Genomic DNA, 72,089 nt, shown 5'->3' with positions numbered 1-72,089 from the left:
GGGATCTCATTGTTCAGTTCCCACCTATGAGTGAGAACATGCGGTGTTTGGTTTTCTGTTCTTGTGATAGTTTGCTAAGAATGATGGTTTCCAGCTGCATCCATGTCCCTACAAAGGACGCAAACTCATCCTTTTTTATGGCTGCATAGTATTCCATGGTGTGTATGTGCCACATTTTCTTAATCCAGTCTGTCACAGATGGACATTTGGGTTGATTCCAAGTCTTTGCTATTGTGAATAGTGCTGCAATAAACATACGTGTGCATGTGTCTTTGTAGTAGAATAATTTATAATCCTTTGGGTATATACCCAGTAGTGGGATGGCTGGGTCATATGGTACATCTAGTTCTAGATCCTTGAGGAATTGCCATACTGTTTTCCATAATGGTTGAACTAGTTTACAATCCCACCAACAGTGTAAAAGTGTTCCAATTTCTCCACATCCTCTCCAACACCTGTTGTTTCCTGATTTTTTAATGATTACCATTCTAACTGGTATGAGATGGTATCTCATCATGGTTTTGATTTGCATTTCTCTGATGGCCAGTGATGATGAGCATTTTTTCATGTGTCTGTTGGCTGTATGAATGTCTTCTTTTGAGAAATGTCTGTTCATATCCTTTCCCCACTTTTTGATGGGGTTGTTTGTTTTTTTCTTGTATATTTGTTTGAGTTCTTTGTAGATTCTGGATATTAGCCCTTTGTCAGATGAGATTGCAAAAATTTTCTCCCATTCTGTAGGTTGCCTGTTCACTCTGATGGTAGTTTCTTTTGCTATGCAGAAGCTCTTTAGTTTAATTAGATCCCATTTGTCAATTTTGGCTTTTGCTGCTGTTGCTTTTGGCGTTTTAGACATGAAGTCCTTGCCCATGCCTATGTCCTGAATGGTACTACCTAGATTTTCTTCTAGGGTTTTTATGGTATTAGGTCTAACATTTAAGTCTCTAATCCATCTTGAATTAATCTTCGTATAAGGAGTAAGGAAAGTTTCAGCTTTCTACTTATGGCTAGCCAATTTTCCCAACACCATTTATTAAATAGGGAATCCTTTCCCCATTTCTTGTTTCTCTCAGGTTTGTCAAAGATCAGATGGCTGTAGATGTGTGGTATTATTTCTGAGGACTCTGTTCTGTTCCATTGGTCTATAGCTCTGTTTTGGTACCAGTACCATGCTGTTTTGGTTACTGTAGCCTTGTAGTATAGTTTGAAGTCAGGTAGCATGATGCCTCCAGCTTTGTCCTTTTGACTTAGGATTGTCTTGGCAATGCGGGCTCTTTTTTGGTTCCATATGAACTTTAAAGCAGTTTTTTCCAATTCTGTGAAGAAACTCATTGGTAGCTTGATGGGGATGGCATTGAATCTATAAATAACCTTGGGCAGTATGGCCATTTTCACCATATTGATTCTTCCTATCCATGAGCATGGAATGTTCTTCCATTTGTTTGTGTCCTCTTTGATTTCACTGAGCAGTGGTTTGTAGTTCTCCTTGAAGAGGTCCTTTACGTCCCTTGTAAGCCGGATTCCTAGGTATTTTATTCTCTTTGAAGCAATTGTGAATGGAAGTTCATTCCTGATTTGGCTCTCTGCTTGTCTGTTACTGGTGTATAAGAATGCTTGTGATTTTTGCACATTAATTTTGTATCCTGAGACTTTGCTGAAGTTGCTTATCAGCTTAAGGAGATTTTGGGCTGAGACGATGGGGTTTTCTAAATATACAATCATGTCATCTGCAAGCAGGGACAATTTGACTTCTTCTTTTCCTAACTGGATACCCTTGATTTCTTTCTCTTGCCTGATTGCCCTAGCCAGAACTTCCAAGACTATGTTGAATAGGAGTGGTGAGAGAGGGCATCCCTGTCTTGTGCCAGTTTTCAAAGGGAATTTTTCCAGTTTTTGCCCATTCAGTATGATATTAGCTGTGGGTTTGTCATAAATAGCTCTTATTATTTGGAGGTACGTTCCATCAATACCGAATTTATTGAGCGTTTTTAGCATGAAGGGCTGTTGAATTTTGTCAAAAGCCTTTTCTGCATCTATTGAGATAATCATGTGGTTCTTGACTTTGGTTCTGTTTATATGCTGGATTACGTTTATTGATTTGCGAATGTTGAACCAGCCTTGCATCCCAGGGATGAAGCCCACTTGATCATGGTGGATAAGCTTTTTGATGTGCTGCTGAATCCAGTTTGCCAGTATTTTATTGAGGATTTTTGCATCGATGTTCATCAGGGATATTGGTCTAAAATTCTCTTTTTTTGTTGTGTCTCTGCCAGGCTTTGGTATCAGGATGATGTTGGCCTCATAAAATGAGTTAGGGACGATTCCCTCTTTTTCTATTGATTGGAATAGTTTCAGAAGGAATGGTACCAGCTCCTCCTTGTACCTCTGGTAGAATTCAGCTGTGAATCCATCTGGTCCTGGACTTTTTTTGGTGGGTAAGCTATTAATTGTTGCCTCAATTTCAGAGCCTGCTATTGGTCTATTCAGGGATTCAGCTTCTTCCTGGTTTAGTCTTGGGAGAGTGTAAGTGTCCAGGAAATTATCCATTTCTTCTAGATTTTCTAGTTGATTTGCGTAGAGGTGTTTATAGTATTCTCTGATGTTAGTTTGTATTTCTGTGGGGTCGGTGGTGATATCCCCTTTATCATTTTTTATTGCATCTATTTGATTCCTCTCTCTTTTCTTCTTTATTAGTCTTGCTAAAGGTCTGTCAATTTTGTTGATCTTTTCAAAAAACCAACTCCTGGATTCATTGATTTTTTGGAGGGTTTTTTGTGTCTCTATCTCCTTCAGTTCTGCTCTGGTCTTAGTTATTTCTTGCCTTCTGCTAGCTTTTGAATGTGTTTGCTCTTGCCTCTCTAGTTCTTTTAATTGTGATGTTAGAGTGTCAATTTTAGATCTTTCCTGCTTTCTCTTGTGGGCATTTAGTGCTATAAATTTCCCTCTGCACACTGCTTTAATTGTGTCCCAGAGATTCTGGTATGTTGTATCTTTGTTCTCATTGGTTTCAAAGAACATCTTTATTTCTGCCTTCATTTCGTTATGTACCCAGTAGTCATTCAGGAGCAGGTTGTTCAGTTTCTATGTAGTTGAGTGGTTTTGAGTGAGTTTCTTAGTCCTGAGTTCTAGTTTGATTGCACTGTGGTCTGAGAGACAGTTTGTTATAATTTCTGTTCTTTTACATTTGCTGAGGAGTGCTTTACTTCCAATTATGTGGTCAATTTTGGAATAAGTGCGATGTGGTGCTGAGAAGAATGTATATTCTGTTGATTTGGGGTGGAGAGTTCTATAGATGTCTATTAGGTCCGCTTGGTGCAGAGATGAGTTCAATTCCTGGATATCCTTGTTAACTTTCTGTCTCGTTGATCTGTCTAATGTTGACAGTGGAGTGTTGAAGTCTCCCATTATTATTGTATGGGAGTCTAAGTCTCTTTGTAAGTCTCTAAGGACTTGCTTTATGAATCTGGGTGCTCCTGTATTGGGTGCATATATATTTAGGAGGGTTAGCTCTTCCTGTTGAATTGATCCCTTTACCATTATGTAATGGCCTTCTTTGTCTCTTTTGATCTTTGATGGTTTAAAGTCTGTTTTATCAGAGTCTAGGATTGCAACCCCTGCATTTTTTTGTTCTCCATTTGCTTGGTAGATCTTCCTCCATCCCTTTATTTTGAGCCTATGTATGTCTCTGCATGTGAGATGGGTCTCCTGAATACAGCAGACTGATGGGTCTTGACTCTTTATCCAGTTTGCCAGTCTGTGTCTTTTAATTGGAGCATTTAGTCCATTTACATTTAAGGTTAATATTGTTATGTGTGAACTTGATCCTGTCATTATGATATTAACTGGTTATTTTGCTCGTTAGTTGATGCAGTTTCTTCCTAGCCTCGATGGTCTTTACATTTTGGCATGTTTTTGCAATGGCTGGTACCGGTTGTTCCTTTCCATGTTTAGGGCTTCTTCAGGGTCTCTTGTAAGGCAGGCCTGGTGGTGACAAAATCTCTAAGCATTTGCTTATCTGTAAAGGATTTTATTTCTCCTTCACTGATGAAACTTAGTTTGGCTGGATATGAAATTCTGCGTTTAAAATTCTTTTCTTTAAGAACGTTGAATATTGGCCCCCACTCTCTTCTGGCTTGTAGAGTTTCTGCCGAGAGATCTGCTGTTAGTCTGATGGGCTTCCCTTTGTGGGTAACCCGACCTTTCTCTCTGGCTGCCCTTAAGATTTTTTCCTTCATTTCAACTTTGGTGAATCTGGCAATTATGTGTCTTGGAGTTGCTCTTCTGGAGGAGTATCTTTGTGGAGTTCTCTGTATTTCCTGAATTTGAATGTTGGCCTGCCCTACTAGGTTGGGGAAGTTCTCCTGGATGATATCCTGAAGAGTGTTTTCCAACTTGGTTCCATTTTCCCCCTCACTTTCAGGCACCCCAATCAGATGTAGATTTGGTCTTTTTCCATAATCCCATACTTCTTGCAGGCTTTGTTCATTTCTTTTTCTTCTTTTTTCTTTTGGTTTCTCTTCTCGCTTCATTTCATTCATTTGATCCTCAATCGCTGATACTCTTTCTTCCAGTTGATCGAGTCGGTTACTGAAGCTTGTGCATTTGTCACGTATTTCTCATGTCATGGTTTTCATCTCTGTCATTTCGTTTATGACCTTCTCTGCATTAATTAGTCTAGCTGTCAATTCTTCCATTCTTTTTTCAAGATTTTTAGTTTCTTTGCACTGGGTACGTAATTCCTCCTTTAGCTCTGAGAAGTTTGATGGACTGAAGCCTTCTTCTCTCATCTCGTCAAAGTCATTCTCTGACCAGCTTTGATCCATTGCTGGCGATGGGCTGCGCTCCTTTGCAGGGGGAGATGCGCTCTTATTTTTTGAATTTCCAGCTTTTCTGCCCTGCTTCTTCCCCATCTTTGTGGTTTTATCTGTCTCTGGTCTTTGATGATGGTGACGTACTTATGGGGATTTGGTATAGGTGTCCTTCCTGTTTGATAGTTTTCCTTCTGACAGTCAGGACCCTCAGCTATAGGTCTGTTGGAGATTGCTTGAGGTCCACTCCAGACCCTGTTTGCCTGGGTATCAGCAGCAGAGGTTGCAGAAGATAGAATATTGCTGAACAGCGAGTGTACCTGTCTGATTCTTCCTTTGGAAGCTTCCTCTCAGGGGTGTACTCCACCCTGTGAGGTGTGGGGTGTCAGACTGCCCCTAGTGGGGGATGTCTCCCAGTTAGGCTACTCAGGGGTCAGGGACCCACTTGAGCAGTGTGTCCGTTCTCAGATCTCAACCTCCGTGTTGGGAGATCCACTGCTCTCTTCAAAGCTGTCAGACAGAGTCATTCGCGTCTGCTCAGGCCTCTGCTGTTTCCCCTGTTGTGTTTTAGCTGAGCCCTGCCCCGAGAGGTGGAGTCTATAGAGACAGGCAGGTTTCCTTGAGCTGCTGTGAGCTCCACCCAGTTCGAGCTTCCCAGTGGCTTTGTTTACCTATGCCTCAGCAATGGCGGGCGCCCCTCCCCCAGCCTCACTGCTGCCTTGCGGTTAGATCGCCACAGACTGCTGTGTTAACAATGAGGGAGGCTCCGTGGGCGTGGGACCCTCCCGGCCAGGTGAGGGATATATTCTTCTGGTGTGCCCGTTGCTTAAAACGCGGTATTGGGGGTGGGAGTTACCCGATTTTCCAGGTGTTGTGTGTCTCAGTTCCCCTGGCTAGGAAAAGGGATTCCCTTCCCCCTTGCACTTCCCAGGTGAGGCGATGCCTCGCCCTGCTTCAGCTCTCGCTGGTCAGGCTGCAGCAGCTGACCAGCACCGATTGTCCGGCACTCCCCAGTGAGATGTCCCCAGTACCTCAGTTGAAAATGCAGAAATCACCGGTTTTCTGTGTCGCTGGCGCTGGGAGTTGGAAACTGGAGCTGTTCCTATTCGGCCATCTTGCTCCGCCCCCCTCTGCTCCTGTTTTAATCTTTTTAACCTTTTTGTGACTTGTGTGATTTTAATTGAGCATTTTATATAATTCTATATTCTCTCCTTTCTTAACATATCTGTTATACTTCCAATACTTTTGTTAGTGATGCCCTAGAGTTTTCAATACGCATTTACAGCTAATCCAGGTCCGCTTTCAAATAACACTATACCACTTTCCAGACAATGTAAATACCTTATAATAAATTCTAATTCCTCCAATTCTAATTCCGGCCTCTAGTATCACTGTTGCCATTCATTTTACTTATACATAAACATACATAATCCTATGCATGTACACATAAATACATATATTTGATTACATTGTTATTTTAAACAAATTATCTGTTACATCAATTAAAAATTGTAAAAAGATTTAATTTTACCTTCACCTATTCATTCTTCAAAGCTCTTCTTTTCTTTACATAGATCCAAGTTTCTGACCTATGTCATTTTTTCCCTATAAAGAACTTCTAAAAATCATTTCTTGCAAAACAAGTCTACAAGTAGGGATTTCCCTTAATTATTGTTTGTTTGAGAAAGTCTTTATTTCTCCCTTACTTTGAAGGATAATTTCACAGGATATGGATTTTTCTGGTTTGCTAGGCTTTTTCTTTTCTTTTGCCCCTCAATCCTTAAAATATTTTACTCTAATTTCTTCTTGTTTGCTTGATTTCTGGGGAATCGGGTATAATTCTTACATTTGCTGAAATATAGGTAAGGTTTTTTTTTTCTTCGCTTCTTTCATATTTTTTTCTTTATTTTTTATTTTCCTGAGCTTTGAATCTGATACACTTATGTAGAGTTTCCTGGTATTTATCTTACTTATTTTTCTCTGAGATTCCTGGAATGATGTCTGACATTAATTAGGGAATTTCCCAGTCATTATTCCTTTGCTTCCATTCATTTCTCTCTTTCTTCTTCTTGTATTCTTTTTATGTATGTGTTACAGATTTTGTAGTTGTCCCACTCTTCTTGGATTTTTAGCTGGTTGTTGTTTTCAGTCTTTTTTCTATGTGCTTTTCAGCTTTGAAAGTTTCTACTGACATTCTCAAGTTAAGAGATTCTTTCCTCATCTTTGTCCAGTCTCCTAAAACATCCATTAAAGGCATTATTCATTTCTGTTACAATGGTTTATTTTAATTGCAGTAAGAACACAACATGAACTATATCATCTTAACAAGTTTTTAAGTAGACAGTACATTATTGTTAACTATAGGGACAACGTTTTATAGCAGATCTTTAAAGCTTATTCATTATGTCTGACTGAAACTTTTCACCCATTAATAACCCTCCATTTCCTCATTCTCCCAGCCCCTGGCAAACACCCTTTCACTCTTTGATTCTATGAATTTCACTATTTTAATACCTTATAAGTGAAATCATACAATATTTATCTTTCGGTGACTGGCTTATTTCACTTTTCATAGCGTCCTCAAGGTTCATTCATGCTGTTACATATTGTAGGACTTCCTTCTTTTAAAGGCTGCATAGAAATCCATTGTGTGTATATATCACATATTCTTTTTTGAGGTGACGACAACTTAAATCCAGTTGCATACAAAAACTCTATATTTTAACTTCCTACACATACAAAATGTATTATTGTTGTCACAATATGCATCTATGCATATATGTATATTTTAATGTATTTTTAGCTATAGTTACTTTCAATACTTATATCTTAACTTTTATATTAGAATTCAGTGATTTACTCACAACCATTACATTCACACAGTTTTCTGTATATGCCTATATGTTTACATTTACCAATAAGTTTCTTCATTGTTTATGTTTTCATGTTGCTGTTTAAAGTCCTTTCATCTCATCTTAAAGAACTCCCTTTAACATTTTGAGCTCTCTCTCTTTCCTCTCTCTCTCTCTCTCTCTCTCTCTCTCTCTCTCTCTCTCTCTCTCTCTCTCTCTCTCTCTCTCTCTCTCTCTGTTTTAGTCTAGGAAAGTCTTTATTCTCTTTCATTCCTAAGGAGAATTTTGGCAGCTATAATAATTTTGGTTGGCAAGGGCTTTTTTTTTCTTTCAGCATTTTGAATTTATCTTCCCTCTCCTTTCTGACCTGTAAGGATTCTACTGAAAAATTAGCTAATAGTCCTAAAGAGTTTCCTTTGTACGTCACACATCTTTTTTCTCTTGTACCTTTCAAAGTTCTCATTGTCTTATATGATGTCATTTGGACTTCTTGGATCTGTATGTCCATTTCCTTCCCCAGCCTTTGGAAGTTTTTAAATCATTTTTTCTCTTTGGACAAGCTTTCTCGTCCTTTCTCTCTTTCTTCCCTTCTGGAACCTTCTTAATGCATATTTTGGTTGGCTTGATAGTATCCCATGGTCTCTTAAACTTTCTTCTCCGTTTTCATTCTTTTTTTCTTTTTTGCTCCTCTGACTAAATTAGGTCTTCCCAAGACCTGTCTTCAAGTGTATTAATCCTTTCTTTTGCTTGATCTAATCTGCTGTTGAAACCCTCCAATCAATTATTTTTAGTTCAATTATGGAATTCTTCAGTTCCACAGAGATATTTCTATATCTGTACTGCAATTCTCAGTTTGTTCATGCATTGTTTTCTTGACTTGGTAAGCATCTTTATGAGAGTTAATTTTACTTTTCTGGCAGGCAAATCATATAATTCCATTTCACTTGCATCAGCCTCTGGACATTTATCTTGTTTTGTTGTTTAAACATCTATGCCTTTTTCTTCATTTTCCTTTACTCTCTTTTTTGGTGTCTGCCCATTAGGCAAAGCAGGCTCCTCTCCCAGTCTTCACAGACTGACCTTGTACAGCAGAAAATCTCCAACAATTAGCAAAATTAGAGATTCTGGGGAGCTCTACAAATTATTCTCCTTCCCAGGGAGAAGCAGGGAGCTGTGTTTTGTGTCTGCTTGCACTCTGCTGAGCCAGGGCATGCTGGAGAAGCTATGGAATCCCAGACTAAGCCACAACCCCTGTTCATCTCCAGGGAGATTGACTATGCTGGACCCATCAGAGATCCAGGACCGGTGAGACAGAATCAAGTCTTTTGGGGGACCTCCTTGGGAAAGTTGGTGGAATAGGCACATCAACCCCTTCCTTCCCATGGGTAAAGCTGAGAGTTTAGATTGTCTCTCCTAATCATATGGCATAGTGCTTGGGGTAGAGTCTCCAACAAGATGGTGTCCTGAATCTCCTTACTGGCTTTGAGTGGTGGGGGGTTGATTTTGCGTTATCTTACAGTAGATATCCTTTTAATTAGTTTCTGATATTCTGCAAAGGAAATTTGCCCATGAATTTTTACTGAATCATTGTGTTTATGCAGGAAAAAAGGATCCAAGACTTCTTACTCTGCCATCTTCCTGATGTCCTTTCCTTTGTTACAGTGTTTTCCATCTCTAGCATCTCTTTTTTATTCTTTCATAGAATTTCCATCTTTCTGATTACATTGTTCATTTGTTCATGTATGTTATTAACTTTATCCATTATGGCACTTCACATATTAACCATGGTTACTGTAATTCCCCAGTCTGATAATTCCAACATCCTTGCCCTATTTGACTCTGGTTCAAGTGCTTACTCTGTCTCTTCAAATTGTTTTTTTGTGTTTTTGCTTTGGCTTTTGGTATGCCTTGTAATTTTTTTCTTGATAGTCCAGCATGATGTACTAGGTAAAATGAACTGCTATAACTAGGTCTTTAACTTTAGTAATGTGGTCGTGAGGTGCAGGGTGCACAGAGCATTCTATAGTGCTATGATAAGGTCTCAGTCTCAGTGAACCTGTGACTCTGCATTGTGAACTTTACAAGTGCTTCACGGTCCACCTCTGCCCCTACCTCCACTTACATGGAACAGAATGGCTAGAGCATGCTAGAGTTGTATACTTTCCTTCCCCCAGCTCAGTTAGGCTCTGAAAAAAAAAAAATAGTTTAGGCCCTGATAAAATAGTTTATTTTGAGGGTAGGCCTTGTTAAGAAGAACAGAATGCTCTGGTTTATTTCAAAATAGTTATTTTTCCCCTCTGCTACTGAAAGTATAATAGATTTTTCTTCTCTATTCACAGTGAGAATCTTATAAGCATCACAAAAATGTGGGGACAACTACATGAGAGGAACCTCTGGAATTTTTTACTCTCAGATTTGTCCACTCTGAGCCTCTAGCAATTTGTCAATTATAGCTCAGGTTTTCCTACCCTGGCAATGGTCCCCATGGAAGTTTCTGCTGTGGGTTGCTGCCCCAGTCCATTATGATTCTTTGCATGTGCCTGTCTGCAATTAAGGGGACAGTGATTTGCCCTGTGAGCTCACTTCTTTGATGCATCTAAAAAGAGCTGTTGATTTTTCAGTTTTTTTTCTTTTCTTTTCTTTTTTTTATTTAATTTTAATTTTTATTTTTTTTGAGATGGAGTCTCAGTCTGTTGCCCAGGCTGGAGTGCAGTGGTACGATCTAGGCTCACTGCAACCTCTGCCTCCCGAGTTCAAACCACTCTCTGCCTCAGCCTCCCAAATAGCGGGTATTACGGGCGCCCACCACCACACCTGGCTAATTTTTGTATTTTTAGTAGAGACGGAGTTTCACCATCTTGGCCAGGCTGGTCCTAAACTCCTGACCTCGTGATCCACCCGCCTCGGCCTCCCAAAGTGCTGGGATTATAGATATGAGCCACTGAGCCCAACTGTTAAGTTTTTTACTTGCTGTTAAGACAGAGTTGTGACTTCCAACTTCCTTACACGCCCTGCCAGAAGCCACATGTCTGCCAATGCTTTTTTTGTGTTTAAATTTTATTTTATTTATTTTTTTTTAGACAGAGTCTCGCTCTGTCTCCCAGGATGGAGTGCAGTGGTGCGATCTCGGCTCTCTGCAACCTCCAACTCCCGGGTTCACGCCATTCTCCTGCCTCAGCCTCCCGAGTAGCTGGGACTGTAGGCGCCCACCACCATGCCCGGCTAATTTTTTATATTTTTAGTAGAGACGGGGTTTCACCATGTTAGCCAGGATGGTCTTGATCTCCTGACCTCGTGATCCACCCGCCTCGGCCTCCCAAAGTGCTGGGATTACAGGCGTGAACCACTGCACCCGGCCCAAGTCTGCCAATGTTTTTAAAATAAAATTTTGTTTATATTCATTTAAATTTTCTCAATTAATTCAAATACTTCATTATTCCACTGTGGTATTTATTTCTTCGTTTTACTGTTTTTAGTTAATTTAAATGTGCTTATTTTTTAGTATACTTTATTTTTTAGAACACTTTTATATTTAGGGGAAAATGGTGAAGATAGCACAGGGTTCCCAATATTAGATGTGAATAGGGGAGACTGAGTGCAAAAATACTTTGTACCCAGTTTCCTGTTACTCACATCTAATGTGATTATGGTATATTTGTTATAAGTAATGAACCAATATTGGCACATTATTAACTAAAGTTTAAACTTTATTCAGAATTCCTTTTAACCTAGTGTCCTTTTCTGTTCCAAGTTGTTATCCAGGATACCATATTCTGTTTAGTCATCATGTCTCCTTAGGCTTTTCTTGGCTATGACAGATTCTCTGACTCTACTCATTTTTAATAATCTTGACAGTTTTGAGAAGTACTGGCTGATATTTTATAGAGTATCTCTTAATTGGAATTTGTTTTGTGTTTTTCTCATGATTAGACTGAAGTTATGGGTTCTGGGCAAGAGGATCACCGTGACAAAGTGTCCTTCTCACTATATAATATCAAGGATACATATTAGCCACGTAAACCTACAGCAATTGACATTGATATTGATCACCTTGCTGGAGTAGTGTTTGTCAGGTTTCTCTACTGTAAAATTACTTTTCCCCTTTTTCCATACTATACCCTTTGGAAAAAGGTCATCATATTCGGCCCACACTTAAGTAATGAGGAGTTCTGCTCCCCTTCCTTGAGGGTGGAGTATCTACATAAATAATGGGAAATTTTTCCATACAGGAGGTTTGTCTCTTCACTCCATTTGTTATTTATTCAGTCACTTATTTATATCAGTATGGACACATGAACGTATACTTATCTTATATTTTGGGTTATAATTTAATACTGTTTTATTTGTTGCTCTTTGGCCATTAGGAGTCCTTCTGATTGGCTTCTATTTCCCTTTGACATATCTCAATCTTTATAAGGATTTTTAAAAATATTTTATTACTTTCTGAAATTACAAGATGCTGCAGGCCTTTCTTGTGTACTCCCTGCCTCAGACCTAGAATAAGCCATTTCTCCAAGGAACTCTGGTTTCTTTTATTGGGGAATGGTATTAGAAGCCAAGATCTTGCTGCTATGTGTGTTCATTGCTGCTAAAGTGTCATTACTTCCTTGACCTCTCAGCTGACAGAGCAAGAAAATAAGTGTGTATAAACTAATTCATGCATACACAGATATCTATGAATATTTATGTATGTAATCATCCATACTTTTAGTAAGCTAATATTGAGTGCATATGGATGTCTAAAACTTAAACGCATTACCACATGGGTCAATCTAGCATTCTCCCTTACTTATCTGTAAACTTTGAATCCAACAGTAAGAAATCTGGCTCCCATTATCAGCCATGAAGAATTTATTAATTCTTCAATTGCAGTGTACATACATAGCACTGTCAGAGTTATTAATTGTATTCACATGGAAAGCAAGTTTTTCTGTTAGAGTAGAATATTTTTGTATGTTTTATTTTGCCTTTCATTTTATAAACTCCAATCATTTCCAGAGCTACTTAGCTCAGCATCTTTTTTTTCCACACTCTTGTTTTACACATTTTTCATAGAGTTAGATTGTTTTTGTCACATTCTTCATCCTATGCTGGGATCCCCCAACCTCCTAAGTGGACTTTTTGAAAATTTGCAAGCTTTGAGGATAACTCTTCGTGCTGTAAAGTGCTATGGGTTTTGGCAAATGCATAGAGTCATGTATCCAAGATTACAATATTACACAGAAGAGTTTCATCACTATATAAAACTCACCAGTCTTCCTCCTATTCAACCATCTCCATGCCCTCTTCCCACCCCTAACTCCTTAAAACCACTCATATCTTTATTATTGCTTTAGTATTGCCTCTTCCATTATGTCATATAAATGGAAACATACAGTATTAGTCTCCTCAAACTAGTTTCTTTCACTTAGCAACATGCATTTAAGATTCATAGTGTCTTTTAATGACTTGATAGCTTATTTCTTTATAGCTGAATAATATTGCATCTTACGGACCTAACAATTTGTATATCCACATTTTCTCACAGCCTATGACTTGTCTTTTGATTCTCTGAACAGTGCCATTCACAAAGCAGAAGTTTTAATTTTTATAAAGTCTGATGTATCAACTTTTTCTTTCATAAATCATCCTTTTGATGTATCTAAAAACTCATTACCACGCCAAAGGAAATCTAGAATTTCTCCTATGCTATCTTATAGAAGTGTTATAGTTTTGTGTTTTATACCTATGTCTATGATCCATTTTGAGTCAATTTTTGTGAAATGTATAAGAGCTTGCATATTTGACAGAACCTTTTGCTGAAAACACTATCCTTTCTACATTTAATTGACTTTACTTCTGTGTCAAAGATAATTTACTATATTTGTGTGTGTCTATTTCTAGGCACTCTGTTATGTTCCACTGACTTATCTGTCTATTCTTTTGCCAATATCATGCTGTAATGATGACAATACTTTATATTAAATCTTTAAAAGGATATTGTGATTCTTCCAACTTTGTTGTTCTTCAGTATTTTCTTGGCCATTATTGTCTTTTGCCTTTCCATATAAACTTTAGAATTAATTTGTTGAGTCTAAAAAATAGCTTGCTAGAATTTTGATTGAGATTACACTGAATCTACAGATTAAGTGGGGAAGAACTGAGTTGTAAAACTATGGAGTCTTCCGATCCATGACCACTGACTCTCTATTTAGGGTTAAGTTTACCATATAGAGATCCTGTAATATTTTGTTACATTTATATCTAAGTATTTTATTTTTTGCATGCTGTCAACATATTGTTTTTCCTCTTTCAAATTCCAGTTGTTCGTTGTTGATATGTAGGAAAGCAATTGACTTTTGTATGTTAACCTTGTATCCCATGACCTTGCTATACTCACTTAGTTGTGCCAGGATTTTTTGTTGCACTGTTGATTATTTGAGACTTTTCACATAGACAACATATCATCGTCAAATGAAGACAGTTTCTTTTCTTCCTTCCCAACTTATGTATCTTTTATTTCTTTTCCTTGCCTTATTGCACTAGCTAAGATTTTCATACAATATAGAAAGGAGAAGTGAGAGAAAATATATTTGCTTTGTAACTATCTTAGAAGGAAAGTGTCAGCCGGGTGCGATGGCTCACGCCTGTAATCCCAGCACTTTGGGAGGCCAAGGCAGGTGGATCACGAAGTCAGGAGATTGAGACCATCCTGGCTAACACAGAGAAACCCCGTCTCTACTAAAAATACAAAAAATTAGCCGGGCATGGTGGTGGGCACCTGTAGTCCCAGCTACTTGGGAGGCTGAGGCAGGAGAATGGCGTGAACCCAGGAGGCAGAGCTTGCAGTGAGCCGAGATTGCACAACTGCATGCCAGCCTGTACGACAGAGCGATAGTTCATCAAAAAAAAAAAAAAAAAAAAAAAAAAAAAGAAGAAGGAAAGTGTCCAGTTTCACACCATTATGATATTACCTGCAGGCTTTTTGTAGATGTTCTTTATCGAGCTGAGGAAGTTATCCATTATTCCTAAGATACACATTTTTTATATTCTTTCAAAACTTCTTTTTTCCCCTCAAGTTCTGATGATTTTGTGATATCTCCTAACTTTTGCTCATGGTTGATCATTTCCTTTTGTGCTTTGTAGTTTTGATAATAAGTGTTTTGTTTACTTTTCCGTGTAAAAGTTCCTACTATCCTCTGCTTATAAAGATGCGCCTGCCTAGAAGTGGCAAACTTCAGTATGCCAATCACTATTCACTTAAATGCATTCAGATTCCCCAAGTAAAAATTGAAAGCAAGGGACTAGTTCATTCTTTCTTATTCTTTTAAAATCTTTTTTTAATCATTTCATGCACCTAGAAGACAAAGTTAGGAGGCCAGAAACTTTCTTTATCAACTTTTTGGCTAGTTACACAATCTTGACCAGGTTATTTCATTCCAAAATTCACTAATACTTCCATTTCTTTATGTATAAATTATTATGACAGTCACTAATTTTTACTCAAGGAGATTTAGAGACAGCTCAATACCCATACCCATATGTTATCAAGTCTGTGAACTCCTTGAATGGTGTTACAAACAGACTAGGGTGGTCCCCTGATCCTTACCTCCTAATGTTCATGACTGTGTAATCCCTGCTTCTTGAGTGTGGGTGGGCCTGTGACATGTTTTTACAAACAAAACATGGTACGGTTGATAGGATGCTATCCCCATCTTAATGTTACATCATAAGGCGAGGTGATGGGAAGTCACTTAAGCGGTTATGTTACATGGCAAAGGCGATTACATTGTATTATTTAAGACTCTGTCTTGTTTGCAGCCTCTCCATTTTTCCTCTTCATTGCCAGCTTTGAAGAAGCAAGCTGCCGTGAATTGTATGGCCACCAGGAAATGATTCTGACAACAACCTGGGGAGCTTAAAGGCATACCCTTCTCCAATCAAGCCTCCAGGTAACAACTCAACCCTGGGCAACACCTAAATTGCAGCTTTGTGAAATCCTGAGCAGATCCAGCTAATCTGTGCCCAGACTCCTTGCCCACAGAAACTTTGAGAAAATAAGTATATTTTAGGCTTCTAAGTTTGTGGGGGTTTTTTATTGTTTATTTTTTTGAGATGGAGTTTTGCTCTTATTGCCCAGGCTGGAGGACAATGGTGTTATCTCAGCTCACTGCAACCTCCGCCTTCCAGATTCAAGTGATTCTCCTGCCTCAGCCTCCGGAGTAGCTGGGATTACAGGCATGCATCACTATGCCTGGTTAATTTATGTATTTTTAGTAGAGATGGGGTTTCATCATCTTGGTCAGGCTGGTCTCAAACTCCTGACCTCAGGTGATCCACCCGCCTCGGCCTCCCAAAATGCTGGGATTACAGGTGTGAGCCACCATGCCTGGCAGTAATTTGTTAAATATCAATACAAAAGCTAATCGTGCAATTCTCAATTAAGTAAGTAGTGTCTTTTAAGGTCCTCAAAGAAGTAAATGTCAAGAATCACCCAGGATTTTTTTAAAATATGCTTTTAAAACAATTATTTCTTTATGATAGAGAGAAATGTAGGGGGAGAGACAGAGAAAGAGAGAGAAAGTCCTGACACTGAAAACTAGCGTTCTTTATTTCATAAAGGCATCAAATTTTGATTTTGTAGCCCATAGGCATGTAAGGAAATGGATATAAAATAACAATACTTTTATGATCTGAAGGGCTCAATGTAGTTGTGTATTACCTACTATTTTTAGTATGTATACATTCAAAAATGCCTGTACTTTGGTGATTAATACACACATACTATTTCCAGGTTTGATCTCTTAAGTGCAAACTGGGATTTTAAATGTTATCTGTATCATGCACTTAAGATACAAAATTATTACAAGGTAGAAAGTCATAAATAAAAGTTCACTTCCAAAAATATATTACTAATCTGTTGTCATGGTTGTATTCTTCAGACACATGATAAAGTAATTCCCAATCTACTTGATTCAAATTTAGTTTATCAAAGGACCTTCCAGAAAAATGCATTTTCATAACAGGTGGTCAATTAATGGAATTCACCAGTATTACATATTTGAGAACTTTCAAGTTAAAAAAACACTTTTCAATTTTTTTCCCAGTAAATTATGCCAGAGTGAATCACTATGCACCAGAAGTTTCTTCTAAAGCCCCACTGAGGTCATAAATTGGTCTGAAAGCTATACTGTGAGAAATTTACCCACATTTCCACTAAACAAAAGCTAATTTTCTTACAGCTTGTGAAATATAGAACATGACATACCCTTCCTTCCTGTACTTTGGTTAACCAGTACTTTTTTCTTTATTCTCAGAACATACCTCGACTCTAATTCTTACCACAAACTAAAGTGATGCTTGCTCCATCTCTTCCTTGCCTTTTTTGCGTTTGAGGTCTACTGTCATACAGCAGTGTTACACTTCTGTATTAAAGTCACAAGAAAAGCAAATGATCTATGTTCTGCTTTACCGTATGACTTATGTCATTCCATGTAGTTCTCAAAGCATTTTTTCACCTTGTAGAAGATTTCAAAGTCATCTTTCCTTAAATAAATGTGGTGTTTCCTTCCCCTGGACTTTGTGAAATAGGATAACAAGAAATGCTGAATTCGTATAAGTAGACCTTTAACAGGATGGTTCTAGACTACGATGAGAAATGAGCAATACCAGTTGAATCATAACTGGTTTGCAAGCTCTTGTTGAAAATAAACGCATTGCTCATCATGTAGTTATTAAAGAACCTATATCTGAAACTTTTGAATGAGGAACAGAGAAATGTTTGTTTGTTTTCCTATTTACCCAAAGAAATACACTTATCTATGCAGTATCTATAATTGTACATTTTAAGTATTCCTGTTGGGTGGAATAAAAAGTACTGTGATGATCACTAAACAGAACCAAAAGAATAAATGATATCTAGAATAGACTAGAGCAACGAAGAACTGACTTCCAATTTAAGCCCTGCCATTGACTAGCCTTGTGACCCTGAGAACATTTCCAAATTCCTGACTTGTTATCTGTATGCCTAACACCTACTATATAGTAATTGTGAGGATCACACGTAAAGTGTCTTCAGCCAACTAGGCACTCAGTAAATGGTAGACAGGATTGCTATTGTTTCTGTGAAAGGTGTGACACTCTGCCTTTCATATGAGTGACCCGCACGCACAGCCCACTGGATGTTTCTGAGTTCAAAGAGTTAATAGAAGGCAAGTCCCAACTAGAAATCTTTTTTTTTTTTTTTTTTTTTTTTGAGACGGAGTCTCTCTCTGTCGCCCACGCTGGAGTGCGGTGGCGCCATCTCGGCTCACTGCAAGCTCCACCTCCCGGGTTCACGCCATTCTCCTGCCTCAGCCTCCCGCGTAGCTGGGACTACAGGCGCCCGCCACTACGCCCGGCTAACTTTTTTGTATTTTTAGTAGAGACGGGGTTTCACCGTGTTAGCCAGGATGAACTCGATCTCCTGACCTCGTGATTCACCTGTCTCAGCCTCCCAAAGTGCTGGGATTACAGACGTTAGCCACCGCGCCCGGCCTAGAAATCTTTTTATACTTTATCATTTCTTTGTTATCCTACATGCTTCCTTACCCTACCCTCTTTTTTCTCAAAATAACTCATTTCTTAATCAGAAGTTTACTTACATTTAGCAGTTCTACTTAAAGTGAAGTGTTTCTGTTTCTCCCAAACACACACACACGCACACACACACGCACACACACACAGAGAGAGAGAGAGAGAGAGAACTTAAAATCAGCAGACTATTTATTACATAGTCCAGATTGTCTACCCTAGAATATAGGTAATGAACAGCTGTGCCACCAGAACAGAGAATTCATAGACTTTAATGGATATTAAATAAAACATGGAGTAATTGAAAGGCTAGAAGTAATGTGATACTAACATAACCAATAGGCAAAAGACTGCTGAGGTGATAGCTATTTAGAATATATGATATAGAGAAGTAATATGAAAGAATCTACAGGAGCAAAGTCCTTTTCCCAACTCTCACGTTTTGGATGTTAGACATCTGTAGAAAAAAAAAAAATTGCAAAGCTGTAGGATTCGAAGAGTTCTAGATTTGCCATTAATGTTCAGGCAGAACAAAAGTTGAATCGGGCAAAAAACATGACATCCCCACCCATTTTGTTTAGACGGACTATAAAAAAGACTTTATTATGATCTTCGCAGCACCCATCTTAGACCACGTCTTTCCATGGTTCTCATGAACCTTAACCCCTCCTATTAAATCTGATACTTCTCGCTTTATTGTCACTATAGATGTGAGAAAGGGTTGATGGTCATCTTTGTTTACAGGCCATTACAGGTTTGAACAAATTCAAAACTGCCTATTATTAAGCCTCCCCAGAAGCCACTGGGCATAAGCAAACCTAAGATTTTATAACTCACCAATTATCCTATAGAAGATAGTCCAGATTACTATATTCTGCCAAACGTTTATTCATACTTGACTCCAAAAGTTATCAATTATTCACAGGGATAATCTAGAAAATAAATATTAGTTTTGCTTTCAAAGACAGCACTGGAATGAGCAGGCACTTTCATGTTTGTTATATTAATTAACTTATTATTTAGTTTCCCTGTCTGCTTAGAAATTGAGCTGTTCAGGTTGAAAAATGATGTAAGAAGCAAAAACTATGACACAACAATTTAAATAAAGGTCACTATTGCTGTGAAATGGGATGTCAGTTTTGCAATTCTGCACTTTCCCACCAAGCTGGGATGTGGGTGAGTCTAAAGATATTTGTGAAATAAGCCAATTTGAAAGGAAACCACAATCCGTCAAAAGCGACTTTCTTCCTCTTCCACAGCACGATGAAGGCCAGGGATAAATTTTAAGAGTTGCTTTCGGACACTTCCCTTTCTGCTCTTCCGGGGCAGGGTCCCAAACATGCTTGAGAAGTTGCCCTCCCACAAGGGAGACATGGATCCGCTGCTGGTGTTACTGATGCTCCGGTTCCTCCTTGAAGATGACCTCCTCAGCAAATCATCCCCCTCCTTGGGGATAAAGCACTCATCATCTGTGCTCGTCTGCCGACTGAAGGCACCCCTGCTGGAGTCCTCAGACACACACGTCTGGTAGCCATCTTCACTGTCCATAGTCATGGAGCTCAGCCAGCTCTTACAGCTGCTCTCACTGGATAATCGATTCCGGTCCACAAGGGCTGGGCCTGGCCCAGGCAGGGGTCCAAACAAAGACAATTCATCCAAGTCCATGTTTTCCAAACTGGGGCAGTTAGCTGCATCACCTAGAGCACAGAGAACAAAGTCTACTGTGAAATGGACCTGTACATCATTCCCTACAAATAAATACGCTACATCAAAACTTCTCTTTGAATGACACAAGAAAGAGTAAGGGTGAAAAATACTTTTCACTGAGCTTTGGCGTGCACGAATAAGTAACTGTTTATGAGGCCATTTGATAAACCGTATAGTAGGGTTTCATGAACTATTGTTCATAGACCAAGGTTCCATGGTCACAAAAATTATAATATTAGAATAAATTTAAACAAGATGTTTCATATGAGAACAGTTCAACCCAACTGACAGTCTACCAATGTGACATCTGAATCTCCAAAATGATCATTTCTTAAATTTAAATAACCCTGAAACCTTTTATTATAATTCTCACAGAAATGGGGTTCCATAGAATACACTTGGGAAATGCTATCGTGATTTTCTCCATTTAGTTTCTCTGATTCTTAGGTACTGTCTTCTGAAAATAATTCTAAAATTATTATAAAATCATTTGAGGTATATAGAAAAAATTATGGAACAGATAATTCATAAGTGTTTCTTAGAGAAAGGATTTGTGAAATCAAATGTATCTTCCAACTTAATATTCCAAGTTTCATTTTGGAATACTTAAATTCTCTGGAATGATACTGTACCCAAAAAGCATCCTTGTCCTCAAGTAAGTAATAATTTATTTGAAGAAATTGAATTTTATCTGCTTGGCTAAATTTTTTTCATTGATCCTTCACAACGTACATCTGGCTCTTCAAACTAGAATGTTAATCACATACCAATACCCTGTCCATACGACCCTCCCTGCTTCCACATTAACTGAGTTTGTTGGTATCGAGAGAGAGAGAGAGAGAGAGAGAGAGAGAGAGAGAGAGAGAGAGAGAGAACTTGTAATACCAGCCTTGGAAAAACATAATCAGTAAGTGACTCTGCTTCAGAAAAAAAATAATAGAATACTGCACACTCCAAAATGGTTTTATTTTGTACTGATTATCTTTACTGCTGCTCTCTTTTGTCCTTGGTTGATAATATAAAAAGAAACTATTTTTTCAGATGATTTGCAAGGTTGAGTACAACCAGCCCCACCGTGACTGGTCATAATGCTTTCCTTTTTGCTAATACAACCTACTTCATTTCATCTTGCACATCTTGCAATAAGTGATGAATTTCTTTTGATTTGAGAGCAATTGCCTTATAGAATCACATGCCCTGGATGTTTACTATGCATCTAGAAAAAGCAGAACTCCCTCAATTGCTCAAAAAAATGTATACAACAATGACTTTATGAGGACCCTGACCTAACAGTGTTGTCTATAATACAAGGCCGTTCCTATAGAACAGCAAGAATTTATATTCACTGGGCCATTCAGGATGCTCCAGAAGTGGAAATGAGGCTAAAAAGCCCTCACATCTAAAGAAAGCAAGGAGGTGGCTGAATTTACAAGGCCATAAAGAAGTTTTTGTATTAAATACTTCTGCCTCTCTAACAAACTTCACTACCCAAAAAAGCTATTATGAATTTTTAAAAAATATTAAATGAAAATACAAAAAAGAGAAGTAACTTGTTCATAAGTTTCAAACACTTCAATTAAAAAACACAGAACTTTATATCAGAAATCTAAGCCATAAATTAGTGACTAGTTAAGGATTAAATTGTTATCTTTTTGGTAAACAAATTGATTATCACTTTTAATGGATATTCTAGGTTAGAGACTTAAGCTGGTGCTATTTAAAGAAGAGATAACCTATATTTCGCACCCACATAGTGGTTTCAGTGAATTATTTGCACAAAAAAGTTCATTCCTTTGGTTACATCTGTCACACAGCAAATAGCAAATTAACACATTTTAAACTCAACCCTTCCCTTAAAAATGCACTCAATGGCAAGAGCTATGCATTTACTGTTGTAATAATCTTACGCATTTCTGCCTTGATCTTGGGAGCCATGAAAAAGAAATTCTCTGAATAAACGCAACTTATACAATTTAAACAAAAGATAGGAGCTCTACCCAAAAAGTGTGCAAACATTCCAGCTTTAATAGCTTCTAGAAACTATACGGCCCCGAGCCACGACTGTTTTCAGAAACGTAATTCATTCACTGAAGTAGAAGGAAAGTCAGGCAATCTTCCCCAGTGATCTTCTAAAATCTCCAGGTGCCTGTTTTCAAGCGTGTGCATCCGTGTGCATGTGCGCATGCGCATCTGCGTCGTGTGTGTGTGTGTGTGTGTGTGTGTGTGTGTGTGTGTGTGTGTGTGTATAGAGTAGTGGATCTGACTTGCCTTGACCCTCCTCCAAATACAGCCACTCCAAAGCTCATGCGAAAGAAACAGACCCGTTTCTTTGACCAGCACTAGACAAATTTTTCTTATAATGATGATAATCTTAAAACAACTTAGAGGCAGAAATACTGAAAGAAGTAATGTTAGTGTGGTTTCTGAACAGGAAATTGCATTTACCGTGAAGCAGACGATGTTCCTGTAACTGCAGAGATCTGTACTCCACCCGTTTTTGTTTCAAGGTTTGCTGTGAGATTTAAAAAAAAAAAAAAAAGTTTTTATTATTAGGAAACCCCAGTGAAGCTAGCAATTTAATTCTAGGTGTTGAGATTTGTCATTAAAATTTTTTACCTTTCTTCCTAGTACTACCAATCCATCTCATCCATTTAAAATATTTTTGCTGTATAAAAGGAGGATATTGGGCCAACAAGCTTTCTTTGAAAAAAAACAATAAAATATATTTGTATTTAAAAAGTTATTTTAAAAAGATTATTTGGGTCTGTGAAAATGTACTTGCTGTTTAGGCAAGCATTTATACTCTAGGATTCCCACATCTGTAGGATGAAGACAATAATAGAGCCTAAACCCTGGAAATGTTATGAGGATTAGATGAGTGAATAGATGTACAATTTTTAGAACAGTGACTAGAACTTAGTTAACGCTCTACAAATATCATCATCAATATACAAGCCTGAAGACCTCCGCCTCCCAGGTTCAAGCAATTCTTCTGCCTCAGCCTCCCAAGTAGCTGGGATTACAGTTGCGCCCCATCATGCCCAGCCAAATATTTGTAATTTTAGTAGACACAGGGTTTCACCATGCTGGCCAGGCTGATCTCGAACTCCTGACCTCGTGATCTGCCCACCTCGGCCTCCCAAAGTGCTGGGATTACAGGCGTGAGCCACTGCACCTGGCTTGGACAGCTATTTATTTTCCACACCAAAAAAGAGAACAGAACTGTCTGAAATGCTTCCTTAGTGGGCTAAACTTAGAACACTGCTAAGCACCCTAACTTCTTAACTGCTTCCCTTCTTGACTGCCCCAGCACACGAGAGCTGAGGCCCACAGTGGGAATTAAGTAGCTGCCACATGGGTCAAGACAGCACACAAGTCCTGGTCTATCCCACAGAGGGGACTGAGGCAATGGCAATCTAAAACAAACCAGGCAGAAGGCATCTGAAAAAAAACACAGCTATAGGCTCACTCTCTCCCATTCTTTATCCTCTCCTCTTCCCCTTCCTTTGCCAGTTCAGGTCCCTATAGCGAGCCCAGCAAGTGGGCACAGCTCAGGTTTGCCTGTGGACTATTATGCCAAAGGAAAGATAGCCTAGTTGAAACAAGCAGTCCTTCCCACAAAGCAATCTGCAAGGAGTAGATGAAGACTAAAAAGGAAGAGGAAAAAAACGTATATTTAGAGAAGGATTAAGGGAAAGAAAATAATAAAATTGCAGGAACATCATTAAATGCTTGAGGGGAACATGGCTTACTCCTCAGTCTTCAAAGATTGAACAATAACTGGGCAGAATTTTCTAAACCTTAATACTAGTAACATTTAACAGCAACCCTTACGGTTGCTAAAATAAAATCGAGCAATAAATCAATCAAATGCTTGACTCAGTCAACTTCTTGTTCTTTCTGTACCATAATATAGTCTAGAATAGCTGTAATACTGCTTTGAGGGCTGAGGGCAGTGGCTTACATCTGTAATCTCAGCACTTTAGGAGGCTGAAGTGGGAGGACTGCTTGAGACCAGGAGTTTGAAACAAACCTGGGCAACATAGTGAGATCTTATCTCTATAAAATTCTTTTTTAAATTAGCTGGGTATGGTAGTGCATACCAGTTCTTAAGAGGCTGAGGAGGCTGGGCACGGTGGCTCACACCTGTAATCCCATCACTTTGGGAGGCTGAGGCGGGTGGATCGCCTGCGGTCCGGAGTTCGAAACCAGACTGGTCAAAATGGCGATACTCCGTCTCTACTTAAAATACAAAAATAAGACGAGTGTGGTGGCAGGCACCTGTAGTCTCAGGTACTCAGGAGGTTGAGGCAGGATAATTGTTTGAACCCAGGAGGCAGAGGTTGTGGTGAACTGAGATGGCGCAATTATACTCCACCCTGGGCAACAAGAGCAAAACTCCGTCTCAAAATTAATTAATTAATCAATTAATTTTTTAAAAAAGAGGCTAATGTAGAAGGATCACTTAAGCCTGGGAGGTTGAGGCTGCAGTGAGTTGTGATCATGCCACTGCACTCCGGCATGGGCAATAGGGTGAGACCCTGCCTCCAAAAAAAAAAGGACTGCTATGCTGCCTTATTCCCAGCTTTTAACTATGCAAATCTGTGGTTATACAAAGGTCAAATTAGGGACGTAGGGACTATAAGGCAACAAGTACCTGGCATACATACCAACCCGTTTCATCTTTCTTAAAGAGATTTATTTCCTACAAAAGACTAGAGTTCAGTGGAGGAGCATAGGGATAGGTCAAGAAAAACTAGAGACAGAAAGAAGAGGAAGTTACATTTCTGCACTTACTATCTAAAAATACAAAGTCAGCGCTGGCCATATAGTCAATTTTTGGAAAAATACTGGTGTTGCAATATCTGATTTGTTGATTTGGCCCAGTCATTTCAGTTTGTCGTCACTTAAACCAAGAAAATACCAGTGTAAAGAGCAGATGTGTCAGAGTGACTAAGGGTTTTTCAACCGTAAACAAGCTTCCCTGTTTTTCTTTGGGTCTGTTTCTGCCTGTGTTACTGACATCACAATTGTATATTTGGACATATCTGAGCTCTCATTAGATGAGAATTAAAGCACAAGTGAGATCTAATCCTGCTGGGCAGCATCACCTCACTGTGCCCAGTTCAGTGCCAGCTACATAGCAGCTGCTCAGTAAATAACGGTTGAATGAGTACATGAAAAAAATGGCTTCCTAAAACAACTGTCAGCTGTCACACATTGGTTCCAAAGAAGTTTCCAATGCTTTCAATCTACAGGATTGAACAGCTGAACATTTCCATGGCACTTTAGTACTTCAGTTGTGTTTTCACTGATAACATGATATTTAATTTTCATAACTTCCCTAAAAAGTAAGACTCGAAAATGAATATTCAGTGTAACAAAATATTTCCCAGGCACTACACACCCAGTAAATAGCAGAAGTAGATTACAAACTAGCTCGCCCAGCTAGCTCATTGGATGTGCTGTTTTCATGTTAAACATTTGAATCATAGGTCAGAAGAAAGGGAATCCCTGAAAATGTGGATCAGAAAGGACCACTGTTTCTAAAGAAGAGTCCCTGGCCCCAAGAAGAATCTTTGAGGGAAAGAATGCTCACTTACACAGGACGCACAAAGTAAATGTCATTGTGTGGAGGGGAAACCAGCCTGACCTTGGCTATGGGTCAGACCAAGACATTTCTGGCTCAAGAGATAAACGGAATCTCATAATTTCAAGATTAGAAACAGGACAGACATGCAAGATAGAAAGCAGAATGAAACTTAAAGTCTTCTGGACACAGACAAGCAGAAAGAAATTTTTTGGCAATATATGGTTTAAATGCACCTATCTGAAACACAGGTCTGAGCCAGGTTTTCTGCTTAAGAAAAAAACATTGGCTGAAACTCCATCACTGGGAAAGGAGGCTGAGAAAAGCTGATGCTGCTGGCTATGGCTCATGTAGAGCTTGTATGAAGAAAGGCAGGAGTACCTAAGCACAGCCTCATGGCTTGAGCCAAACAGCTCACTGAGTCTCCAGGGAAGGCACGTAAGCCCCCAGACCTGGCTCTGGATTGGTAGCCTTGAAATGCTGAGTGGGGGCAAGCATCCAATTATCACTTTGTGCTGAAGGCAGAGGCTATACGCCATGCAAGGAAAGTAGGCAATCTAAATCCCCAAATACTCACAGATGTTTAATGATAAAAAAGATTTTAAAATGGATAATTTGTACATGGATTCTCTAAATAAAATGAAAATAGAAAAGTGTTCAAGGCCTGGTGTGGTGGCTCATGCCTGCAATCCCAGCACTTTGGGAGGCCTAGGCGAGCAGATCACCTGAGGGCAGGAGTTCACGACCAACCTGCCCAACATGACAAAAATCCCGTCTCTACTAAAAATACCAAAAATTAGCCGGGTGTGGCCGGTGGCTACAATTCCAGTTACTCCGGAGGCTAAGGCAGGAGAATCCCTTGAATCCGGGAGGCGGAGGTTGCAGTGAGCCGAGATCATGCCACTGCACTCCAGCCTGGGTGACAAGGGCAAAACTCTGTCTCAGAAAAAAGAAGAAAGTGTCCAAAAAAGACTTTAAAATAAGAATGTTTATAATCCTCTGAGAGACAAGATCAATGTTTATAAGAACAAGAAATTTGAAATGAAAAACACAAGAATAGATAGACATGAAAAAGAACTATGAGATAATAACAAAGTAATTTTTATAACTCAATAGAAAGAACACATTCTACACAGAACAGCTAGCAAGAACATTTCTGGAGATGTTACTAAAGAATTCAGAAATAATATAACACAAAAATATAAATAAAGACCTGTGAAATAGTCATTAGGAAGCATGAAAGATAAATCAAGAAACTATGTCTAATATGAATTCCAGAAGATAATACAGGAGTGGTATAGAAGGTATATTCGAAAAGATTGAGTTGATCGTTTTCCAAAGCTGAAGAAAGTCTTTGAACAGAAAGAGCACTGTAAGTTCTACATAGTATAAATTTATAAATGAATCCAGAACTAATTACATTGTAGTAAAACCATAGATCAATAAGGACAAAATGTAACCAGAAAAAGGATTAAAGATGGCCACAAATATTGGTTTTCTAGAAGATCCAAAAATAGAAAATTCTGTAGAGAAAATTATCAGGAAAAAAAAAAGAAGCACAAAAAGTGGTACAAGATGCAAGAAAAATATGGGGCACACTCAAACAATTTTTGACAAAAATTTAAAACATCAGAATAATATTTTACCGTCAACTCAGTTAATAAATTTAAAAACTTTGTTAGCAAAAGTATAAGTCACTAAAACTGGCTTTTAAAAAAAAACCAGAAGTCCTGAGTAGTCTCTCAGCTAATAAAGAAATTGAAACAGTACATTAACAGTATTTCCATCAAAAAAGAATCCTAAACCAAGATGATTCAGATGGTATTATTAAAATTCTGCCAGAAAATAAGAAGAGGAAAACAGGTCATGCTAAGAGTCTAGTAAACTTGATACCAAAACTTAAAAAGATAATTTAAGAAAAGAAAATTACAGGCCAGTCTACCTGAAAAATGAAACTATCTTTCAAAATCCTAAATAAAATATTATAAAATCAAACCTGTAATTACATTTACAAATTATAAATTTCAAGGATAAGCCAGGTTGGGTTTATCCTAAAAATGAAATGGTAGCTTTACACTAGAATATATTTGAATTTCATTCACATATTGACAGAATTTTTTCAAATGAATAAATGAGAAGACCAGCTTAACAGATGCAGAAAAAGGTATTTAATAAAATTTAATGCACAAGCATTATAAACACTACCAACAAACTTCAGATAGCAGGGAGTCTCCTTACTCTGAAAGATAGCTCATTCCTAATAGAAAAGAAATTAGGAAGAATTTTCTTTAAAATCAAGAATAAAACAAGGATGCCTACAACTATGGTTTCTATTCATTGTTCTATGGTAGCTCCTAAGCTGTGAAGTAAGGTAAGAAAAAGAACCAAAACTTATTCATAACAGATAGTTATTATCTCTACAGTAAGTCCAAAAAAACTACAGATAATTCATTAGAATTATTAAAATAGATATTACTATTCTATAATTTAGCAAAGTGTTTGAATATAGTAACAGCATAGAAAAATTGATTTCACGTGTCTATTAACATCAATCAAAACTAATTTTTCTAAAGAAGCGATAATAAGAACAAAAAACATGAGGTACAGAGGACTAAGTCTAACAGAAAGTCTAACAGAAGATGTATAAGACCTATGTCCATAAAATTATAACCTTATTGAAAGACTTTCAAGAAAACAACAAAAAATGGTAAGATCATCTATCAATAAAAAAACTTAATACCATATGATGTTGTTTCCTCAAATTAATATATAATATATAACTACATTATATATATAATTATTTTATTTTTATATATATATAGAGAGAGAGAGAGTGTGTGATCAGAGCCAGGAATGGTGGCTCAGGCCTGTAATCCCAGCAATTCAGGAGACTGAGATAGGAGAATTGCTTGAGCCAGAGTTTGAGACTATAGTAAGCTATGATCACGTTGCTGCACTCCAGCAAGGGCAATAGAGCGAGACGTTGTCTCCAAAAATAGATAAATAAAATTTGATATCAATCAAAACACCAACATTTATTTACATATAATCTGCTTTTATAATTTATATAGATGATCAAAGGACCAAGAATAACTGTGCCCAATGTGATATCAAGATTTATTATAAACAGTTTGGGATAAACAAATTGACCCATGGATCATATTAGAAAGCCTATCAGCAAATCCATGCATATGTGGAACTTGCTTAAAAATAGAGGTTTTACTGCAAGTCAGTTGAAGGGGAAAGGGAGACTACAAAATAAATGCTACTGGAAGAACTGGTTATTCATATGGAAAAAAATTAAATTGGAATTTTCCCCATACCTCATAATATATACAAATTTATTCTGGATGAATTAAGGACATTAAAACCTTTAGCAGAAAATATAGATTACCTGCCAAAAATAATTAGGAGCTCTCTCATCAACAAAAATATTAAAGAAGTAATATATTCAAAGTGCTAAGGGAATTAAACACCTACTTAGAATAATTCAATTACCTATCAAAACTCTCTTCCAACAGTAGCAGTGAAATAAAAACATTTTTCAACAAAAATCTACTTACCCCCACAGAAAGAAGTACTAAAGCAGGATAGAAAGTAAACCTAGAGGTAAGGAGTAGAATGCAACAAACAACAGCAAACATATCAAAAGGTACAAGTTGATGTATTTCTTCACTACCAGCTATAGAACAAAAATCTGTATTTTGTACTTTAAAAAATTGATACAAATTCTCTAAAGTAAGTATAATAAGGAATATAGGGTCTTAAATGGGCATTTTAAACATTGTATGGTGCTCATGATGTTCTGGAAGAGGATGGAGATACTGAAAAATTCATATATTGGTAAGTATGTACATTAAAACTTAAGACAAAAACATGCAAAGGATAGAAATTGCTTAAAGGAAGGAAATAATGATTTGTGCAAGTTAGTACTTTATTCCATAGAATATAACCCTAGTTTTCATTCTTGTTTTCAATATTTCTTTTTTCTAAGAAAAGGTGAAAAAATTAAACTTTTCAAAAAAGATGTTCACTAAGATTATCTTTCTTTTGCAAAAACAAATTAACTTTAAATTCAAATATAATATGAAGCATTGTTTACTCCTCATAAAAATGTAGTAACAAAAATCTTAGAAATGTTTTCTTTCAAGTCAACAATAAGATTATCATTATTTACAATATATTGATGATCCTAGCCAATGCTATAGGAGAGGAAAAATAAATTAGTTTCAATAATTGAGCTAAAGGGGCACAAAATTTTACTATCTGCAAATGATAAGAAACCTATATGGAACACATAAGGAAATCTATAAAAAATATTATTAGAATAAAGGGAGTTCAACAAAACTGAATTTTTAAAAATTTAAACAAAATCATTAGCAATAAGTGGCTGAAAATTTAAAAGATTAATATAGCAAGAACAATGAGGAAGTAAACAAGAATGAATGTAATAAAAGACATGTAAAAATATAGGAAGATAATTACACAATATTTTTGAAGTCCATGAAAGATCTGAATAAACAGATTGAGATCCTGAATTCAAAGTGAGAAAAGTGAAAGCCGTAAAGATTTTAATTGCTCTCATTTATTTTATAAACACAATTCAATTCCTATCAAAATTGGAGCAGAGGTTTTTTCAAGGAATTTTATAAATTGATTCAACAAACCACAGAGATAAGCACAGTGGCAAGAGTATCCAAAACAATGTTGACGAAGAAAGCAAGACTTGTTGATGAATTGGATGTGGAGGAAGAAAAAGATACAAAATAAAATCCACTCTCTTGGACTCAATAATTAATAAGCTCATATTTCATGAAGAAAACTAATAAATTTCAGCTGTTGCTAAATAAAGCCAAAGTAAGCAACCTGCCTATAGTAAACTACAGTCTCTGCTCAGATTGGCTACCTCGTCTCTCTGCAAGGGGGAGATTGGGATGCAGAGGTCACTGAGACAAACAGAGAGGTCTTCCGAACTATAACTCAGATGCATGAGTGAGGGTCTGGACTTCATGGCTTAGGAGACCCGCATCAGCCCAGAGAACTGAGATTTTTAAAAGCCTCAAAAAGCCATCCCAGGGAATTTTCACTGAACATCCTGCATTATTTACTATCTCTTGGATGCTAATTTCTTCCTCCTTTGAAGTTGCTAGTGTATTTGCCAATGAAAGCAGATTCAAGGACAGTCACAGGATTGGACGGACAAGGTTTTTGTTTTAAGAATGAGGCAGAAGAGAAGGACTCCAAAAGAGGACATGGAAAAAGTGAAAAACCCAGGGCCTCCAACACACTTGGGAAAATAATGACCTTTTTCGTTTTAATTCCAAACAAAATGTAAATCAACAGAGATCACAGGTGCACTAATGAAGAGTTCAAGTGGCGTGCCTTCCTGTTGCCTTTCTGAGCCTCATAGACACACAGAAGGAGGAAGGAAGAAAGTGATTTACACTGATTTGCAGAATTTGATATTCCTCCGAAGGTAATTGTGCGGCTCTTGATAATTCAGCAGTTTAGATTCATCACGACATTTCTTTTTCAAGGGCTATCTCAGTTCCTCAAATAGATCTTTATTTTACCACTCACACATTCAAGGATGAAAAATGTGTCTCGCTGCATTAAATTAAATTACCTTTAAAACCTGCAGCTTTGCTTCAAGCTCTGTTCTTTTCAGAATCATTGTTCCATTAAGAGTCTCTATCCTGTTTTAAGAAAAAAAAATAAAAAGAAGAAGAAGGTGGGGAGTGAGTAACATGAGTGATTCATTTAAATAAGTACCATATTATGGAGTACTACACTTTGAGCACACACTATACTATACTAAAAACGAAATATAAATGTTACAGTTCTCATGGCACTTCGAGTAGCTGGACCAAAGCCAAATCTTCTGATAACATTCAGAGAAAGAAAATGGGGGAAAACTCCCCTTGAGAAGGTGGCTATAAGAAAGGATCCTAGTTAATTTGTAAACTATAGCTTATTTTATAGAAGTCACTATGTGACAATGATGGCTGCTCTCTACTAGAATCTGTTCTTGTGAGGATGAGCTGAATGACCTTACTCACTTGGTAAACATTTATTGGGCATCTACTATGTACCAGATTCTAGAAACCATGCTGAACACAAGGGGCACAACAACAGAAACAATAGGCACTAGGGACTTTCACAACCATGGAATTAACATGCTACTTCTTGAAAGAGGGAGAAATCCTTTCCTCCCTCGGATTCTAGGAGCCTTTACCTCTGTAAATCTCCTTATAATTTTGGTTCTAGAAGAAACAGAAGTACAACTATCATGAGATAATAACCTTCATATGATTCTTTCATCTCAAAACATTTAGTTTACAAACTCTAATCCTAGAATTATCGACTTACCAGTGTTCTGTTCTTCCTACACCATACACATTTCTAAAAATAAAATACTTGTTCCATTCTGAGTGATTTGATTTGTTCTGTGTGTTCAAGTTAAAGGCTTTTATTTTGACTACTAAACCATCAATCTGAATATGATTTTAAAATTTCATTTGTGAATCACACACCAATTTTTAAAGTGTTGGTTCAGGTTCCTTCTTGTAATTAAGCTGTAACTCTATAAAGATACAAGGAATTTTTCAAGACATAGTAAAAGCATTAAATATGGAGATCAGTTTTCCTCTATTTCTAATAGCATCGTGCTAGGGATAATCAGGTGGTAGCAAGCCAAATGCTCTCTGTTTTCTCCTTAAGGTGATGTTGACTCTCTGAGAAATAATGGGAATCCATATGAATCTGTTTCATTGGGATCGAATGTCAATTTGACCTGCTGAAGCAATAGATGTGTATGGGCAAAACTGCAACCATTGATTTGGCCATTTTGCTCAGTATTTGCACAGACTGTCTCCTATTTTCCTGAATTTCCAACAGTTACCTCCACCTACCACCCCTATTTACCTATGATCTACCCTCTTCACCCACGTGGAACATGCTTTCTGACTCTAACCACCAGCAGTTCCCCTCAGACTCTGCACGGTTCCTCTCCTTTGGATCCAGGGTTCTCTAGAGCAAGAACGCCTCATCCTTTACCCTGAACTCACAGGACCTATAGAGATGGACTCAATTTGTTACCACCACCATCTTTCATATCTACTCTCACAAACAACCAAAGCATCCTTTGAAGTTTTAGACCAGAATCACTGAAGAGGATCCAGCAGATTTTCTACTGGCAGCTTCCAAGGAGCAGCCATAGCTGAAAAGGACAGATCCTGGCATCCAGAGCAGGTGGTCAGATCCCAACCGTATCACTTACTGGTTATGTGAACTTAACTAAGCCCTCTCTAAGCTTCAGGCACTTCATCTATAAATAGGAATAAAATTAACCTCACGGGTGGCTGTGAAGAATAAATGAGACAACATAGGACCCACCTCAATCAGAATAAAACCCAAACTTGTTGGCATGGCCAAAGGGATCCATGGTCTGTCCCCAGGCCAACTCTCTGGCTTCATTTCTTATTATACTTTCTCTAATCCATCAACTACCAATTATACTGTCTTTTTTTCTTTCCCTTGTACATGTCAAGCCCATTTTGAGAACTCAGAGACCTCTCTCTTTGCCTGAAGTGCTCTTACCTGGAGTTCATTTGACCATCCTTCTCTTCATTTAGATCTCAACTCAAATATCGCCTCCCCAGAAAAGACCACTTTACACATCTAAGCCAAACTAGCAGCCTCCTCACCCAGCATGACAGGCCATTGCTGTTTTGTACTTTTCTCATAGTAGTTATTAATAACTGAAATATAAACATTACTTAAATTTCAGGCTTTTCTGAGCCATTTCCTTCCATAATTATTAATGTACGAAGAGAGTCTTTATCTTGGTCTCTCCTGAGCCTATCACAGAGCTGGAAACATAGTATTTGCTCAATAAATATGATTTTAATGAATGAGCGAATTTCATCATTTAACTATCCTAATAAGATTTTATTAGGTGCTAGTATTGTTATGGTAGAAAAATCAGTCAGACCTCTAACTGGGAAAGCCACTGTTCTATCAAGAAGTTTGGGGCCGGGCACGGTGGCTCATGCCTGTAATCCCAGCACTTTGGGAAGCCGAGGTGGGCAGATCACAAGGTCAGGAAGTCGAAACCATCCTGGCTAACACGATGAAACCCCGTCTCTACTAAAAATACAAAACATTAGCTGGGTGTGGTGGCGGGCTCCTGTAGTCCCAGCTACTCGGGAGGCTGAGGCAGGAGAATGGCCTGAACCCGGGAGGCGGAGTTTGCAGTGAGCCGAGATCGTGCCACTGCACTCCATCCTGGATGACAGAGCAAGACTCCATCTCAAAAAAAACAAAAGTTTGGAATATTTGGAACACATGGTGTGAGTATGTGTGTTTCAGGGTGGGGAGGGTTGAACAGACTATTCTTCCTTTCCAAATGGAACACTAGAAGAGAAAAACAGGTGGCTTGTCACATAAGAGGAAAAACTCAGCCCTTCTGACCTTTTATTTGTTTTAGCTACACAGGATTATATCAACCATGAAAATTGGATCAGTTCCTCCCAGTTTAAAGAGAATGTGTGCCAGTTTAATTGAATTTAACGTAAAAAAATACATTTTAAAGGCCATCCTTCCCACACAGACATTTGGGATATTGATGTCCTCTGACTTCAGATGTTGACAGTATGTTCAAGTGTGAGGAATCTTGAGAAACAAAAGGAACTGATAATATTTGTACCCCACTCTAAAGCTCCAGTGCACTGCCTCCCCCTGTCTTGTGATGCTGAACAAAAAGCCTATTTATTCACTCATCAGGCATTATGAGAAAACATAACATTTTGAAGCCCCATGGGAACTAGACAGATAGTTACGTTAGCAGGTTTCCAGACGATCTGATCAGGTCAACGACTTGTTTGTAGGTAAAACCTTCCGTGCTCACACCATTGATATTTGCAAGGACATCACCTGGGAGATGCCAAGAAAAATGAGTGTTATGTTGGTTAGTTAAATAATACCTCCTGACATGCAAATGAAACAAGCAGCTCCAAGTCTTAAAAACATAAAGGAGCCAAGAAAACTCAAAGCAACGAATACATCCTGACCTTCACTCTCAAAACATTTTATTTTCTTTCTATTTAAACGATTCCTAACATGAGCAAAAATTTAAGTTACCAGCTTGCAGGCCAGCACAGTGAGCTGGGCTGTCCTCCTGTATTTTGCATATCAAAGTGAACATTTCCGAGGAGCAGGCATTCTGATTCTGGGGACTGTAAGACTGTAAAAATTAAGGTGATATATAGTTACTATTTAACAACCTCAACATCTGTTTGCCAAAATTTAAAATGATGTCAACTATCATTAAGCAGTATAACAGGTAAGTCCAAAGGACAATTTGGAAAGGATTTCCACTATAAACTGAATCAAGGTATCAATTTTGCAATTCTACCAGACAATCTGTAGCCAACTCCATTCATAAAGACATCTGTCACAAGAAAGAAAGTGAAATGAAAGTGGCTCAAGATTTTATATTTTCAAGCCCAAGATATCACCTGATGCTGTCATAATTACATATTTATTTTTAAAAATTGAGTTTCTCATTTCCCAATGGGATAAAACAACGATGGCCAAGTGCAATGAGAAAAATCCCTATGTGGTTCTCCCAAGCTAAAACACTCATTATAGGAGTATGAAATTGTACACATGCAGCAAGGAGACATGCCAACAATGATTATTTTAAATCAGAGTTCTGCACATAATGACAATCTGCCCTGCATTTATTCAAAAGTACTATAATTGACTCAATTACCTTCATTTCTGAGCACCCTCTGGTATGCCTGTCCTGAATCCTCACCGGTTCATTAGTCACCCGACTAAATTAGAAAAAGTTAAGCTTCCACTCTTGCCTCAATTAGGCACAAGAAGTTTGGTGGTGGTGGGTTTTTTTTATTTTTAATTATACCAAAACACTGAATAAATGTTTGCTAGATATAGTGTCCCAATGACCTATAACAAATATAATTTTCTTTTTTTCACACATTTAAATTATGAAGTCTAGTCCCACTTAGAAGCAAAATCAGTGTTCTGAGTAGGGTACGTCTTTTAAACATCTGATTCCTAAAATTAAGCTACATTAAAGTACTACTTCCTTGGGAAAAAGTTAATGTCTGATGTTCATTCTTTCTTATTCAATAATCCCTGAGGCACCACAAGTCAGCCACATGCAAGCAACTTCTAGAAATTTGGATCTGTTCACCTCTAAAGGAGTTCTATCTAATCTATAAGGCACTTAGAATCCCCATATCTTAAAGGTGGAAGGGACTTTAAAAGATCGTGCACTATGTTCCCATCTATGTCAGAAACTTCATTAACAGCTTTCCTGCCAGGTGTCTTCTCAGTACAGCCTAGACCCTTCTGGAGATGAAAGACTGAACTAGTTCATGTGGTACATGAACAAAAGATATAACTGACACTCCTTTGGGAAACCACTGTTCTAACAATTCTCATTAGCAGTGAGACTCTACCCTCCATTCCCAGAGATCAAAGTGAGTACAGTGCAGTGGAAACATGTTGATTTATGTAACTGGCACCTCCATATATGTTCACATTGGGTGTAAAATTTGGTAGTTAGACACAGAAAAAAACAGAAACCCCAAAGCTACAGAAAGTATTAATTGGATACTTCTCTCCCTTATCCAGTCTTCTAGCTCCTACTAAGGGATCAGTGACACAATGATCACCTGCATTTCTTAGAGACACAAAGATCTCGTTGTCCTTTCTCATGCCCAGTGACATTCATTCTATTACCTGTCATTTGTGGATCTTCTATTGGTACCAGGCACATCACTAGGTACATTGCATGTATTGTTTCATTTAAAACTCCTAAGGACCCCATAAGACAGTCATTGAGAGGACATGAATTCAGGTGTGCATGAGTCCAAAGTCTGCATTCCTATCGGGCTGCATGATTCTCATAAGCAGCATAAAACTAGCTCCCATGGAGAACCATGGATCTGGTCTCTTCCAAAGTGTCATTCCTCTAGTAGGCCACATCCCAAATACTTACTCACACTGCATGCACAATATGGGTACATGAGATTCTATCTGATTTTCAAAAAGTTCCCAGAAGCATGTCTCCTATTTGTTGACTGCTGCCAATCTGATGAGTACTAGGGAATAGATTACGGTGTGTATTTGACAATGGGGAGCATATACCAGAGGGAATTTGCAGGAGTGTGGGTTCCTGCATCGCAGAGATAACACATGCATGCTGCCATTTAGAGGTGCCCTTAGTTCATGTTGATCTACAAAGGTTCGCTGGTGTTGTGGTCTGACATAGTTTTGACTCTTGCTGCATGCAGAATAAGTGTTTATGGTATGGGAGAAAAACTTAAGAAAGTAGTGACATATAATATACATATATTATAGCAGTGTAAGAAAAATAAAGACAGGCGAGTAGTCTTTCGTCCTGTTTTCAGTAGCCACTGCTGCACATCCTTGAGGATAATTCTCCTTTAAAAAGAGGCAGTGACAAAAAGCAGTGTCTCTACAACAGAATAGGGCGTAGTTCATACGACTGGGGAATAAGAGGGAGTACTATGCTTCTAAAACCTAATAGATTTCAACAATTACTGTAGTGAATTACAGATTTCACCAAATTTAAAAGTAGAAGAGTTCAGAAAGTGGAAGCAATCCTCTTTTCAAAGTGCCTTCTCTGTCTTCATTGCAGCTAGAGTTCCATTTTGTTTCTTTACTCATAAAACATGTTTTACTTAGCAGTTTCCTGTTCCTAATCTTAAAATACACACTGACTTTCCAATTGTGGGGCTGATATCACACCAAAGTTTTCTGAAAGCAGCACTAAAGCTAAGATCTAAAATCTGATATAGAGTGTAAGAATATGATTATGCAAAACACATCCAAAAGACATGCAAACGTACTATGAAAAAAAAAACCAGAAATGCTTAAGCTACTACTGTCACACTTAATTGGGTTAGATTTCATTTGACCTACCTCACCCACTTTACAAATGTGTTCATGAAAAAGCAGACAGCAAATAAGCAATGAAATTCTTAGGCAATTATGCTGAAACTTATAAAGACTTAAAAATTTCCTACAGCATGAGGCAATCTGCAAGTAGAGCCAAATGTTCTCAAGTGTTTCAAATAACAATTATAAAGCATTGTCATTAGGAAAAAAAAGCTACAAGTTTCTCATCATGTACAATATGAACTCTTTAGCAGCAAAACGCACCAGGAGCTATCCATGAATATATGCATTCCATATACACAGATGTATAGTCTTTCGAGTGTCTCTTGAATGCCAAAGTAAATATTTAAAATCTGATATACAGTATAACAATATGATTATGCAAAACACATTCAAAATGCAAATATATCAAATGCACATCTGTAAAATGTATTTCACTCTCTTATCTAAGACCTGGCTGATACCAACCGTTTCTGATCAGTCTGGGACTTAAGGGAAGACCGAAGTAACTATACACAAACTGTTGAACATATCTCGGGGGTTTTATGTTATCATCTTCGATGTTTTCCTTCCTTAATAATACTCAACACACTGAAAAACTACCCCCAAACAAGCACACACTGAATAAAATCATAGACTCCATCATTCTCTAATCCTAACTTCATTATTTCTTTGCACATAACATGACACTACCAATGCCACTTTCTTCCTTGGAAATCTAGAAAATGTGAAAACTGCCCACCTGAATTTCAAATCCAAATGTTTCATTATCCTGCTTCTCCACAGTAACAAGCTTTCTGTAATAAAAATGTTTAAAAAAGAAACTGCATGAAAATTAAAGTATCACATTTGGCACAGATTTATCATTAAAAATAACTGTCACAATTAAAAATAACTGACATTTATGTAAATTGTAGTATGTAAGATTCTGTGTGTGTGTCTGTGTGTGTGTGTGAGAGAGAGAGAGAGAGAGAAAGGGAGAGAGAGAAAGAAACAGTCTGGAGAGCTGTGTTCCTAAATATTTTGGGAGAGACAAAAAATAATTCAATCTCTTTACCTTTGAGACCAGGAAAAGTCACTTAAAGAACTTGATCTGGTCAAAGCAAGCTGAAAAATACAAAAAGCATATAGTTATCCCAGGGTCTTCAAGATACACTGTAAAATGTTCTAAATCTCTCTCTCTCTCTCTCTTCTCTCTCTCTCTCTCTCTCTCTCTCTCTCTCACACACACACACACACACACACACTGACACACACACACCCCGTTCTTTACCACCTTCTTTGGCCCAGCTCCTGGGAAATTGTTGCATAAAGCCAGCCATTTCCATTCTCTACATTCTCTAGTGACAGCAGAGGAGAGTAGGGAGACAGGATTCTAGGCATTCCAATTAAAAGATTGAAAGAGGCTTAGATAGTAATACAATGTGGCAAAAGAGTTAATATAATGTGGCAAAACTCCAAAGCTCCCAAAGAGAACTTCCTCTCTGGTCTGTATTTAAAACAGCCTCTGAAAGATTAACCATAGCAATTTGTAATCACACTGAAATCCAAAGAAAAATAGCATACGTAGAATGGCATATGAAACCCAAATACTTTATAGTTTTTGAAGATGATGATGAAATGACTGTGTTTACTATAATAATTCAACATGTTACTGTTTTTAGTAGGATAAAGTAATCTCTAAACCATCAACTCACACACACAATTCAGGTAAAACCAGGAACTCAAAACCTCATTTCTGCTTATGATTTATTTTTATAGTAGTTTTGGAAGACTGAAGTGAAATTTCCAGCCAAGAAAGGAAAGAAACCTCAGAATAGTATAAATGGTATAAATAATATCACCTTCATTCCTCTGCACTTTCAGAAAAGATCATATAAACATAAGCTTTCAGGACACATTCTACCGCTGTAAACAGAAGCAGCATCAACAAAAGGTGACAACTTAATCTTTAGGAAAATTGCAGCAGTTTTTGTGGGTTTTTTTTTTTTTTTTTTTTGGTTTGTTTGTTTGTTTCTTTGTCCAGAAAATGTTTATTAGCCCTATTCTCAAGTGTTGGTTCAAGAGCCCAACACATAAGCTACTAGCTAACCCAGGGTTTTTAATTGTCAACCTGAAATGGCTGTCATATATAAATGAACACATAAAATATCAAGAGATCAATGCATAGTCAGTCCAGACAAAGCAAAATAAAATAAGGAAAGGATGAAAACTAGAAGGGGGAAAATATGTAGAAGATATTAATGCTTATGTGACAAGTTACACAAATGAAATGCTTATTAAGACATTCATTAGGAGTGAAGCCTACACCACTGTGGGAAATTTGCATTACCAGGTACCAAATGCCAGCATTTTCACACATTTCCTGGAAGGGACCAGTGTTAAGAATTCAGCCACCAGTCCGTAAGCTTAATGTTATAGAGAGGTGATCTCTTCTTGCCAATTTGCTGTAAATTAATTATATTTTCCTCTATTGTTAGTTCTGGGCTTCAACTCACTTATGTTGCAATGAAGACTGAAATAGATTGCTCAGACCCAAAAAGATTCCCTAGTCTTGCTAAAAAGTAACTCTTTTCAGTTTATAAGCACTAACTGTGGAATGCCTACAAGGATTGGTATGGTTTGTTGTAACCTGATTTTGTACTTCGTATGTACCGTTAACAAGGATAGTAACTATTCATCTAGTGGGCCTCCTTGCAGAAGAGAGCCACAAACTTGATATTTCCAAGCATTCTCAGTCTCTCCCTTATATTGTACTCATATTTTCTTTTTTTTCTTTTCTTTTCTTTTTTTTTTTTTTTTTTTTTTTGAGACGGAGTCTCGCTCTGTCGCCCAGGCTGGAGTGCAGTGGCCGGATCTCAGCTCACTGCAAGCTCCGCCTCCCGGGTTTACGCCATTCTCCTGCCTCAGCCTCCCGAGTAGCTGGGACTACAGGCGCCCGCCACCTCGCCCGGCTAATTTTTTTATTTTTTAGTAGAGACGGGGTTTCACCATGTTAGCTAGGATGGTCTCCATCTCCTGACCTCGTGATCCGCCCGTCTCAGCCTCCCAAAGTGCTGGGATTACAGGCTTGAGCCACCGCACCCAGCCGTACTCATATCTTCTTAATCTATTTTTATCATCTTCAGCTGCTTGTTTTCCACCCTTAATTCAAATTATATAATCATAACTAGGGATTTTTTTATTCTTTGTATTAAAAAAGTATCTTATACCTCCACAAATAAGGGCTTATATTTTTAAAATATTACTCTTGCTATCAGTATTCATATTATTCAAATATCCATATAGAGAGAGCTATATATATGTATACATATATGTATATATTTATATGAAATGCATACTGGATCAAATACTTCACATCTGTACATAATCATCTGTGTGATTTGGGCCTCTTGGGGAATGTTATTTGTTTTACTTTCTGCCTCAATGCCCAGCACAGGGCCTGGAATAGAATGGAAACTTAAAAACAGAGAAATAGATAAAAATATATAAACTACTAAATGAAAGTGGAAGAATCTGAGGTGGTTGAAGAGCCAAGTTAAATATTCAAGTTCAGGAGAAATATGTAAAGATAGTCTTCAACATTGTCCTTTCTTAAATTCAATATCATGGAAAAACTCAAGGATAATCACTAAAATGCATAAAGTAAAATTTAAAAATCTTAAATATGTAGCAAGATTTAAAAATGAAAGAAAACAGACAACTGTATATCCATATGCAGAAGAAAGAAACTAGACCATACCTCTCACTCTATACAGACATCAACTGAAAATGAATAAATGGATCAAAACCTTCATGTGAAACCTGAGACAATAAAACTACTGGAAGAAAACATAGGGGAAATGCCTCAGCACATTGGACTGGGAAAAAATTTTAAGAATAAGACTTTCAAAAAACAGGCAACAAAAGCAAAAATAAACTAATGGGTTATATTAAATTTAAAAGATTCTGCACAGCAAACAATCAACAGAGTGAAAAGACAACCTGTGGAATGGAAGGAAATATTTGCAAACTACTCATTTATATATCCAGAATATATAATGAACTGAAATACCTCAAGATAAAAAAAAAAAAAATTTAATGGGCAAATGATCTGAACAGACATTCCTCAAAGGAAGACATACAAGACTGGGCATGGTGGCTCACACCTGTAATCTCAGCACTTTGGGAGGCCGAGGAGGGTGGATCAACTGACGTCAGGAGTTCAAAACCAGCCTGGCCAACATGGTGAAACCCCGTCTCTACAAAAATACAAAAATTAGCCGGGCATGATGGCAGGTGCCTGTAATCCCAGATACTCAGGAAGGTGAGTTGTAAGAATTACTTCAACCCGGGCGGCAGAGATTGTAGTGAGCTGAGATCATGCCATTGCACTCCAGCCTGGCAACAGAGTGAGATTCCATCTCAAATTAACAGAGAGAGAGAGAGAGAGAAGGAAGGAAGGAAGGAAGGAAGGAAGGAAGGAAGGAAGGAAGGAAGGAAGGAAGGAAGGAAGGAAGGAAGGAAGGAAGGAAGGAAGGAAGGAAGGAAGGAGGAGAGAGAGAAAGAAAGAAAAGAAAGAAAGGACATACAAATGGCTAACAAATATATGAAAAATGCTCAGTATCACTCATCATTGGGGTAATGGAAATTAAAACCATAATGAGGTATCATCTCATGCTAGTTAGGATAGCTATTATCAAAACAACAATGAATAATAAATGCTGGTGAAGATAAGGAGAAAAGGGAACTCTTATACACTGTTAGTGGGAATGTAAATTAGTGCAGCCACTATGGAGAACAGTATGGAGGTCCCTCAAACAACTACAAATAGAACTACCATATGATCCCACAATCCCACTACTGGGAATTCATCCAGTGGAAAGGAAATCATTATATCGAAGAGACATCTGCACTCCCATGTTTATTGCAGCACTATTCACAATAGCCAAGAGATGGCATCAGCCTAGGTGTCCAACAACAGATGAATGGATAAAGAAAATGTGGTATATATACACCATGGAATACAATTCAGCCATAAAAAAGAATGAAATCCTGTCATTCACAGCAACATGGATTGAACTGGAAGACATTATGTTAAGTGAGATAAGCCAGGAATAGAAAGTTAAACACCACATGTTCTCACTCATATGTGGAAGCTAAAAAAAAGTTGATCTCATAGAAGTAAAAAGTAGAACAGAGGATACTAGAGGCTGGGAAGGGTTGGGGGAAGAAATGGATAGGGACACATTTTTTAAAGGATACAAAATTACAGCTAGATAGGAAGAATAAGTTCTAGTGCTCTATACTGTAGGCTAACTATAGTTAACAATAGTATATCATGTACTAGTTTCAAATAGTTAGAAGGAGGATATTCAACAGTCCCAAAACGAAGGAATGATCATTGTGTGAGATGATGGATTTGCTAATTAGCCTGATCTGATCACTATATATTCTATGTATCAAAACATCACTGTGTATACCATGAGTATGTATGTTATATATCAACTAAATAAATACAAATTTTAAAAATCAAAAAAGTTACAATGAAAGAAAACAGACAAGAACAAAAAAAAATTCAATCCAAAACAAGAAGTATAGAAAAAGTACTAATAGAAAACAATTATAGTAGTGCCTCAGTACATAACTGCTAAGTGGATGAATGGTGGTAAGAATTAATAAATTATTAGTAAAATTTTTCACCTTGTCAATTTTAAATGCCCTTTTACTATGCCAGAAATCAATGCATCTATTAGGAACTTCAAGATTTCATCCAACCTGTCTTTTGAATCAAAAGTCATTCTGGATAGATTCAAACGTAAAATCTTTTAAACCACAGGACAGACCTGAAACCTCTATAGATATTTCCCCTACCACTCTACTTCTAACCTTTCTATCTAGCTAATTGACTAGTTAAAGATGAAAATATTTGTCTAGCACAACATGAGAAACATAGCAGATTTTCAATTCCTGTGGACTGACTGATTTGGGTTATCAGCAACACCAAAAGTCAGATTAAGTCAAATTACAAATTAGTTTCCATTCTGTATTAGCTAAGAGGCTGTTTCAAGCACCTAACACTTAAACAAAAAACAATTTAAATAAATTAAGTACCGTCAAATTCTCTGACACGTGCCACATCTTGACACAAAGCCTACTTGTTTGTGATCTGGGCTGTCAGACTCAGGCGATGAGTCTGACAGCCCAGATTCCATTCCCTGGGAAAGGAATGTTCCCAGGGTTCGACCTACCTCACACACCAAACTACCTGCCTAAAGTGAAATGAAGTGTGTCTAAGATCTTATCAAGGGTTTTGCACCTTGGAAAAAAAAGTCTTTCCTGCACCCGTGTCCCTAGGGTGAACAGCCCTATTCAAGGATCTGACCAGTGGGGTCTATGTTCCCCAGACAGCCCTCCCAGGCAGAGCCTTTTCTAAGGGTTGTAGTGATGGCACCAAAAATCATGAATGAGGAACTGGTGTGCAATTCACAGCATATGCTGGCAACAGCTGTCTTTTATTACACATTATCTAATATGAGAAATCTAGGTTTAGCAATTTGGCAGGCTTGCAAACTACACATTCAATTATGACTGCTGAATAGACAAAGCTTCTTAACTCCTTTCTAGCCATAATACACTGATACCTAGGGTTGGGCTTACGATCTCTTCTGTTTTTAGTCAGATGACCTAAAAGATCAGGCATTAATATTCAAAATTTAATTTCTTCTGCTCTGCAGTGATTCCACACATTCCTCTTCAGTGGGAAACCAAGACCAGTACTTCGGCTGTCAATTTTTGAAAGATAGGAGTAATTGGCAGCTCAGCCAGATAGCCAGCCTTCCTTAGAGAAGCTCAAAATTCAAAACAGTAGCCACTCTGGGGCTCTTACAGAGGGTTACTTCCTCTTGGTCCCCACTCTATATACTCATCTCCTGAAAGTGTTGGGGAGGGTGCTGACAAGAGGCTACTGATTCAAGAGTGAGGTTTTTTGTCACTGGTATTTGTTTCAAAGTCCTCAAAATTATGTGCTCTGCTGCCTTTCCAGTCCCCTGCCTCACTCCCTAATTCTTCCATGCCACTCCCACCCCCTTTTAAATAAGGAGCGTTAGGATATCAACGCTCCACAGACTGTTCAAAGATGCAACAAAATAATGGAGCTGAACTTAATTGCCTAATGTTAAGTGCCCGGAGAAACCGAAATACAATACTGCCATTTCCAAGTAAGGTCTGACTGTAGGCTTACAGACCCCTTCAAGATAAATTATTGGATATTGATCATGCATGCCACAATATGGATTAAAGAATAGTTTTCAAAGTCTTTTGTAGTGAAATTAACACAGTTTTCTACCTAAAATTGTCATGAAGTGATTAAAATCCTTTGGTGTTGTTCAGGACAATTGGGAGTTACAGCACCTAATGGGTGTGCTGCTGGACACACCGTGAAAGCCGCTGCAGGGCAGAGCCCTGCCCAGCAGTGTACACATCCCAGAGCAGAGCACACATTCCCTATCTGAACTTGTAGATGAAATCAGCATTCCAGAAGTTGCCTATTTAGCAATAAAGTGATAACTAAAAGAAAATGAGAAAAAGAGAGTCAGTCTGTGGTACCACTAAAGTTTGTGGACTTGTTTGTCAGGTCCCTGGTTCTCACTATAGCATTCTGTAAAAACTGCTTTCCAAAAGCAACGTACTACAGTTATGAGAGTGGGTGGTAAGACAATCACTACTTCTTTGGCGCCATTGATAGATGCTGTCCTTAATTCCTCCTGTCTCCTTCCTATCGAGCTTTCCATTGCAAAGATTTTCTTTCTTTTGCCTTAAACTATGTTCACAAGCAGAAGCCATACTGGGGTGTCTGACACTTCCTACCAGTACAGGTAGTGAGATGACATGCACACAGAGAAATCTATTTTTAAATAATTCTGAATGTAAACACCCAATTGATTCTGAAGACTAATTTGAAACTACAAGCTAACCAGATATAGCTTTACAGAAACCAAAGCCAACAACAACAAGAAGTATGAGCTGTTGACGTCAGCCCTGAAAGTGTTGAAAATAACAGTAGGCAGAGAAACACCTGCTCATGTGATTGCCTCACAAGGATCTTGTTGCCTGCAATTTAGTCAGTGCCAAATGGGTGATTATTCTCTAAAAACCAGTTAAAGGAAATGAACATCCATTTGGAAGATTGTGAAATGTTGGGATAAACTTGCATCAAGTCTCATTGATGATAATTGTACAGAATCAGAACTATCATGTACAAGAAGTTTTGTTTTGCTATTTTTTAAAGCAATTCTCACAACAGTAAGAAAAAGCTGTTTGGATATGGGGAGTCTACCACATGAAAGAATTTGAGAGAAGGGGAATGAGAAGACCTAGAAAAGATGAGAACATCTGCATAAATTAATTAGTATGGGGATGTGTGCCTGTGTACATATGTGTACATGTACATATGTACATACACACACACACGTACATTTCATATGCCAAAATCCCTGCCTTTATCTTCCTTTGATAATTAGCCTCTCCTACTGATTGCCTTCTTTCAGTTCATGCTATCTTCACTCTGGCTTAAACCAGATGTGACTCCTCCACCTTCAGTTCCTTTCATATTAAAGCTTTTCAGTCTCCTTTCTGTTTCCCCATTTCTGCTTTCTCCAACTACTGCAAAAGTTCCTCCCTCACCACTAATCTCTACTCACTTATTAATCCACCACATTTCTACAATAAGGTTCCTGAAATCCTCTACTTCTCAAACATGTTCAGTGGCCCTCGTGCCAGCTTTTTCAGGAGAAGTTGTCCAAGTGTTCTGTAAAGCAGCCCAGCTCTGAGGTCTCCTCTCACCTCCTACACACTAACCAGGTTCTCCTGACACACTTAATATTGTGTTGTTACACAAAAAATCCTCCAGGCACCAGGATCTGTGCCGCAGCTTCAGTTTCTCCCTTGCTCTGGAATACCCTTCAGTATCTGGAATATCTATTTCCAAGGCTATATTTAAAGATGTTTCACTTGGATGAGAGTATTCATGTTGTTTTACTTTGCAGAAAACCCATTCTTTCTGCTTACTGAATTGTAAACAGTATATGGGTAGAAAACATTCCCTTCTCGTCTTTTTGCCTCCTACTCTAGCATGACGTCTGTCTCCTTGTAGGTGCTCAGAAACTATCTGTTGCATTGAATTGCATGGGGTAGAGAGTAGATCAAATGAGTGAGGTTGCAGGTATGGAGGACATAGAGGGTGGAAAGTTCCCACCCTGATTCAGAAAGTACCCACTCTCTTCAGGAAAAAAAAAAAAAAAAAAAAAAAAAAAAAAAAAAAAAAAACAGCCTAATCAAGTGAACCATAGTTAGTGTGATAGCTTCATGGCAAATATAAAGAAAATCTGACTGCTTTATATCTGAAAACTGAAAAAAGATGTCGGCATTTCTCATGTTGCTTTATCTTCAGACAGGTTGTAGATTGATAAAATGTTCATCACTACATTAAAGTTTGTATCATAAAAGCACTTTAGATTGAGAACGATCAATAATTCAAATCATGGAAAATTATGCCCTTATCTTCATTGTGAAAAATGCCAAGGAATCAGCTATATACATCACTGCAAAAAGATCATGTCTCTCCCACTATGCCATACCTCTCTAATCCTGAATTTAGAAGGCTTAAGAGAAGCACATGATGTACATGCAAGACTTAAGTGCAAAAATTCTTGCTCTATGGCAATTCTAAATATTTTCTGTAGAAATGCTATATCGAAATTCAAATATGTACCTGGGGATTTAGAGCAAGTCGTTTTAAAAAATTCTGAAGAGGTATTATAGTTAAAAAAATTTTTTTTACATGCTAGAAATTGAAGAACAAAAAATCAAAATAAATTCAGTTAGACATAGATTTTTCCAAATGAGTTTTCATCCCTAGAGACAAACTTTGCAATAAAAATATTAAGATGGCACAATCTGGCATTTAATAAGCACACACTGAATGCCAGTCACTGTGTTAGGCACTGCACAGTTCCTTATTTAACCAACATAAGAACCCAATAAGGGTGGTTCTATTATTAACTCCATTTTAGAAAAAAGGAAACTGAAGCTTAGAGAGGCAAGTGGCTTGCTCAAGATCTCACAGTCACTAAGTGGTGAGCTGATATTCAATCTGGCACTCATTTATCCAAAAAACAAAACAAAACAAAATCTTACTTTCCAATAGCATGAGGTATGTGCCAGTGCCCTAGAGCTGAAGATAATTAGTCAACAAAATTTGTCCTCAAAAAAAGTATTTCTTATTTGATTATGAACTGAAATGACCATCAAGGACTGCAAGTGAGGATGGAAGGGAAAGGATCAAGGGAGACACAATGGGGAAAAGATCATTAATTCTCATACTGGTTGTATCTATATAAACCATCTTCAAGTTTGTTATGCTTAATGATTTTTATTTTATCTGAGCACTTCTCCAAATGAGAAAAACAAACTAATTTTTGCCTTGAAAAAAACGTTTGATTGTGGTCTCAAATCTTTGGACTGGTTCACCCAGCTCCCTGAGCATCTCACCTCCTTCGCCCATAATAATCAGCCACTAATTTCAAAGCCTCTAAAATATCACTATTAGTATGAAGTCAGACAAACATATCACTCTGCCCTCAAGAGAACGTGAACACTCTAAAAGGTACAAAATAGCAATCATACCTGCTTTCGTCCCCGAGGTAGAGTAGCCACCGTGTCTGCCAACATTTGAATCCTTCTATTATCGTCCATCGTAAGGCTACCTGTGAGTGTGGAGTAAGAGTTATACGCTGGCCCAGCACAGAAGTCCGCCAAATTGCCATTGCTGCTGTGTTGCAGGAGCCTTTGTAAAGACATTGTGAATCAAGATCACTCCAGCTAGCACATGGTTGAGTGGCCTTGCAGGATGGGGGAAGCTAAAAGTACAACTCTGACAAGTAATCAAAAGTAGCAAAGCAGAAAGAGCCCATGTGACCTCTGTGGTTTGAGGAACCTGTTACACAAACCCTATCTTGCAATTCACTCCCATTTCTCAAAGCTTTTTTTCTTTAAGCTCCTGAGAGAACCTGGAGCTAATTTTTACAATTAAAAAAAAAAAAACGTATTTTTTCACCTCAAACAGCGGAACTCTTACACTTTTATGTTTTGTGGCAAGTTGCATTCACACCATTTGCCATTTTTTTCTTTAGAGAAGATAGAAAAATGTCCCCAAGCACTACCATTTGTTTCCCATCCATTCTCTTATTTAACATTAGCAATGCAATGCAAAAGTCAGCACACAAGGACATTCAGTTCTTGTGAATATAGGCAAGAATTACAGGTGCCGGTCATAATGTTCTCTCTCGAAGTCCTTGTAAAGTACTTTCCCTGAAGTATACCCTAGATCATTAATGTTCATCAAAAAGACATTATATCTGCCACTGGGGTTGTAACCATTCAGCATTCTTCTGGTTGTCCTTTTGCTACTTCGTCCGTACTAAAATTACCCATGATCTTTACAAAGTACAATGGGAAGGGAAAGTCAGCACATTTAGGGCACAATGTTGCCATTTCTTAGACAAGACTTTGGAGCAGCATCAGAAAGTGGTCCCAGGGGAGGAAAGGAGTGGGCAGGAAGGTAACAGGCAAACCAAGGTGGCACAAGAATGTTGCCTGTTGGTCCCTGCATGTGCATATGTGTCAAGGGCACCATCACCAAGTACTCAAGATCACAGATGCTTTTTTTTTTTCCTTTGGCTGAGGTTGGGGGTAGGTAGTTTTGAGAGAACTGGTTTCAGTGGAGGAGTAGGGGAGGCAAGTAAAAGGAAGAATCGAAACAAAAGTCAACAAGAGAAGTTTTACGTGGCACAAAAAGTCAAATGTGCTTTTTAAAATCTCTGAAGGTCAATACTAGCATTTAAAAGAGTTAGCAAATCTTTGAACTAAAATGGAATGTGTGCGTACTGGAAGTGAAGATGGATTCAACTCAAGTAGAAATTGCCAAATATAAATAGTAAAATCTGAATTAATAGTGCTTCAAAAGTTGAAGCCAATTATAGATTTTTAAAACTCTATCACAGCATGACTCATTATACTGGAATTGAATTTTGACATGGACAAAGTGATATCACCAAAAACGTACAACTGTCTAAATCAGAAATTAAAAACACATGTTTTCAGAAGCCAGGTGCATAACATAAATATGTAAGGCAAAAGGGAGTGGTAAATACCTTGGCAACTAAAGAATACATCACTTATAAAGACATTCACGTAAAATCTGTATTTATAGATATGTACAGATATGTATACAGGTATATGTGGGGGGTGTGTGTGTGTGTGTGTATGTGTGTGTGTGTGTGTGTATTAGGAAGAGAGAGAGAGAGAGATTGATTTTAAAAACACTTCCAGACTATGAGGCACATAAATTAAATCAACACTATTAATGGACGACAGTAGTCCACTGTACCCTAGGAATTTGATAAAGTTAGATAAATATTTTTAATATTTATTCTTAATATTTTAAAATGCCAAATGGAAATTACACATTTGCTTAATATAGGGCCACGCACTTAGGCCAACTGACTCACCCATTTTTATAAATGATCACTAAAATTGTATCAATTCATTGTTATACTGACCTTAAGCTGATGTAAATCATAGATCATCATTCAATTAAGAAACTGGAAAATAATTTACTTATTACTTAACTCACAAAATGTGTTTAACAAGTAAAATTTTTCAAATCATGGGATCTCTGGATATAAAACAAGGGTCAAAAGCAGCTCTGACATCCAACCAACCCATATCAACATGGTCACACCTGTTAATTACAAATTTATGACCTAGTCTATTTTTATTGGTCAGTTCCCTGTTCTGCCATTGCCTGTGTCATGCCAGTCACTAATATCCTGATCAAAAGTGTCCTTTGTGATAAAGGGTGGAGAAACAGTAATCTTTTAAGGGAGATGTGACTTCCAAACAACAAATCCTTGACTTACTAAGGTGTTCTACTGTTTAGAACATCTCTATTCTTTTAGGATTTACCTTAGGAAAATTATAATAGACCAGACTCTCTTCCCCTTCAGCCTCCTCTTTATTTTGGAGAGGTGATTCTGGAAATGAATTGGATCAACCTATCTAGGTACTCGAAAGATTTCAGGAGTATCTCACTGTTCACAAAATAAAATGAAATAAAAATTATTTTATATTATCTGATTTCATTCTCTAAAATGTCATATCATTTTTTAGATTCTTCTTTTGAGATTTAATATATTCTAGTTAGGTCACTAGTTAATTGTATACAAGTCTGTTTCTCTGCTAATGTCTAATTCCTTGAAAGCAATTTATCTTTAAATGTATACATTTATCTTTAAATGTATACTTTATGTCCTATATACAAAAATTGTTCAATAAATGTTAATAAAAAGAGAAAGGTGGAAGCAGTAGACATTAAACAAAATGAATTAAACAACTGTGTTCTGTGGTATTAATAAGGAAAAAATTAATTAATTTGGTAGGAAATGTATGTACTACAAGCTCATATTCCAAAGTGCTACAATTTTCACTAAGGGGTGATCTGAGAGATGAGGACAAAGTCTCTTAAAAATACGTCGCATCTGATAAGAACAGATACTACACTTGATCTTAGCCAAAAGGCCGCACTGGGGCCTATCATGGGGAGGGGGGAGGGGGGAGGAGGGAGGGCTTGCATTGGGGAGTTATACAAGATATAAATGATGAATTGATGGATGCTGACGAGTTGATGGGTGCAGCACACCAACATGGCATAAGTATACATATGTAACAAACCTGCACGTTATGCACATGTACCCTAGAACTTAAAGTATAATAAAAAATAATAATAATAAAAAAATAAAAATAAAATAAATAAATAAATAAAAAATAAAAAAAAAAAAAATACGTCGCATCTGCCATATGCTCTAAAAGCTAATATTTGTTATGTGGGGCATGCCTCTTATTTGGAACATTGTGTTCATAAATATGCAAATACCCTTGGAAGGAATTTATCTTTAGTACAAATGAGGTGAACACTGAGGGCCTACAACATGGAAATTTGGTAGAGTCAGGTGAGAGGAATATGCCTAAAACATGGGACAGAGAAAGAAAGGTGGGAAAGGTTTGCAAGACAAACTGAGCCAACCTTATAATCATCTATGAAAATCTTAGGCAGCTGTAAGAGGGTTGACAACAGGGTTCCAGTGCCACACTACTTAGATTCAAATCCTAGCTCTGCTGCTTTAAAGGCTATGGACTAAGTTGTGTCCCCCAAAAATTCATACATTAAAACCCTGAGCTTCAGTGTGTCTGTATTTAGAGATAGGGCCTATAAGGAAGTTAAGGAATCATTTGAGGTTAAATGAAGTCATAAGGGTAAGGCTGAGATCTGATAAGATTAGTGCCCTCATAGAAAGAGGTGGCAGAGGGCTCTCTCTCCACCAAATGAGGACACAGTACGAAGGTAGCCTCCTGCAGGTCAGGAAGAGAGCCCTCACCAGAAATTGAATCTGCCAGCACCTCAGCTTGGGCTTCCCAGCATCTAAAACTGTGAGAAAATAAATTTCTATTGTTTAAAGCCATGCAGTCTATGGTATTTTTTATGCTATGGTATTGGTTATGGTGGCTTGAACTAATACACTCCCTAAACCTTAGTGTTCACATATCTAAAACAAAAATTTGCAGGGAAAAATAGACAGAATAGCCCATGAATAGCACATGGTATAAAGTAAGCTATATCTACTGAATTTTGTTTTAAGTAATAAGGCTTCAAAAGGAAAAGCTAAAAAAGGAAATGACATAAATTCTATATGAATAGCCCTATTCATTACCAAGTGCCTCTATGTGCAGCAAGGATGCCCTTGCTCACCCTGGAGAAGTCTAAAGGCTACAATACATGTGAATTTCTTACCATCGAAAATCAAGATGTGTTTGAAAATCATCATCAGAGGCAATGTCTGAAATTTCTGGATTATTGTAAGACACAAAAGAAGAGTAACTGGTTGCTTAAAGAATGAGACTTCCTCTATGCCTTTCTGATCTTAAGATAGTTGTTGAGTTTTTGTTTGTTTTATTTTTGCAGTTTGCCTTTATTTGCACAAGAAGATTTTATTTGGCTTCCTGGAACATCATAGGATTTTGTTTTGTTCTGGTTTGGTTTGCTAATTTGTTTTATTTTGGCCTTTTGCCTTCATTTGGAAGGGAAGTTTTTATTTGGGTCTCTGGACTGATGTAGGAGATGGGTTAAAGTCACATAGACAATATTTGAATGTTGTGTCTTTGAATTTATATAAGGTAAATTTAATTTAGTAAAGTCACTCTCATATATGAGGATCCACTAACTGTGAAAACTGCTCTGTCCTGTGTATCACCTTATTTGAATGTTGGAGTTGGGTAGACAGATGTCCTCATCCAACTCAGTGTGGATCACTGGGATTATGAACACTACTCCCCGGAGAGTAATAGCCTTCTTCAGAAAAGGATAAACTAAAAATCTGTAACTAGGACAAGCCCTGAAAAACAGGCAGCTCAGGAAAGGAAAATAACAGAAATAAAGGTCATAAAGACCCTATGTTAGAAATCTTAGTGTGATATAAGCCAAATATTGGCTTAGAGTTGTGACATGCATATTTAAAACAGCACAAAGAAAAATTTTAAACCTAATATAAATAATAGCTAGCAATACATCAAATCTATTATGTTTTTAATACAAGTGCAAGGAAACAATTTTCTGATTTATTCAAGTTTAATTCAATCAAATCATGAAGCTGTGGGTAGATTGCAATATCATTCAAGGGATTAAGCCACTAAATTCAATTTGGGCTTTAAATAGATTATCTTGATCAGTGTTTCATGAAATAACTCAGTAAGATAATGTCAACATTCTTATAGATGTAAAAGTAGACACATTCATTTGGTGCACTTATCATGTAGAAACATCATTAATTGCATTTTTTAAAATTCCATTTGCTTATTTCAGGTTTAGTGGGAGTACCTTGAACATGTTGGGCATATGGCAGAGACGGCTCCATGTTGAAGGGTCCATGCTGAAGGTAGTACTGGGGCCTCTTGGAAGCAGTCAGGATGTGCGTGGGATTTAAAAGGCAGCTTCTCCTGTGGACTTATCCATATATCTATACAAAATGCTCTGTGAATGCATCAGGGTTGTTTTGAGTCTTAAGAGGTAGTCTATGCAATGATTTTAAAACTGTACTCATGAAAATGTAAGATCCTTTGAATGTCCTGGGAAAAAAGGGAAGAAGAGGACAAAGAAAAAGGCATGAGAGGGGGATTCTGAGATTTTTCAGTGCTGCCATCAACCACAGTAGTCGTAATTGCTTTGCTTTATATTGTGTTCCCATTCATGCCACACTATTTAATCGGTTTAAAAAATAAAACTGAATGAAAATACAGGCTTATAGAAAACAGAAAAGACTCTTCATATAGAGTATGAAGAACGGTAGACTATTGGATCCCTCTGTTAAAAAAAAAAAAAAAAGTGTCAGCCCCTAATGAGTTCTGCAATTTCTACAGACTATCACTTTTTTGGAGAGATAAAGCCCTAACAGTAAAAATCCCTTTAAAAAGAAACACAAAGTAACCAGGATAACCAATAGTTAAAGGAACCCTAATTCTGGATTTGTTTAAAATTCATTCAAAACAATCTTTTGTTCATTAACCTATTAAGACAAAGGTAGAGAGGGTTTAACTCAACTGGAATGAACAACATTTCTGTACTAAGGCAATTGTCCTATAATATAAAGATGCCTTTCCAAGAAAGATTAAGGCTTTAAGTGAAATATATGATTGGTTGACTACTTACTACCAGGAGTATTTTCCTTCTTTGAGGACTATTGTATTTTTTAAAAAAGTATCTATTTTTATTTTTAAGTTACTTGATTAATAAAATATTTAAGAATATGTCCAATCAAGTATAAATGTCAAGATCAAGATATAGAGGCATATGGAAATCTACCTGTCTATATAGAGAGATAGATAGATAATTTTCATTTAGTTTTATTTTTAACCTGATGCATATATATCTTTATCTTGCTGCCATAACAACCATGAAATAAATGAATTATATTAGCCACACCCAATAGAAATTGGCTTCAGTGAAGAGGGCTGTTTCTATTTGAATATAGGAATAATTTATTTTATTTATTTATGCATTTATTTTTTGAGAAGGAGTCTCGCTCTGTTGCTCAGGCTAGGGTAAAGGGGCGCGACCTCGGCTCACTGCAAGCTCCGCCTCCCGGGTTCACGCCATTCTCCTGCCTCAGCCTCCCGAGTAGCTGGGACTACAGGCGCCTGCCACTACGCCCGGCTCATTTTTTTTTTTTTTTTTTTTTTTTTGTATTTTTAGTAGGGACGAGGTTTCACCGTGTTAGCCAGGATGGTCTCGATCTCCTGACCTTGTGATCCACCCGCCTCGGCCTCCCAAAGTGCTGGGATTACAGGCCTGAGTCACCGCACCCTGTAGGAATAGTTTATTGAAATGAGTTCATTCAAATCTATTTGAGTCAAAGAGCATGACCTTAGGCAACAAAATAAAATCACTAAATTTCTGCATTAAAAAGAAATTAAATTCAATGTAATAGATGTCGAAGCTATTAAGATTGATTTTTGCTTTTAAAAATTCCAAGTAAGCTGGGGATAGAAGGAAAAATACCTTAACATAATGAAGAGTATCTACCAGAACTACCCACCCAACATTAACCTTAATATTGAAATGTAAATTTTTTCATTATTGTAAGAAGGAAGACCACGATGACCATAACCATCATCACTCTTCACACTTGTACAGTATATCACAAATAAAAGGTATAGAATTTATAAAGAAACACAACAAAACTGTCAAGTTTGTTGATTATATGGCTTCATAACTAGATTATCCAGGACAATTCATGAAGAACGAAAACCTGGTAAGAATTTTTCTGAAATACATCATTCAAAAGACAACATACAAATATAAAGAAACAAGTTTCTTATACAGTAGCAGTTATTATGTTATATATTTGTTAATATATTATATTATAATAATTTCTTATTACAAAAGAACTTGTAAGAATGGGAGAAAGACACATCAAAATAGCCAAAAAGTCATAAAACAGAAATGAACTTAGCAAACATTTTTAAGATGTTATGAAGAAAATTCTCGAGTCCAGACTAAGGAAAAGGCATGCCATGTTCTCATATGAGAAGAGCCCATCTTGTAAAGACATTTATTATCCTCAAATCTTCTAAAATAGTTCACTGCAAGTCAAAATCTCTATAGGTTTTGTTTGTTTGCTTGCTTGTCTGTTTATAAAATTTGACACACATTCTTACACTCATCTGAAAGAGAAAGTGCACTAGAAAAATCTGAAAATAAAAGAGGTAAGAGATGGAGGTAAGGATGGGCATTGGGAAAACTATCTTTAATGTTATATGGGTTAGAACTGTATTGTCAAACGGAAAAGGTCAATAAAAAGAATGTCTATAAATATAATATTATCAAAGAATAGAGATTCCCCAAACATACCCATGCACATGTAAGAATTTATATTTCCATGAAGTTATTCCAGTGTACTAGGAAAATAATATATCTTCCAATAAATAAGACTGGAACCCATTTGAAAAAAATTAAATCTTAGCTTTGTATGATAATATAATAGCAATTTCCAGATAGCTTAAGGAGTTAAAAAGGTAAAAATAATTTAAAATCTATAAAAGAATAGCTGAAAATATAGAATATTTAATATAATTAGGTTGGAATGATTTTCCTAACAATACATAAGAGCCCAGAAAGCATTAGCTATGTAAAGATGAAAAACTTCTGTTCAATGAAAGCTTTAATGTTCATAGGTGAAAACTAAGTGAAAGATAGCAAGAAATTATTTGTGACAGACAATTGTTTAATGGTTGTAATAGAGTGTTTAAAATTATACTTCTCAACAAAGTATTTTTAAATAGCAAAAGCTATGAACAGATAATTTACAATTGAAATACAAATTGTTGATAGATTTATTAAAGAACTCACCCTAATTAGTAATCAGGAAAGCAAAAATTGAAATAGATACTCCTTTTTGCCCACTAAATAAACAAAAATAATAAAAGTTAGTGATGTCCAGTATTGGCAAAATTGCAAGTAAGTGAGCACTTAAACTCTTTCGGTAGGAATACAAATCAATAAAGACATAATAACAGTGGGGTAATTTGATAGTATCAAAATTTTAAATGTGCAACATGTAATGTGTTACACTTTTGACAGTTAATGGCAGTGAATCTTCTTTTAAGAATTGACCCTTAGTGCCGGCTGCAGGGGTTACACCTGTAATCCCACACTTTGGGAAGCTGAGGTGGATCACATGAGGTCACGAGTTCGAGACCAGCTTTGCCAACATGGTGAAATCCATTTCCACTAAAAATACAAAAATTAGCCAGGCGTGGTGGCAGGTGCCTGTAATCCCAGCTACTCCAGTGGCTGAGGCAGGAGAATGGCTTGGACCCAGGAGGCAGAGGTTGCAGTGAGCCATGCTGGAGCCACTGCACTCCAGCCTGGGTGATGGAGCAAGACCCTGTCTCAAGAAAAAAGATAAAAAGAGAGAGAGAGAGAATTGATCCTATGGAAATACTTCCATATGTGCAAAAAACAATTCAAGAATGATTCTTATGGTGTTGTTTGTGATCGCAAAAAACCGGAGTTTTAAATTTACATTAATAGGAAACTGGTGAGATAATTTATGGTAATTTAATTCAATGGAATACTTTGCACCCATTAAAAAGCATACAACAAACATTAACATGCTGATAAAGATTTTTAAGACAAAGTAGAGTAAAAGGTGGAATAATAGGTATGGAGTGATCCCATTTATACTTTTTTCTTAAAGTTCACATACGTATACGTACACTAACATGTATAGACATAAAAGACTAGAAAAATATATACCAGCCTGTTAATAGAAGAGTGGTTACTTCTTGAACCATTGTGGGAGAAGATGGGGAGGAAAGTTCAAAGTGTATGCCATATATGGCTTGAATCTTTTATAGTAAGTATGCATTCATATATTATTTGGTCAACTTTAAAAATATCAACAATTCAAAAAGAATTTTAAAAAACCAATCACGTATAGTTCATAATGTCTTACAGTTTTAAAGGTCCTCATACTTCTGTTTATGCTTACCAATGAGAATTATTGGTTTATTCACTGGCTGTTTGGTGTTTGTTTACAGGCTAAGATTTTATTTTGTTTAATGTGATTTTGTTTTCATTCTTTGAGGCAATTCTTTCATATTTCTTTATCTTTTTTTCCTCCTCAAAAAGATCTACTGAAGTCTCCACAAAATAATATAGCAGCAGAGAGGAGCCATTAATTTTTATGGTGGTAAAGGGCATTGGTGTGTTATTTTGAAATCCACTCTTTCTAAAGTGGCAGTTGTCTAGTGTCAAATTCACTTATTACCCCTACCTTTCTCTACCACATACACAGTTCCATTTCAAAATCCAAATCTTTCATCAAAATTCAAGGTAAATAAGTGACAGAGTTCCTTCCTCTTCCCTTACCTAGCATCCTGCGTCACACTCAGTGCTTGGCTTTTACTTAATCTTCACTCTTGCCCAATGGGTGTGGGCAGGCAGCCCCACAGGATCGGCAAGGGCTTCAGGGCTGTAGAAAGTAACTTCTTAGAAAGCAAGAAACCTGTTTGGGGACTGGAATTTTGTGTAATACTTGGAACAACAAAACACCCACATGAAATCTAGGTGATTTTCCCCGGGGCTTTGAATAAAATCCAAACTCCTTACCCTATCCTGCAAGGTCCTGCATGTTCTGGCAGATCCTACCACTTCATATTACCCTGGTCACGCTGGCCTTCCCTCTGTTCCTCTGGGAGGAAGCAATTCCTCCTGAGGGCTTTTGCACTCACTGCTTCTTCTGCCCAAAACACTGTTCCCCTTGGCCTGCTTCATTTGTCTTCTCTCTCTTTCTCCAAATCCCAGTTCAAATATTACCGACTAGGGAGGTCCCAACTCAACCCATTAAATAAAGGTGATAAGCCACATCCAGATGTGGATGGACGAGCTCCAGGGAGAACTTTCACCTTAGTGTTCCCCAAATAGACCCTCCTCCAATCTGCTTACCATCTGGAACTGCCTGGATTAGCTCTGCCACCTATAGGGTGGTAGAGAATGTCTTTGAGAATGGTAAGTGGATCAGCAGAGAAAGGTCAGCAGGAAGCAACAGCTGCAATGTTCCTCACCTTCTCCACTTTTGTTTTCAGAGTCTAGAAGGTTATGTATGTGTGTGTGTGTATGTATGTGCGTGTGTAGCAGAAGGAATTACAGAAGAGCAATAAGGTAACTTCTTAGAAAACCAGAATCCTCTATTTTATTTCTTTTCCTGCCTGTTTACAAGTTGTAAAAAATGATATGAAATCTCAATTGCTTTGAGATTCAAATGTAACACAGGGAATAGTATACCAGTCATTTTTGGGTGCCCATAACCTAGCACAGAGCCTGACTTAAAATAGGCAGCCATAAATATTTCTCAAATTTTATTTAATTGACATAATCAGTCAAATACATACAGTGCAGGGTAGTAAGCACAGGAGAGAAACCAATAACAATATAGCCCTCTAATAAATCCATACTATTTGTTAGACTCCTCAATAAAGAATAGAATTGAGTATATATTGGTTTACTATATATATCAAATATATATATACATTTCTCTTTTTTTTTCTCTCTCTCTCTCTCTCCATCTGTATATCTCTAGTCATCCCTCAATATCTGTGGGGGATTGGTTCCAAGATCCTTGCAGATACCAAAATCCACACATGCTCAAGTCCCTTATATAAAATAATGTAGTACTTGCATATAATCTATGCATATCCTCCCATATACTTCAGATCCTCTCTAGATTACTTATAATACCTAATACAATGTAAATGCTATGTAAATAGTTTTTTTGTTTAGGAAATAATAACAAGAAAATAAAGTCTGTACATGTTCAATACAACTACAACCATCCACTTTTATTTTCTAATATTTTCAATCCATTATTGATTGAATCCACAGATGTGGAACCCATGGATACAGAGGAGTGACTGCGTATATATATATACACACATATATACATATATATATATATATGTAGAGGGAGAGAGCACATATATTTATTTATGTATATGTGTGTGTATATATATACATATGTATATACGTATGTGTATATGTGTATGTGTATATGTATTCTTGAAGTCATAAGAAGACACTAGCTGAATTTACAGACTGGAAGGGATCTTAAAATCATCTCATCTACTCCCTTAGTTTGCAGGTAAACAAACTAAGGCTCAGAAAAGATGGCAGTCTTGCCCAAAGAAATAGAGTAATTTCATGGCAGAACTATGACTAGACTGTTTGGCCTCCTTGAATTCAATTCTGCAAGCACTTACTGAGTATATAATTATAATAATAGTTAGGCAATATGCAAAATGTGTCTAATTTCATACAAACCATAAGAAGAATATGATATTTATCATTCTTTTCAGATGAGGATTCTGAAGCCAACACACTTGCCTAAGGTTAACAGCTAAGACCCAGAACAGCCAGAATTAGAATGTATATCATTATTTTCCAAACATGACAAGGTTAGCCACTCTGCAATACTGTCTCCTGTTAACTGCTAATCCCGTGAGAACATAAAAATGAGCCAGATCCCTGCCCTCATGGAGAAAAAAAATCCAGTAGGGAAGATAGAGACTGACTAAAAAAGTTTTGTATGATCACAATTAAAACAATAATTCTAACAATACTATGGATTTACCAAAGAGGATCAAAGTATTTCTTCTATTAGAGCTCAGCTCATATACCTAAGAAATTTACAATCATGAGAAAGTGATATGACGAGTATATAACTAACCATAATAAAAGGAAGATTGTCAATTATTGGTTCTATCTTTTGTGGACTGAATTGTGTTCCCCTAAAACGATATATTGACATCCTTGCCCTTGGTACCTGTAAGAGTAACCTAACTTAGAAATAGGGTCTTTTTTAAGGTGAAGTCACTAGGGTGGGCTCTAATCCAATATGACTGGTGTCCTATAGAGATTGAAATACCATGTGAAGATGGACACACCAGAAGAATCCCATGTGATGACCAAGGCAGATTTGGGATTGTAAATTTTGTAGCTGCAAGTCAAAGAGCACCAAGAATTGACAGCCACCACTAGAAGCAGAGAAGAGGTAATAAAGGCTTCTGTGCAGAGTCTCAGAGGAAGCATGCCCTGGTGACACCTCCATTTCTAACTTCTAACCTCTAGAACCATAAGAAAATAAATTTTCGTTGCTTTAAGCCACTAAGTTTGTGGTAATTTGTTACGGCAGTCCTAGGAAATTTATATGCTATCCATTCTTTCTTACATTTAGAGATATTTAAGACCATATTAAAAGTGGAATGTGCTGTCTACCCCAAGAATGGATAACTACCCAGTACCTCCTTTGCCTGGATATTGACTCAAAACAGAGTGAAAGATCTTTGAAATAAGCATTGAAATTTTACAAACAAATATATGGCAAAAAAAAAATCATGTTTAATTGAGAAAGAGTGACACTTGTTCTTTAGCCAAGCACTGTGAACATCTTATTTTACTAATAAGCTGAGACAGGGAAGAGGTTGTGAAATGAATGATTTAGCCCAAGGGAGTTGGACAGTTGGCCTAGTTCCTGAAACAGAAGCCTAGTGAAATTGCCATGAAGCCCAGACACTGAGCTTCCAGAGGTAGCCAGCTAGGACTGCTCCCTACTCATCAATGGAAATGTACAGAAGCTACGGGGCAAACACCCGACCTCCTGCTTCTGCTAATGTCAACCAGAGAATGGTCCACTTCTCTTTCTTGGTAAGAATACTATCTCCTACTTAAGAGAACTGACTTCCAGTGTCAAGCAAACCTATCAATTGTCATATGCATGCTTATTTACACCTCTGATTGTAAAAAGGAGGATTGTTGAGACAAAACCGGTAAAAAGAAGAAAGCGCCAAGGACTAAGCAGAAGACAGTAGCAATTATCTAGGCTCCAGATACCTTGTTTCTTTCCCTGGCTCCACTACCTGTCAGCCATAGAGCTTTGAGACAACCAGTGCCAGTTTGGGGTACATTTCCCCTTATAACCAATACAGGAAGAAATGCCACATCATTATGAGAATCAAAATAAATGACATAGGCAATAGAAAAGATCTTTGAGAATGCAAAGTCTTATGAGAATTTAAGAGTTTAAATATCCCCTGAAAGATGCTAGAATTTGACACACAATCTACACTTCCCTGGTATATTGCTTAAGACCATTATGGTTCAATTCTATACTTCCCTGGTACCATATTACTAAAGACCATTATGGTTCAATTCTACTATTCACACCATGATGGTAGTGACATAGTGTTTCAAATCTAGAGAAGGTTGTCACTTCAGCTACAGAATAAACTCCAAACTCTTTAACCTTTAACATAAGTTTGCAACACCTCCCCTGACCTGTGTTCAGCATTCTTTATAGCTGAACATCATTGTGTGCATGCTCTTACATACGTCCTGCCTGCAAAAGAAGTAAAGCCTACTGGTGATGCTTGGGCTCTTAGCCCCTTGCACAAGTTATTTAACTGTACTTCTGTGTCCTCGTCTACAAAATGGGACCAATAACACCACATATCACCAAGTGAAACACAACAGTGCCTGGCACATAGTAATTGCTCAGCAAATGCTTCCTACAGTTATCACTGTTATTGCTTATGGTTTGCACTCCAACTACTCTGGACTGCTATGTTCCCTGAACACACATGATCCTTTTCAGGTTCTGACCTCTATCTACAGAAATTCTCCCCACTCTCCTGGCCCAACTTAAATGCCACATCTTCCCTGAAGTCTCGTCTGATATTCCCAAGCAAACATGAGCATCCCCTCTTCAAATAATCCAAAGAACAACTTGGGGATCTTATGATAAATCATATTTTGCCTTGTTAAAATTATGTATAACTGTCTTTTCTTCTTGGGAGCTCCACCTCTCCACCCCCAACTCCAAGACAGAATTCTTTTCTCATTTATGCTGTGTCCCTCTAGTACCTAGAAGAGTGGCTTTTTCCTAAGAGCTAGTCAGTAAATATTTGATGAATACATTCATAATCTGCCCAAAGCTCTGACAATTGACTTATTTTTACAGTAATTCTTTACTTTGGGCAATGTAGGTGTTTGTTGGATATTATTTGCTGTGTTTTTAATATTTAAATGTATTTTATGCATTTTTGGCTGTTTGGCTTAATTGCAAGACTATAGAATAATTTTGTTTGAAAAACAAGACCCAAAACAATAACTTTGTTTTGAAAGCAAAACCCAAACACAGCAATAATGTACACTTTACTTTATTTATTTGATGATAAGGTATCATCAATTAAAATATGCACCATTGATTTACTAACTGCCTTTCAAGAAAAATTTCCATATTAAACATATCCATAGATGGTAAGACATATCCTAATTTCAGAAATGTAAAGCTGGAGAAGATGAGCATTCAGAATGAAGAGTGTACTTTGCACAGCCCACTCCATGCTCCAAGATATGCACACATTGGAGTAGAGAAAGAATAAGACTCACCAGGACAATCCTGTAGGGAACACAGCTCCCATCTCATTTGTCTCAGACTTCTCTTTTTCTATTCAATTAGACTTCCCATTTTGTTACCTCTGCCTCTGGAATGTCTGATATCTCTCTCTTCCATGACCACCAGCAGCTTCCTAGTTGAGGCCCGAAGTTCAGTCCTCAACACAACACAATAGATGCCAACTGGTCTCCCATGTGTGGTCTTCCTAACCAAACTATTGCTATCTAATAGTGCCAAGTTCCCAAGTTCAATAAATGTTGAATTAAATTTAAACTTCTTAGCCTTGCATTCAAAATCGTCTACAATCTAATTTGTACCTAATTTTCCAGTCTTAGCTTTTAGTCTAAATATATTGGCTCCCTGCTCCAAGATATGATAGCCTTCCTCCTGACAATTCATCTAGCATTGTCATATCTCTGTATCTTTGTTTAAACTGCTCTCTTTCTGAAACCCCCTCCCCATTCTCCCCATCTCTATTTTTCACCCCCTTGTTTTGTAGTTTTTAAATTGACAAACCAAAATTGTATATATGTATGGTGTACAGCATGATGTTTTAAAATATATATACATTGTGGAATAGCTAATTCAAACTAATTAACATGCCTTATCACACATATTATTCTGTGGTGAGAACACTTAATATCTACTGTTTTGACAGTTTTCAAATATATAATGCGTTGCCATTAACTGTAGTCATTGTGTTGTTCAGTAGGTCTGTTGAACTTATTCCTCCTGTCCAGCTGAAATTTTGGATCCTTTGACCAACATATACTCCACCCCATCTTTGTTTGTTGAAATTTTTTTCACTTAGGAGCTGTGTTTAAATGCCACCTCATCTTTGAAGTATTCCCTGATAGAAGCAATCAGAAATGTCTCATTACCACTCCTGGACTCCTATAAGATTTAGTTTTTGCCCTACTCACATAGCTCTTGACACATCAGCATATATCGCAGTTATTTGTTTGCATAGCATCCTCCTATTAAGACAAGAACCTCATTTTACATATATCTATGATATGTAAAAATTGCATAAATATAAGTCAAATAAATACAATATTTGGAGCAGATAATCCAATTGATTGAATGGCACATAATGGTTTCTGAGACAATATGGAGAAAGTCAAAGCAGACAAAAGTGGCCAAAATTAAAAATCTTATTCTAAACTATTTCATACTCTCACTGGGTGAAATACTCAAAAGTTTTGTAGACGAATACTGGGCATGTTGAGAATGCATTGAGAGATACAACAGCTATTGTTCCTGACAAATTTGTCTTCTTTAGACTAGGTAGAAACTGCGCGATGTGGAAATAATAAAAGACTGAACATTCTTGGGGTCAGGCAAGGAGAAAAACCAAAGCATATGCAATCACCAAAATACCTCTGTTTTAGATTAGCAGTATCAGAAAATGATGTCCTCACCCATTTTACAGAAGGACTGAGGAAAGCAACTTATGCCCTTCCTGCTAATGGTACAACAAGCTCTGTAACAGAACTTCACCCTTCTTCGTAACACTGGAGAAGAATAAAAATGAAGTATGCGTAAGAGATTTACATCTGGAAAGAGACAGTAATTACTGGCCAGGACTGATTAAAATTCTTACTAGGACCTCAAAAAAGTACACTGATCATGGCTAAGCAAGGAAAGGAAAACATAACAGCTGCTCACCAGAGCACGTGTGGAGGGAGGAACAAAGACAGCAAAACATATCACTGGCTTCTAGCCACAAGTTAAGAAACTGAATGAAGTAAAAGCCAGATTGTATCGATCTGTCACTTCTATCTATGATATGATATTCAACTCCATAATCAGTGTGTAGGACAACACTTTCATTTGGTGATAAGCAGATTGTTAATAGTTCCTAGTCTTTCTTATGCTGCTGTATTTTATCCCCCTAAGTAATTGCTATCTCTGGGTAAAATACGTTTTCTCTTTTTGTCTGATTTATAACACCTCGCAAAAAAATTATGTATACAATACACACAAATGCATAACCATATAGGGAATGTTTCCTTCTCTCTTCACCCCGGAAAAGAGACCCAAAGCTTTACACCCACAACAAGCAGAATGATTTATTTATTTATTTATTTATTTGCCAGTGTCTTGATGCCCCTCTTTCCCTGGATAGCGAGTCAGTTTATTAGCTGGATTTTAGAGGAGATTTTTGTTTTTGTTTTTATAATAGATGCTTTTGAAATCCTTTCTAAAGTGCAAGGATTCCACAATCAAGTGTTCATTACAATTAACTTTGATTTGTTTTCCAACTACTGGAAACTGATAATATTATACTTATGCCTTTGAATTTCTCAAAAAGTAAAACTTCTCTTAAATACTAAAAAGTTCATAAGTGCATAGACCATTATAGCTTTTCCACTCTACACTGTGTCCCTTGCTTATGGCTTGCTATTCTTTGCTTAATGGTTTAGCTTTTGAAACATGACTCACTCTCCCAAGCAACTAGAAAACAAAAACCCACCTAAACCGGTGAACCACCCAAGGGAGAAAATAATTGTATTTGTATGGAATGCCAGAGTTGTTTAGAGACACACTCAGAGGTAAAATAGCTTTTGTCATTTTTCAAATGAGCCATGCTAGCTTCGTCTATACTTCCCTTTTCCCCACTTTTGAAATGTGATTTCCCTGAGGGCAGAAATCATGTTATGGAAACTCTGGACCACATAGGAAACTGAAGACCATCTAGTACTTGCTCAGCAAACCCAGAGGCCCTCTTTGTCATACTTCAAGTGAAAGCAGTTAATTATTTACTTGTTTCCACGAGTTCCTGAAGGACTTGGGTGCAGAGGGGAATTCGCTCTTATTTTGCTTTTAAGTACTGGTAGCCTGTCAGTTTTATTTAGTTACGTAATTCTCATTCCTTTTTTAAACTTTTTGTTGTTGTTGTTGTTGTGCAAAAACTCTAACAAGATTTGCAAAGAGACACAACACACTGGTATGCAAGCCAGGTTTGGGAAAAAGTAGGGGAAGCTGAGAGGAAACCAGTGGACTCCCCAGAAGAAATTGTACTTGCATTAATTTTTCTATTTTTATTCTTTTTTTTTTTTTTTCTTTCCTAGAGCTTGTGTTTGAACACTGCCAAGAATAAGCAAAACACCATGGGCTTTGCAAAGGAAAAGAAAAAAAGATAAGCACTGAACCCAAATGCCAACATTATAAATGGAATAAAATTTCCCAAACTCTATGAGTGTTTCACCCCTAGCTTTAAAATGCTGTATCTTTTTTGATTTTTTTGTTTTTTTTTTCTTAACAGGGCTAACTCAATACACTCTGCACACTTCTTTTTGTTTTATATTCTTGGTAGATAAAAAGCCATTATAAAGTTTGAGCTGGGAGGACTTTTAAAAAATCACTCAATACAGTGCCCTCATTTGACAAATATGGACAATTTGACACAGGGGGGTCACTGGAAGTGGCTGTGGCCAGGCACTGGCCTTCTGTTTCCCAAACTGTTGCCTTTCCCACTAAACCACACTACCTTTTACTGGAAGATCATCATTAGAACTTTGCCTTTTTAAAATTTTTCCTCATAAATTCGTCTTCCAAACTTTTAATCATTCTTATTCCCTTTCAACTAATCTCTAAACTTTCCAACATGGCATAAGACAACAGATAACTTTTCAATAAAACATAAAATAATTAGCTCATTTGTTCGTAATGGTATCAAACATTCCTTCTTTCTAGCTTTACTTTTTTAAAAAAAATTTCTAATAAAAGTAATTGTTTGCTATTTTCTGACTTGAGACCAAATTCTCATGCATATATCTGTTTTTCCTCTTTTCCAGCTTATTTTCATATACTACAGATCAGATTGCTAAGCTTTCTGAAGCCTAACACAAGAATTGTTTAATACGGAATCCTGCTGCCTACTGCCTATCATCTGTCCATCAATTCAAAAATGAATATATACAGATGTATTTCATAGTATTAACAGGACAAATTTTCTAAAGACTGAATGACTTTAAAACCTTTTCTAAATTGTTTGAAATCTTCTCTGACCAAAAAAAAAAAAATCAATACTAAAAGATAGTTATAGGAAAGCAACAACAACAAAAAAAAAAAGGTCATCACTCCTCACACACTCTTCAGGTACCTGGAAAATGTCCAAGAGAAAACATCACTAAATTAACTACTGATTTCCTTTTTCCTGTTCTTTGAAATCAAATAAATCTAAGACAACTTTGGTGCTTAGTTATATGGGATGGGCTAGCAAAGGAGATAGAATATAGGCTTAATCATTGTAACTGGACTTTCATTGAAAAATAAAATAAATATATCAAACCAGTAAAAATGCACTACATTGGCTGGGCACAGTGGCTCACACCTGTAATCCCAGGACTTTGGGAGGCTGAGACAGGAGGATCACTTGCCTCCAGGAGCTCAAGACCGGCCAGTGTAACATATTGAGACCCCATCTCTACACAATGTTAAAAATTAGCCAGGTGTGGTGGCATGTGCCTTTAGTCCCAGCTACTCAGGATGCTGAGGTGGGAGGATTGTTTGAGCCCAAGGGTTGAGGCTGCAGATAGCCATGATTATGCCACTGCACTCCAGCCTGGGTGACAGAGTGAGATCCTGCCTCAAAAAAAAAAAAAAAAAGAAAGAATGAAGAAAATAGAGGAGCATAAGGGGGACAAAGAGGAAAACGAAAGGACAAAGAAGAGAAAGAAGAAAAAGTAGCAGGAGGGGAGAAGGTTGGAGGCTCTTCCTGAGTCATTCAAACACTTCCTCAGAGGAAGAGAGAGGATCCAATTTGACTCCCAAATTACTTTGAACACTGTATGTTATGTCTTTCTGTCCAGCTGTCCCTTCTAATCACCTTTCTATCTACACTGAAAACACCGAAGTTTATCTAGGATAAACACTGAAGTTTATATAGGATCACAAAATCAAAAACTATGATTATAGTTGAAAACATCTTTGGGACAATCTACTTCCTCTGCTTAATTTTACAGACAAGGAAACTTACATAGTAACAGAGTATTCAGTTTGCTGAAGAACACATGGAAAATTATCCTAAATAAGTTAGTAAATGTAAATTACTGGTTGGCAATTTATTCCAAACAAAATTTTGTTTTGTTTATTCTAAAACAAAATTACTCTTGGTGGTGCAGGCGAGTCCTTTAGATTAGTTTAATAGTAAATGTAGTTTATATCTGAATATTTAAAGAACATTTTTCACTTGTCCTCAAGTGTTCAAACCCAAGCATATATGAAAACACACATGTTGGAAAACTAAGAATTCCCTTTAGTTAAAATTAAGAATTTCCTTTAGTTAAAAGCAAATAATGTCCTTTAGTTAAAAGTTTAGTTTCCTTTAGTTAAAAAGTCTCTGGAGTGTCCCTTCCAGATCCTTAAATTTCAGAACTGAAAGAGCTGGAGTGGAGCTGGTTGGTGAAAAGCAAGCTTCCTCCACTGAGTTTACTTCGTGTGGAAGAAATTTAAATGTGGGAAATAATTTTAGGGTAAAGAAAGCCTCAATTTTAGCCTTTCCTAGGTTGTAGAGATCTGGAAGATAATTCTGAGAAAGAAACCAAGAAGAAACTAAGACCTCAGTTACAGGGTCTGGAATGGTCAGGTGAGCGCGAGGACTGGCCTATGGAGTCTTTCGAAGATCTAAAGGAGTACAGAACACGGCAGACCTGGCACTCCTCAGACCTCCAGACGAGAACCAACCGGTTATTTCTCTTCAAGCAATCACTTAAGGTGGCACTTTCCTGAAAGGAAAGACCATTCATTATTGCCGTGGATTGTCAAGGGAATTTGTAGATAGTCTTCTTCTGGGCCAGGCACGGTGGCTCACACCTGTAATCCCAGCACTTTGGGAGGCCAGGGCAGGCTGATCATGAGGTCAGGAGTTCAAGACCAGCCTGGCTAACATGGCAAAACCCCATCTCTACTAAAAATACAAAACTTAGCTGGGCACGGTGGTGCATGCCTGTAATCCCAGCTACTTGAGAGGCTGAGGCAGGAGAATTGCTTCAACTCAGGAGGCAGAGGCTACAGTGAGCTAAGATCGCACCACTGCACTCCAGCCTGGGTGACAGAGCAAGACTCCATTTTGGGGGAAACAAAAAAGATAGTCTTTTTCTTAAGTTTTAAATTTTTCAGTGTTAAGCGAGACCTCTGGGGAAGAGGGTTAGATGAAATCCAGTGACCACACGTAAGAACTGAGTGGTATCATTAAGCACCCATCTGGCCCTAAAAAAGCAGGGAAAGTATCAAGACTACATTAAAATATATATCTTATTCTCTCTCTCTGTTTTTAAAAGGGGGAGGCAAAATGGAAATTGCCTTAGTCTGAATCCTAGCATTTGCAGAAGAGAACATGCTGGAAGACACTATCAAACATCATCAGTTTGTGGGGCCACAGTTCCTGCCCGAGTAACCTAATTGTCTGACTCACTTTTAATCTCAGTGGATGTGGTGAGAATGGCTGATGCTGCTTAACAGCATTTAGTCTTGGTGTTAAATATAGGAAATTTACAAAAAGATTCTTATCTATAGAGGAGTGGAAAACATTATCACACAGAGATGAAAGAGCCCAAGAGATGAGAAGGTGGGAATCGTCCCCTTCCCGCCACACATTTCATCTGTGCATGTAGCTTCCACTGGCTTCAAAGGAAAATCTGCACCCAAGCACCCAAAAGAAGTAGCTAAGTGTGTGGGGGGACTGAACAGCAGGCCCATTACAATAGCATTACAAAAAAAAAAAATTAAAAAGCCAAGTATGTATGGCCTGAAGGTACTCATGGAAAAAAGACAAACTATTCAAAACTGAAAAGAGGCTTACTAAAATATTGCTGCCGGGTGCAAAGAGAATCAATTCTCAACATTATAATTTTTAATATAAGAGAAGAAAGATTTGGAGCAACAAATCACAGAAAGAGCTTTTCTTAAAAAAAAAAAAAAAATTGTATGACTTTAATATGCAATTTTCTGTGCCCCTAATTCCCAGACTAGCTTACACATCAGATGTTAGTATAGTTGAAGATGGAAAGAAACATTGCTGGTTCCTCTTCTCATAAATGTACCATGTGATAGAGCTCACTTCTAAAAAGAGATGAGGAAAATAAAGGCATAAGATATATATATACCATGTAACAAAACTGCGCTTGTACCCCTTACATTTATACAAGTTTTTATAAAGGCAAATGTAAGTATGCTTTCTTTAAAAAACTAAAAAGATACATATACCAAAATATTTAAAGTCTTCCCATGCCAGCATATTGAGTAAACAACCTTTGGCATTACTACATGTTTTTGCATCTATAAGAGTCATTAGTTGTTATGTGTTAACATATAAAATAAATCAAATTTAATATATCCAATTTGGAGGAAATTGTTCTATTGTCACTTGTCAATTACATGTTTTAAACATCCTTTATGAAATCACATTTTGATTTTTTGATTTAGGAAATATGATCAGAATAATTTGACATCAAATTAATCATCCCTACTTTTTTATCATATTTGCTTTACACATTTTATAGACACAAAAACTTCAGTTGATGGTCTAGATTAAACTTAACCATTTCCTGGAGAGAATCTGCGAATATTCCATTCAAATCAACAGCATTTAGCAAAGGCCTACTACATGTCTGGCTCTACGTGTGGGAGAAGGTGATGCTGAAGCGAGCAAAGCCTAGCCTCTGCCCTGCACGAGCCTCCAGTCTAGCAAAATAATTCAACAGGCCCACCTCTACAGAGTACAAGACAGAAAACAGCACAAAGCCATTCAAAGGACACAACAGAGAAATTCATTTCCTCTTCAGATGGGAGCAGAGATTGCCTTTGAAGGTGAAAGATGAATTTAGAGAATCAGCACAATTTCAGGTCAGAAATGGTACCAGGGAAGAACCAGCATTTCACATGTGAATGAGAGTCATCAAGAGGAGAAAACTGGGAGAACTATCAGAGATCAGCGACAAAGCTGGTATGGCAGGAACGTGGGCAGCTGCATAAGACATAACTACCAAGCACCTCACTGGGGCTGGATGGGTGAGGACTCTTATCTACTATGATGAATACACTGGACTTGATTCAATTATCAATCTTTTTGTGCAAAGGCATGCATTACTAAGTGGGGATTTTAGGAAAATTGCTAAGGCAGTGGCTTATAAGATAGTTGGAAGGAAGAAAGCTGAAGACCAGTTCAATTAGTGCCACCATCTTAAAAATAGTCAGTTAAAGCTTGTACTTTAGGCTGGGTGGAATGGCTCACGCTTGTAATCCCAGCACTTTGGGAGGCAAGGCAGGTGGATCATTTGAGGTGAGGAGTCAGAGACCAGCCTGACCAACGTGGTGAAACCCCGACTCTACTAAAAATAGAAAAAGTAGCCGGGTGTGGTGGTACATGCCTGTAATCCCAGCTACTTCAGAGGCTGAATCAGGAGAATCCCTTGAACCTGGGAGGCAGAGGTCACAGTGAGCCGAGATAGTGCTGTTGCACTCTAGCCTGGGAGACAGAGGGAAACTCTGTCAAAAAAAAAAAAAAAAAAAAAAAAAAAAAAAAAAAAAAAAAAAAAAAAAAAAAAAAGCTTATGCTAGTGCTAGTGTCTGTGGGTAAGAAATGGACAGAGTAGAAGCAAGAAGCACTGCAGAGGGATAAGCAAGTTGTGACCACTAGACATAAGGAGCAACGGGAGAGGGACTTGCAACTCTGAATCATCCTGGGGACCAGGATGATGCTATCACAAGCAGTGATGGCAGGGAACCTAAGAATTTTCCTGTGTTATGTGACCCTAATTTCATTACTACCACTACAGCCAAGTGCTACCAAACAGTGTTCAACCTCTGAGGCCCAAAAATTAACTCAGGAAACCTTTGCCACATTGGGAAATCTAATTTTTTCTTTATTCCACACTACAGAAGCCATTGGCAATGGAAGGTTAATAAGTAACAACATTTCATAGCTTTCCAAAAACAATCATTCTGAAAGCCAAACTAAATACTCATCTTGAGCTCAACTAGAAAATGGAGGGTCTGACCATCTCTTCAGACCAATATC

General features: G+C 37.4%; 1 protein-coding gene across 1 annotated transcript; it reads right to left on the bottom strand.

Moving 5' to 3' along the window:
• Window positions 1-18,467: 18,467 nt before the first annotated feature.
• On the bottom strand, window positions 18,468-48,377 carry CYTIP (cytohesin 1 interacting protein). The gene is made up of 8 exons (XM_010363225.2): window positions 48,129-48,377; window positions 38,521-38,570; window positions 38,206-38,260; window positions 34,650-34,752; window positions 34,349-34,442; window positions 31,135-31,204; window positions 22,364-22,430; window positions 18,468-19,908 (listed from the first exon to the last, which is right to left on the bottom strand). Exons 1-8 carry the CDS (start codon window positions 48,300-48,302, stop codon window positions 19,442-19,444), a joined length of 1,080 nt encoding a protein of 359 aa, XP_010361527.1. The 5' UTR covers window positions 48,303-48,377; the 3' UTR covers window positions 18,468-19,441.
• Between the last annotated feature and the right edge of the window lie 23,712 nt (window positions 48,378-72,089).

The sequence above is a fragment of the Rhinopithecus roxellana genome, chromosome 14 (assembly GCF_007565055.1).
Source record: "Rhinopithecus roxellana isolate Shanxi Qingling chromosome 14, ASM756505v1, whole genome shotgun sequence".
Classification (NCBI taxonomy): domain Eukaryota; kingdom Metazoa; phylum Chordata; class Mammalia; order Primates; family Cercopithecidae; genus Rhinopithecus; species Rhinopithecus roxellana.
Note: the sequence above shows the minus strand (reverse complement) of the source record. Positions and strands in the feature narration are given on the sequence as shown.

Bases quoted from the DNA above. Each gene is read 5' to 3' on its own strand.
- CYTIP (XM_010363225.2), bottom strand. From the start codon at position 48,302: ATGTCTTTACAAAGGCTCCTGCAACACAGCAGCAATGGCAATTTGGCG. The intron at 38,571-48,128 runs GTATGATTGCTA...TGTATTTTTCAG, and splicing joins TACCTCGGGGACGAAAGCAG to CTTGCTTTGACCAGATCAAG. The intron at 38,261-38,520 runs GTAAAGAGATTG...TTTTTATTACAG, and splicing joins GACTTTTCCTGGTCTCAAAG to AAAGCTTGTTACTGTGGAGA.